Source organism: Hakea prostrata, chromosome 9 (genome assembly GCF_041222555.1).
Source record: "Hakea prostrata isolate BN-2017 chromosome 9, UWA_Hpros_2, whole genome shotgun sequence".
In the NCBI taxonomy this organism is placed as follows: Eukaryota; Viridiplantae; Streptophyta; class Magnoliopsida; order Proteales; family Proteaceae; genus Hakea; species Hakea prostrata.
Window position 1 is genome coordinate 7,163,524 of NC_142608.1, and position 62,299 is coordinate 7,225,822.

General features: G+C 38.3%; 3 protein-coding genes, 2 non-coding genes and 4 pseudogenes across 5 annotated transcripts; 2 read left to right on the plus strand and 7 right to left on the minus strand.

Annotated features, from left to right (window-relative positions):
• Window positions 1-2,724: 2,724 nt before the first annotated feature.
• Window positions 2,725-2,808, minus strand: TRNAL-CAA (transfer RNA leucine (anticodon CAA)). Its single transcript has one exon. It is a non-coding gene; the product is annotated as a tRNA-Leu (tRNA).
• A 5,054-nt stretch (window positions 2,809-7,862) lies between these two features.
• Window positions 7,863-9,215, minus strand: LOC149004382 (F-box protein At1g47056 pseudogene; annotated as a pseudogene).
• A 5,697-nt stretch (window positions 9,216-14,912) lies between these two features.
• LOC149004383 (F-box protein At1g47056 pseudogene) lies at window positions 14,913-16,271 on the minus strand (annotated as a pseudogene).
• A 4,467-nt stretch (window positions 16,272-20,738) lies between these two features.
• On the minus strand, window positions 20,739-24,560 carry LOC149004384 (cysteine-rich receptor-like protein kinase 25; annotated as a pseudogene).
• Window positions 24,561-35,412: 10,852 nt separating this feature from the next.
• On the minus strand, window positions 35,413-36,738 carry LOC149004385 (F-box protein At1g47056 pseudogene; annotated as a pseudogene).
• A 4,368-nt stretch (window positions 36,739-41,106) lies between these two features.
• Window positions 41,107-41,190, minus strand: TRNAL-CAA (transfer RNA leucine (anticodon CAA)). Its single transcript has one exon. It is a non-coding gene; the product is annotated as a tRNA-Leu (tRNA).
• A 5,362-nt stretch (window positions 41,191-46,552) lies between these two features.
• LOC149004387 (STOREKEEPER protein-like) lies at window positions 46,553-48,455 on the plus strand. Its single transcript, XM_089168902.1, has one exon. It carries the CDS (start codon window positions 46,770-46,772, stop codon window positions 48,069-48,071), a length of 1,302 nt encoding a protein of 433 aa, XP_089025028.1. The 5' UTR covers window positions 46,553-46,769; the 3' UTR covers window positions 48,072-48,455.
• A 7,204-nt stretch (window positions 48,456-55,659) lies between these two features.
• On the plus strand, window positions 55,660-56,737 carry LOC149004388 (putative histone H2A.3). The gene is made up of 2 exons (XM_089168961.1): window positions 55,660-55,965; window positions 56,083-56,737. The coding sequence occupies exons 1-2, from the start codon at window positions 55,777-55,779 to the stop codon at window positions 56,302-56,304; spliced, it is 411 nt and encodes a 136-aa protein (XP_089025087.1). The 5' UTR covers window positions 55,660-55,776; the 3' UTR covers window positions 56,305-56,737.
• Window positions 56,738-56,881: 144 nt separating this feature from the next.
• On the minus strand, window positions 56,882-58,983 carry LOC149004389 (protein DESIGUAL 2-like). The gene is made up of 3 exons (XM_089168960.1): window positions 58,799-58,983; window positions 58,446-58,654; window positions 56,882-57,257 (listed from the first exon to the last, which is right to left on the minus strand). Exons 1-3 carry the CDS (start codon window positions 58,901-58,903, stop codon window positions 57,041-57,043), a joined length of 531 nt encoding a protein of 176 aa, XP_089025086.1. The 5' UTR covers window positions 58,904-58,983; the 3' UTR covers window positions 56,882-57,040.
• Between the last annotated feature and the right edge of the window lie 3,316 nt (window positions 58,984-62,299).

Genomic DNA, 62,299 nt, shown 5'->3' on the forward strand with positions numbered 1-62,299 from the left:
TTTGTCTTTTTTTGAATGAAGGTGAACAATGAGCCCACACCAGGGAGGCAAGGTAGCCAACGCATGACAAGGTCCCAACCACATCCATCAGCTGCTACACTCAGTGTTCAAGATAAAATTATACAAAAGAGTAAACGTATGGTAGAAAGGAAACGTACGAAGTGGAAGGCAAGGTCAAACATTTAACAAGGACAATCTTCACAACCACCAACTAGTTGAGGCAGCCAACAAGCTAAATGTAAGTAGTTTAGCTATATTGTGAGTTCATGTTGCAATATTCAATTATATTTCATGTTGGGTTCATTTTCTTTCTCTGTCATGAATGATGTTGGGGGGTTGATACTTAATGTTGGGAGTACCCTGGGTTCATGATAAGCCTAGAAAAGCCCAAGCACTTGCTCATTGTAGGGGTTGTTTTTGAGACTTATGTTTACAATCTAAAAGTGATGTTTCATATGATAAATTAGGAAACAATAGTTGACATTTAGCTAGTTGCAAGGGGTTTTTTTTTTCACACTTACCTAGTTGTAGAGGCTGTTAATTTTGACACTTATATTTATAGTCTAAAAGTCATATGATGAGTATTGGAAATCTTTTTTCCCTCCTACCTTTAGGCTGACTTCTCTTTGAATAATTATTTCTTGGACATGCCTTCTTCTTGGGAATCAATGTGCTTGTTGTCCTACTTGATGGATGAATTTCTTGTTGTCATGTCAAAGTTAAGCTTCTAATTTGTTGTCATGTCAAAGTTACTCTTCTATCTTCTCATTTGGATTTAGGTTTTATTTTGGGAGAAGCATCTATCTTCTCATCTAGATTCAGCTTCTTTCTTTCTTTCTTTTCTTCTTTTTTTTTTTTTTTTTTTTTTTGAGAGAAGCATCTATTTTCACTACTGCTTCTAGAGGGATTGGAGAGGCAACTGTGAGGCTGTTTGCAATGGAACTAAAGTGAAGCATGTTGTAATTGGAGCCATTTAACTCAGATGTTATTTGTAAGAGCTGATATTTGCTTCAAAATTAATGCATATATTGTAATTAATGACTACATTATACTATTATTGTTATTGCATTAGGAATGAAGGATGCTGTAATTGGAGTGATAATGCCTAGATGTTATTTGAAAGGCAAGGGCTGATATTTGCTTCACAATTAATGCATATATTGTAGATGATGTTGTATACAATTGTAGACCATGGATGGCTACATACTGTTGTATTTTTCAGTTTAGCCAATATGGATTAGATCCAGTTGCGCCTCGGGTCCAGTTGTGCCTCGGGTCCAATTGTGCCTCAGATCCAGTTATACCTTAATAATTTGAAATCCAATTATGATCAACTTATTACATTCATCGTACAACCAGATATTTTTCTTACTCAGGAAACTCTGTAACTCCTCAATGCTACAAGGATTTCCAAATGCCTTTTTGGTCTCCCAACAATGTCATGCTATAAGAATCACCACTCTAAAAGAAAAAAACATCTATTGGTCTCTCAACAATGACATGGATATTTATAATACATCAGTGTTATGGCTTTGTGGATTTCTACAACGAGCTCTATGCATGGAGCCAATTAGAAAAGAAGGCTTGCAACCATATAAGATTGAGACAAAGTTAAATGAGACAGGGAAAATAATTGATTGCAATGCAACATTGAAGCAACTACTTGGTAGAATCGTTGGTTACATTGAATACGGCTACATTCCTAATTGGACCACATAATATTATAATATATTTTCATGGTTCTTCAATACGATTACATCCCTATTCCAAAAAAAAAAAAATGATTTGATTTTCGACAAATCCACGTCTCATAGGATTATACTCTATGAATTTATATTTTATTTTCTTAAAAATCGAATTCAAACGTTTTTTTTAGAACCTGTAAAGCGACACCAATTGAACCCTCATTGGAGAGCTATCATCTATTAGTTTGACAATGATTAAAAATAATGATAATAATAATAAATAAATAAATAAGAAAATTAGGAACTTGGACAAATTTGAATTCGCAAAATACTCCATGATGGTAAATATATAAGGGCCTGTTTGGTTACACGAGTCTGGAGATTTCAAATATCTAGAAATTTCAAACCTATAGATTTCAAATCTATGGAGTTATAATTTATAAAATTAGATGTTTGGTGGGAAGAAACGGATCATCCAAAAACATTTGATCGGATGGAATTGCAAATGAAGCTTTTGAATCTCCGGTTCTGCCCATAAATCAAGTTCACGTAGTGTAAAGGGATCTCAGATTCAGAATCTGAGATTTTACAACCACGGGATAATTCCATTATGAATCCGAGATTTGAAATCTCTGGATTCATGTAACCAAACAGGCCCTAAAGGAATGAAGCTCTGAAAACTTTTGGAGTTCCAACTATTCTGCTTTTGTTTTGTTCCATGCCAAAAATTCTTGTTATCCTAGAATCTGATCCAACTATTCTGCTCTTGTTTTCTTGAGTTTGTTCCGTACCAAAATTCTTGTGATCCCTATCATCTGATATCTTAGGATTCCTTCATCTAATGAGTATTGTTTGCTTTATAGGCTTGTGAATAATTTGAAGGTGAGAACTTTTGTAAAAGTGAAATTAAGTTGCCCTCGAACAAACCCTTTATGCTGTTGTAGCATCCAAGCTGACCTGGCCAATGCCTCAGCCACCCAAAATTAAATTTTGAATGAAAAAAGTTGTAAAATACAGAATCCTTAAAAATTAAAGATTTTGTCAGAAGTGGGATTTGAACCCACGCCCTCTCACGAGGACCAGAACTTGAGTCTGGCGCCTTAGACCACTCGGCCATCCTGACATCCATGGAATGAGTTTGTAACTTTACTAATATATACCAACCAAATGTGGTCTATTAATCTCACCATAAATCAGTCAAAAGCCACTAAATTCAAGGTTTGCTGGAGTGGTTAATGTAACAGCTTTAAAAAAAATATCAAAAAATAGTCACCTGATTAATTGAAATTTTAAAACCTTAGTATAATGTTTGAAGTAAACCTATATTTGCATGAAATGAAATCATTCAAGTTATGATACAAATCCCAAATTCAAGGTTTTTGGAGTGGTTTTTGGTCGTGTCTCTAGAATTAAGTTTAGCCCAAAATCATTTCCTATTGCATACCAGCAAAGTAATTACCAAACCTAGGAATGAAAGATTTTAACAAACCTAGATGGAAATGTTATGATGCGGAAAATTAGGGTTTTGGATAAAGCTTGGGATTAATGAGAATCTAAATGGGTTGTAGAATTTGGTGAACATATAAATGTTGAATGGGTTTAAGGTTTTGTTAAGAGGTATGGGATGAGTTAAGGTTGGTAGCAAAAGGAATGGGGTGAATTAGGGGCATATATGAGTATAGTTTGAGATACTTAGGGATGGACAAATTTGGTATGGATTGGTTTTGGGATGGTTACTGTTTAACAAATCCTTATGGGATGGTTTTGAGATGCCCAAAGTCAATATGGGTTGTAATAAACAACCATGTGGTGTGTTTAGTGACACATAGTTTAACTATAGGGTGATCAAGGAAACATGCAATTGGGTATGGGAGGTTTTAGGGATGATGAAAGGAAGGATGTAAAGAGATTGGCCATTAAACAGTCTTGGGAAGGTTTCTTGGGCACTCTCTTGATCTCTTCTCTTTTCTTTCTTTCTTTTCTTCTCTTTTCTTTTTTGGGTTTTCAGATCTGCCACAAGAATGAACGGGTAAAGAGGGGACCGAAGGGGAGAGAGGGTGGGGGAGGGTGGGGGTGGTCCTAGGGTTGCTGCAAGGGTGGGGAGGAGTCTTAGGTTTATTGCAGGGGTGGGAGGGGGCTGTTGGGGCTGCTGAGGGTTGGGAAGGAGGTGGGTAAGCTTGCACAAGAGAGGGAATGGGTTGGGGGGGGGGGGAGGGGATTGCGAGTGAGAGAGAAGGGGGAAGGGGGCTGGCTGTTTTACTTGTAGATGCTGCTGGTTTGTTGAACCAATTTTGGAGATTGGTAGAATTTGCTGGAACTTGAAGAAGATGCTTTGGTCGTGACCCCCTTGAGAAGACCATGAGTCAATTCCTCAAATTCAGATTCTTGTGTTCAATTCAACTTAACTTTACAACGAGATGGGTGGGATAGCTTTACAAGTGGAGGAAAGACTTAAACTCTAATTAGGGAACAAAACTTGACTCAACTAGGGAATCCTTTATGGACTAGGATTCACTTTACAACCATGGTACATTGTGTCGGCGATATATCGCGGACACAGGGCTATATAGCGCTGAGTCGCCGGGGGCGACACAACTCCCCCTAGTGACACAAATTCTGCAAAAAGTCGGCGAAATATCGCCGAAAAGTCGACATTTCGGCGATATATTGCCCAATTCACATTTAATAAAGATTTATTTGGGTTTTCACCGATTTTTTCATTCAATTTTTGCCAAAGTGATGCGGGACCCCGTGTCTGTCGACAACAAAATGTGAAGCATGAACCATACTCAACATAATTGTATAATGAATTGTAAACTTTAGTACATCTATTCACTAGTTGCGCATTGTGTTCTCTTTGCATTGTTTACATTAGTTTATATGAATTTTCCAAACTTTCAGTTTTGCCCGCATATAGACAGACATGTGCCAATCAAAAACTTTAGATTAAGTGATGTTTCATGCCAAAAATAATGTTCCCAATGTGTTTATAGGCCTCAAATTAGGCTACATGTCAAATTTCAGGTCAAAATGACTTGAAATACCATTCGAAACAGGGGTTCGATGAAACATCGAACCCCAACCAAAAGTCGCCCGACTTTTGGTGACATGTCGCCCGAGTTGCCGTGTTGCCAGGGTCCGACACGGCGACACGGGCCGACATGTCGAACGTTGTTTACAACTCAATTAAATAATAACCACAAATAAAAGAAAATAACTTGCATAATAATAGTCAATCATCCAAAAGGAATCTTAATTTAAAATAGATTCTAATCTGGACTTGTGCTCTGCCTAGGACTCTTATTGCTGACCCAATTAAAGAAGTAAAATCAGATTTCAACTCACAAAAATAAGACAAATATTATTGGACTAAAATAATTAGCAAAAGAAGTGAGAAAATTACCATTATACCCATTGTAGGGTTTGGTCAGCCCACTAGGTGCCCCACTTTGGTTGGGCTCTAGGGCTAGGGAGAGCATTCCTACTTATATCACCGTTTGAGTTTATTACTTGAGGATACATAGTCTCTTTCTATTGCATGTGCTATTTTTGTTTCTCCTCATCAAATTTGTTGTTGTCTTCACTCTTCATCACCAATCCTTTGGATAGTTTAAAAGAAGTTACATTCTACTTTTCAGTCTTTATCTATTTTATAATGTTACTCGTGTCAGCTTAGGAAGCTCCACCATGTGAGTTATCCTCCTAGAGTCAATAATAGGTATGCTTTTCCTTGTGCATTAGTACATCCTGACGTATGGGAGCCATACCTTATTTCTTCAAAGTTGGTTTCAGATATATCCTGTGATTTTTGTCGATGACCATTCTAGGTCACTTGGTTACTTAATGAAAAACCATCTTGAGTTGTTTTCTATACTTTGTGAAAATGCTAAAGTGTATTTTATGCTCCTTTTCTTGATTTTATAACATGAGATGGTGTGCTTCTGAGTCTTCCTACTTTAGCACACCACAACAAAAGATGGCAAAGAGGAAAAATCGCTATGTGATGGAGGTCACCATTCCTTGATGTTTGAAATGAAGGTTCTTAAAGTTTTTGGGGCTGACGCTATTTTGATTGCATGCTTTCTCATAAATCTTATGAGGAGGTGTCCCTCACTCTATCCTACTTTTTCATACCTCATTATTTCTTGTTCCACCTCATGTTTTGTTGCTGTACTTTCTTTGAGATTATCATTCTAGGTTGTCCACATTGGATCCTAGGGCACTTAGGTGCATATTTCTTGGTTAGTCTTGGACTAAGAAAGGCTATAGTCGTTGTCCTCCAGACTTGCAAAAATACTTTGTTGCTGTTGATTTATCATTCTTTGAGTCCACCCCATTTTACTTGTCTTTTGTTTCTTCCAACGAATTGGATAGTGACCTCCTTATCTATGTGGTTTAGTTATATACATAGTCCTCTCTAGGTGTTCCAACCCAAGCTCCAAATGTTCCAATTCAGGTTTATACAAGGCGTCCTTGAGTAATCATTACTCCTCTGCCACTTCCTCCTTAGATGTAGATCTTCCTACAAGTACTCTTGTTGCTCCCATTCATTTCAAATCTTGATTACCTATATTTCACTGGAATGGTATCTGTAGTTGTACTCAACATCCCATTGCTGGCTATGTCTCTTACTTTTCTGATTCCCCTACTTCATATCCATTTTGTCTACTGGTGATTCTCATCCCTTACCGATGGCAGAAGCATTTTCTAATCTTGGAAGGGGGATAGCTATGGAAGAAGAATTGTCTGATTTACAACAAAATGAAACCTGAGATCTTGTTCCATTGCCCCCTAGAAAGTCTATAATTGGTTAGTGCGGATATTTGCTATGAACGTTAATCCTGATGGTTCCCTTGCTCAACTAAATTCAAGGTTAGTTGCAAAAGGTTGTGCCCAAATTATAGCGGATTACTTGGATACTTTTTCACTATGGTGAAGCTTATGTCTATCCACCTCTTGATATTTCTGGCTGCTCTTATTGATAGGCTTTATGGCAACTGGATGTCAAAAGTGCTATTTGCATAGTACCCTTCAAGGGGAGGTGTACATATAGCAATCTCTGGAATTTGTTGCTTAGGGGGAGATTGGTATGCTAGCATGCAAGTTGAAGATATCCCTATATGGCTGTAAACAATCTCCACGTGTGGTAAGTACTTTGGATTATCTCGATGCAACAAGGATCATTCAGTGTTCAATGGGCACTCAAATGTATGGGATATTTTATTGATAGTATATGTTGACGACATCATTATCATAGGGGATGATTTTGTTGGGATAGATGCATTGAAGACATATCTCCATAGGCAAGCTAAAATATTTAATTGGTGTGGAAGTTGCTCAATCCACAAAGGAGTTGTCACTTTCTCAATGGAAATATGTTTTTAATTTACTTGCTAAAAAATCGAAATATCTTGAGTCACCTAAGGACCAGCATGTGAAATTTGTTCATTTAGGAGAACTATTGATGGTCCTCAAAGGTATAGAGATTGGTGGATAAACTTAATTACTTAGCAATCTAATAGGGACCCTCGTATCTAGACTCACAAATACAAATTAGAGTAAGAAAATTAGATAATTCTGGTTCTGATTGTGCTAGTCATCCCCTACAACATGATGCCCTTAGCCAAAAGCTGCCTGAAAACACCTCGAAAACAACACATTCCGTCATTTGAAATCTTCTCTCCTTATAACCGACCAATGGTAATTGGTTACGATAACCTTCTCTCTTACGTGTGTCATGCTCTTAGAGACCTATAATTACCAACCCCCCCCCCCTTTCTTAAAGTTCAACTTGTCCTCAAGGTTAGGGAAGATCAAAACCTTGGCCTTCATATGCTTATGACCAACGTATGAGATCTCACCTTTTTAAAGTCTTGAGACTCTACTCTACTCGAAGTCTCACGAAATATCCAATTCGGATCGAGATCTCAATCCAACCACCCTTTTTAAGAGATCTTAAGATATGTTTTAAGTGCAGAAGTTGAAATCACTTGGCTGCTAAAGGAAGAGAATAGGATCATGGCTGATGGCCGGCCCTAGTAAAGAGCACAACCAAGAAATGACCATTAAAGGATTGGTTCAGTTAACAATGAATGAAATAGTCAGTTCCAATATATATGTATATATAACACACCAAGATGGTATAGTGACAATTCTCCAAAGTATGATTCAAGCTAATTACCGAAACAAAGAACCTAGGAAGGAACGAGGGCGGTTATTGACGACCAAGGAATCCCGCTCCGACTTCAACTGATTTAATCCATCCGGAGTTGTTGCGATGCAATTTATAATATCTAGATGAAGCAAATTAGGGCAACCACTTGAAAGCGCCAGCACTCCTTGATCGGTGATTCCACAGTCATTGATAATAAGATATTTCAACGCCATGAATTTTGCAGCGATTAATCTCATCTCGGCATTATGAACTGTGTCGTTCTTCCACAGCTCTAACCTATTCAGTTTTGGGCAATTCTGAGCGAACATGTTCAAACTCAAAGAAGTAATATTCACACGCACTAGAATCAATTCCTCAAGTTTAGGGCACCCTTTGGCAATAGCAGTGATGCCCTCATCCCTTATTTTATCAAATCTCGACGAATTTTTTATGTGGAGCTTTCTTAGACGCTTGCAGCCATTAGCGATGTACGCGAGCCCTCCATTCGTACAGTTCACATTTGCAGCGAGGCGCAACGTCTCCAAATCCAAGAAATTAGATATGGAAACCAGAGCAGCATCGCTTATTCCGACTCTCGTCAGTTGGATCTCGACCAAACCCGTCACTTGTTGTTTTACCATGGTTTCGAACACCTTATCCCAATTTCCGGAGCAGTTGTAGACCTTCAAAGTCGTAAGATTCTTAGAAGCGATAATCAAAGGTACAAAAAATTGGGATGGTCTTTCACCGATGCAGATAGTCTTGAGAGAGGAAGCAGCCACGCCTGGACCTATAGACGACGACATGGTATTGGTAACAGCAAAGCCGTCGAGATTCAGGGCGGTGAGATGTTCGAGGAAAGAAGAATTATTGAGGATAGCGTTGATGCCCTTGGCACCAAAAACGCAATATTGGGCATCAAATTCTTTCAAACCCTTGCAATTCAAGGCAAATTCGGCTACCCCTGCATCGGTTAAAAGTCTGCAACAACGAAGCTTTAGTCTGGTTAGTTTGCGACATCGAAGAGAGATGAGGACAAGATCATCGTCGTCGATCCTGACGAATTGGAATGCGAGTGAGGTAAGGGAATCGAATCGAGTCAAGAGAGAGGGAATGTCGAGAAAGGGAATGTCCGGGTGGAATAGAAGATCGGACTCGTGGTATAAGAATTCAACACCGAGGTGAAGTCGGCTCTGACCATCGATGCGAAACCAACGATGGCAGACGAGAGAGCAGTTCTTGCGGTCGATCGAGTCCAGAAACTCGAACACATTGGCCAGGCACTCGTCAGGAAGGTCTTCCAGGTTTGTTCGCCATCCACGTCGACAAGAGTCGGCCGAGTACAGAGATAAATAAGGGGTAATACTTTTCTCCATGCTTCTTTCCGTTTCTGATTTGTCAAAATCCTCTCTCTCTCATATCTTATTTATAACTACCTAAACAAAATTTTACATAAAGTCTCCGTTCTTCTTTTTTTTCCTTCTTTCCGTGCACGGCTAGGAGTAGGATTATTCAACAAATTGAGTTTGGAAGAATTTCAATCCTAAATCCTTAGCTTTGGAGTCGCAATAAAGTGCTTCTTACCCGGAAAATAAAATTGAGTTTGAAAGAATTTGAAATTTAAAATTCAAAACTAAATTGATTTGTCCAAAATAATGCTTATCCTTAATAATTTTTATGACAAGCAAAACAAAATTCGTGAGGTTCTACATTTAATAGATTATCCTCTATTATTTTTTATTTTATTTTCTTAAAATTTGAATTCATATATTTTCTTAGAACTAGTAAAGGTGGTGGTGCATTTGGTGCACTCTTCAAGGAAGCCTTAAGGTAAATTTGCAAGTCATATAGAATAGATAAATTTGCAAGTCATATAGAATAGATAAATAACTTTACAGAAATGGTAGTAGCATGTAAGGGTACCTAACCATGCAATCTAGACTCCCTAGGTATGTCATCCAGCAATCATGATAGTGCTTGGGGCATTAGTAAACAAACATGTGTCTCATACCACAACCCTCTGATATCGCAAGCTATGGATACCCAAATGGATATCGTTCCATCACACTTACATCACATCATCATTCATTATAACATAATCATTCATTTTATATCACAAAGTGATAAAGTATATATAAGCATCATTTACAGCATACATTCAACTCAATTTAATGACTTATACAACTACAACAAGTTAAATGAGCAATGAATAATATAAGAATTAAATAATTCATCATATAGCATATCATCGCATATAAATAAGAATGTGTGTCATTATAAATATGTAAAAATCTTACTAAAGTGCAAGTAAACCTCACTCACATCAGTTCGTAAACTTCAGAGATCACCTAAACATAGAGTTGCAACAATACATTGAAGACATGAATCAAATCAGAGCAAGGACCAACTTCACAGAGATACTGTGACCCAGCCGGTCACTTGGGGGGGTTGGTTGGACAAGCGACCGCCCCTGTTACAGATAGCCTCTAAGTCCGAAATTCTGACTTTTGATCTCCCAATATTAATTCGGTTTTGGGAAGATTTAAATGAATTTCATCCTTAAGGAGCCTACAACACAAGCACGAAACAACAAGCTACCATTCTAAAGATTCAATATTCAAATCATCTCCTTCGATTAGATATATCCTTCATTCGAACGCAAGGGTCCGTTTTCGGATAGGATCTAATCAAAGTCATTGATAGGGAATAGAACTAAAGAAATTAGGTAACTACCAATCCACAAAGAGGATGGATCCACACCATTCAAGAGATGGGAAATAATATAGAATGTGTGGGATCACTTACGTCCACTTGATTTGCAAAACATATGAAGGATTGGATCTTCTTCACAAACCACACTTCTCTCACCTTCTAGCACGTGTTCTCTGCCTCCAAACTATTCACAACAACAATCCCGAATAGAATAATGAGTAAAAAGGTCGGGGTTTTCTATATATAGGGGATTAAGGGAAAATAGGGTAAAATTCCCGTAAGCAAACTTAGCGGTCGCTTGGGGAGGTTGATTGGTCAACAACTGCCTTAAGCAACTGCTCTGTAGTACTTTTTAGTACTTTGGTGCTTTGCTCAAAGGGTTGATCCCAACTCAAGCCTAACCCTATACAACATGTGGGATTGATCTTATCTTGATTTCGGACATCTTCAAACACCTCTTGACTCCAACAGGTGATCCATTTTCCCAGTAAGGCAGGTTCTTCATCATTAGAATCCAGATCCATGGACTCAAGGTATCGATCATGAACTCCAATCCGGATACTCCACAAGTTATTCTGGCTTAACCTTCGGGTTATCAGACTTGGAATACGGATTCTGGGTTAGAATTACGAGGGTTGTTACAGTTCCTGTTTAACAAATCCTTATGGGATGATTTTAAGATGCGCAAAGTCAATATGGGATATAATAAAGAAACATGTGGTGTGTTTAGTGATACCCAATCTTACTCTAGGGTGATGAAGGAAACATGCAATTGGGTATGAGAGGTTTTAGGGATGATAAAAGGAGGGATGTAAGAGATTGGTTGTTAAACGGTTCTTAGGAGGGTTTCTTGGGCACTCTCCTGATCTCTTCTCTTTTCTTTCTTTCTTGTCTTCTCTTTTCTTTTTGGGTTTTCAGATCTGCCACAAAAATGAACGGGTAAAGAGGGGACCGAAGGGGAGAAAGAGGGAGGGGAGAGGGTGGGGGTGGTCATAGGTTTGCAGCAGGGGTGGGGGGAGGGGTCTTAGGTTTATTGTAGGGGTGGGAGGGGGCTGTTGGGACTGCTGAGCGATGGGAAGGAGGTGGGAAGCTTGCACAAGAGAGCGAATGGGTTTTTTTTTTTTTGGGGGGGGGGGGGGGGGGGGGGATTGCTAGTGAGAGAGAAGGGGGAAGGGGGCTGGCTGTTGTACTTGTAGATGTTGTTGGTTTGTTGAACCAATGCTGGAGATTGGTAGAACTTGCTGGAACTTGAAGAAGATGCTCTGGTCATGACCCCCGTAAGAAGACCACGAGTCAATTCCCTCAAATTTAGATTCTTGTGTTCAACTCAACTTAACTTTACAATGAGATGGGTGGGATATAGCTTTACAAGTGGAGGAAATACTTAAACTCTAATTAAAAAACAAACTTGACTCAACTATGGAATCCTTTATAGACTAGGATTCGCTTTACAACTCAATTAAATAATAACCACAAATAAAAGAAAATAACTTGCATAGTAATAGTTAATCATCCAAAAGGAATCTTAATTTAAAATAGATTCCAATCTGGACTGGCGCTCTAACTAAGACTCTTATTGCTAACCCAATTAAAGAAGTAAAATCAGATTTCAACTCACAAAAATAAGACAAATATTATTGGACTAAAATAATTAGCAAAAGAAGTGAGAAAAATACCATTAGGGTTTGGTTGGCCCACTAGGTGCGCCGCTTTGGTTGGGCTCTAGGGCCCAAATTATGGGTTCGGCTAGCAGAGCATTCCCACTTATATCACCGTTTTTTTACTTGAGGATACAGAGTCTCTTTCTATTGCATGCACTATTGTTGTTTCTCCTCATCAAATCTATTATTGTCTTCATCACCAATCCTTGGATAGTTTAAAAGAAGTTACGTTCTACTTTTCAGTCTTTCTTTATTTTAGAATGTTACTCGTGTCAATTTAGGAAGCTCCACGTGTGAGTTATCTCATAGAGTCAATAATAGGCGTGCTTTTCCTTATGCATTAGACATTAGTACATCCTGAAGTATAGGAGCCATTCCTTATTTCTTCAAAGTTGGTTTCAGCTATCTTGCGATTTTTGTCGATGACCACTCTGGGTCACTTGGTTACTTAATGAAAAACCATCTTGAGTTGTTTTCTATACTTTGTGCTTTTGTGTTGGAATCAAAACTTGTTTGATGTGAATGTGTGGATTTGACATGGTGAAAATGCTAAAGTGTACTTTAATGCTCATTTTCTTGAGATTATGACACGAGATGGTGTGCTTCGAGTCTTCCTACTTTAGCACACCACAACAAAAGATGGCAAAGAGGAAAAATCACTACGTGATGGAGGTCACCGTTCCTTGATGTTTAAAATGAAGGTTCTTAAAGTTTTTGTTGTTGATGCTATTTTGACTAAGTGTTTTCTCATAAATCTTATGAGGAGATATCCCTCACTCTATCCTATTTCCTCAAACCTCGCTATTGCTTATTCCACCTCATGTTTTGTTGTTGTACTTTCTTTGAGATTATCATGCTAGGTCGTCCACATTGGATCCTGGGGCACTTAGGTGCATATTTCTTGGTTAGTCTCGGACTAAGAAAGGGCATCGTCATTGTCCTCCACACTTGCAAAAATACTTTGTTGCTGCTAATTTATCATTCTTTGAGTCCATCCCATTTAACTTATCTCCTGTTTCTTCCAACGAATTGGACAGTGACCTCCCTATCTATGTGGTTCAATTATCTACATAGTCCTCTCTAGGTGTTCCAACCCAAGCTCCACGTTTATACAAGACGTCCTTGTTTAGTCATTACTCCTCTGCCACTCACTAGTCTGCCATGTCCTCCTTAGGTGTAGTCTGCCATGTCCTCCTTAGGTGTAGATCTTCCTACAAGTACTCCTATTGTCCCCATTCATTTCAAATCTTGATTACCTATATTTCACTGGAAAGGTATCTGTAGTTGTACTTAACATCCCATTGCTAGCTCTGTCTCTTACTTTTATGATTCCACTACTTTCATATTCATTTTGTCTACTAGTGAATCTCATCCCTTATTCACCAAAAAAAAAAAAAAATCTCATCCCTTACTTGTATGCATGGAACGATGCTTAGATAGTTTCGCTCGGTTCGCCGAGATCTTGGCGAGATCTCGGCGGTGAGAAGTTGTTCAGTTTGTTCGGGATCTCTTTCCCTTTCTCTCTTTCTTCTTCTTCTTCTCCGGCAAAACAGATCGGTCTCTTTATCTCTCTCTTCTTCTTCTCCGGCAAAAATAGCAAAGGCTGTTAGCCTACTACCCACGACTCAAAGAGCAGTAGAAAAAAAAAAAAAAAAAAAAGTTTTGAAGTTTGGTCGGCGAAATTTGGAAGTTTCGCCAGAAAATCTTGGTTTCACCGGAAAATCGTCGATTTTCCGGCGACATATTGTAATATCGGTTTCGACGACATTTTTATTTCACCTTCTGGAGAAACCAGCGAATTTCGCCTAAATAAAGTTCCATGCTTATATGAAGCATATCTATGTCCTTTTCCTTGTTTTTCTCTCTTAGGAGGCCCAAAAAGCTCAGTGAAGGTTCTATCAGGTGCTGTAGTGCAGCTTTTGAAATTATTGTTTGGTGGGATTTGTGAGGCTGTGGGTTTCATCCTTGATTCTTGTTATTAGTTTCAAAGATCAGTCCCAATGTAATTAGCAACAACATCTATGATCCACTCTAAGACGACATTCAAAGGGTGGTAAAACTATCAATACATATACATCAACCTGAAACTAACGTTGCCTAGTCGTCGAAGTATTTGGCATTTCTACTTTATTTTGAACTGGCCTTTACGGTGGATTTTGCATTATAAATTTTAAGATTCTTTTACCATCAGTTATATTGTTCTCACTGCTCTGCGTGTATGTGTTTTTTTTTCCCCTTGATTGAAATTGTTGACCATGATTACAAAAAAAAAAATTGTTGACCATGATGATATATCATTGTGGTAGATATTTTATTGCTGAAATTGTAAGACATCAGGCAAAAAAATTTCTTTTTATTTTTCGAAGGCAGTTTTATTAAATACTGATGAATCTCCCATATGTGCCATTATATTAAATTCAAAAAAGTAAAATTACAATCTGAAATAGGTCCTACCATTTTCGATGTCCCTAACCATGTCCCTAACAATATGAACGAACATCTCAAGTAAGGACCCAGGAGTAAAGAAAATTTTAGGTACATAAGGGTGTAACCCCGCCAAAAAGTCAGCCCCTATTAAGATGACCATTAATAAAGGATTGGTTCAGCTGACAATGAATGAATAGTCAGTTACAATAGGTATATATATATATATAACACACCAGGATGGTGCAGTGACAATTCTCCGAAGTATGATTCAAGCTAATTACCGAAACAAAGGAACCTAGGAACGACGGTGGTAATCGACGACAACGAATCCCGCTTCGCCTTCAACCGATTCAATTCATCCGGAGTTGTTGCGATGCAATTTATAATATCTAGATGAAGCAAATTAGGGCAACCACTAGAAAGAGCCAGCACTCCTTGATCGGTGATTCCACAGCCATTGATAATAAGATATTTCAACGCCATGAAATTAGCAGCGATTAATCTCATCTCGGCATCACGAACTGTGTCGTTCCAGCACAGTGCTAAACTCTCCAGGTTTGGGCAATTCTGAGCGAGCATGTTCAAACTCAAAGAAGTAATATTCACACGCACTATAATCAATTCCTCAAGTTTAGGGCACCCTTTGGCAATAGCAGTGATGCCCTCATCCCTTATTTTATTAAATATCGACGAATTTTTTATGAAGAGTTTTCTTAGACGCTTGCAGCGATTAGCGACGTACGCGAGCCCTGCATTCGTACAGTTCGCATTTGCAGTGAAGCGCAACGTCTCCAAATCCAAGAAATTAGATATAGAAACAAGAGCAGCATCGCTTATTCCGGGTTTGATGAGATGGAACTCGACCAAACCCGTCACATGTTGTTTTACCATGGTTTCGAGCACCTTATCCCAATTCCCAGAGCAGTTGTAGACCTTCAAACTTGTAAGATTCTTAGAAGCGATAATCAAAGGTACAAAACATTGGGGAAATGTGATTCCTCTGTAAGGTCTTTCACCGATGCAGATAGTCTTGAGAGAGGAAGCAGCCACGCCTGGACCTATAGACGACGACATGGCATTGGCAACAGCCAAGCCGTCGAGATTCAGGGCGGTGAGATGTTCGAGGAAAGAAGAATTATTGAGGATAGCGTTGATGCCGTTGGCACCAAAAACGCAACATTGGGCATCAAATTCTTTCAAACCCTTGCAATTCAAGGCAAAATCGGCTACCCCTGCATCGGTTAAAAGTCTGCAACAAAAAAGCCTTAGTCTGGTTAGTTTGCGACAGCGAAGTGAGATGAGGACGAGATCATCGTCGTCGATGCTGACGAATTGGAGTGCGAGTGAGGTAAGGGAATCGAATCGAGTCAAGAGAGAGGGAATGTCCGGCTGGAAGAGAAGATCATGGGATTTGTGGGGTATGGTTTCAACACCGAGGTGACGTCGGCTCTGACCCTCTATGCGGAGCCAACGATGACAGACGATAGAGCAGTTCTTGCGGTCAATCGAGTCCAGAAACTCGAACACAATGGCCAGGCACTCGTCGGGAAGGTCTTCCAGGTTTGTTCGCCATCCACGTCGACAACAGTCGGCCGAGTACAGAGATAAATAAGGGGGAATACTTTTCTCCATCCTTCTTTCTGTTTCTGATTTGTCAAAATCCTCTCTCTCTTATATCGTATTTATAACAACCGAAACAAAATTTTACATAAATTCTCTTTCTCTTTTTTTTTTTTTTTTTTTCGTGCACGGCAAGGAGTAGGATTATTCAACAAATTGAGTTTGAAAGAATTTCAAACTCTATGTAATCCTAAATCCTTAGCTTTGGACTCGCAATAAATTGCTTCTTACCCGGAAAATTAAATTGAGTTTGAAAGAATTTGAAATTTAAAATTCAAAACTCAAATTGATTTGTCGAAAATACTGCTTATCTTTAATAATTTTTATGACAAGCAAAAAAAAAATCGTGAGGTTCTACATTTAATAGATTATCCTCTGTTATTTTTTATTTTATTTTCTTAAAATTTGAATTCAGATATTTTCTTAGAACTAGTAAAGGTGGTGCATTTGGTGCACTCTTCAAGGAAGCTTTAAGGTAAATTTGCAAGTCATGTAAAAGAGATAAATAAACTTGTGAAGGATGAGAATGATACTTTTAGTTTTGACGTACAGAGAAGTCTGATTTGAAAGCGAGAGTTCACACCCAAAGAGAAAATGCCTCGCTAACTTCTCTGGATCCTCCTTTTGACTTAGAGAGGATCTTCAAGTGGATAAGTCTCTCATTCCTATTAGTTAGTTTCTTTTTGAGTCTCTCTGACCCGTCTTAGTACCAACAAAAAAAATGTGAAAGGGGATAAGTCTTTGAGATTTGAACCTACAACCTCTCACGAAGACCAAAACTTGCTTAGACCACTCGACCATTGTAATAGTAATCCTTTTTTGTTGATTTCAAATGTACCCCTGTGAGATGTTGTCTAGCTAAATTAAAAGTGTAGCTTTATAAGTGTAAAATCCCTCAGATTTCTACCCCTTTAACCCGTGGTTTTAAGACCGAGAACTCGGGCCTCGAATCGGCGACAATCGTGGACCATTCAAGTCAAGCCCAAAGGATTGGAAATGGAACCAATGTTTATAGATGACCCTTATATTGACTCAAAAGCTCTCATAGAATTTAAATAAAGAGAGAATATTAATCACAATAGTGTAAAAAGGGTGATCTTGAAATGTTCATAGGTCAACGATGGAGAATCCGATTGACACAAATAAGGTATCAAATTGAAGATCGTCGAAAGACCTTTTCAACGAGCCAAAAATCATCAAAATCGGAGTTCATTTGAGGATCCAACCATGGACCAGAAGTTTGGGCCGTTTCGGTGAACCAACCCCCACCCCATTTTCTATTTAGGGGCAAAATTGGAATTTCGGATTTTTAAACCCTATTTATGTTTTATCTCATCCGTAAACGCATTTTTGGAGGCTAGAAAGAGGAGGAGGCTTGGGAGAAAAGGAGAAACGAAAGAGAGGAGCAATTACCATCATTCGAAGGTTTTTATGATCCGAATCTTCGCAAAATCACTAGGAAATGTTAGTTTTCTTTAACCCTTCACTTTAATCATAGTTGGTGAGAGTTTATCTTCTCTTCTTTCGTGGAGATCTTGAAAGGGAAGGTTGTTAGGTATCTTGGATGCTTTCCCTTCTTGTATTAATGTCACATCCTAGTTGTGGGAGTAATTTCTCTTCTCTTCTTTTGAGGGATCTATGAAAGGAAATAATGATAGGTATCATACAAGCTTATTTTTTTCTTATATTAATGTTTTCCTTGAGTATGGGAGTAATGGTAAGATCCCATGCTAAGGTTTATGCATTTTGACTCTCTAGATGACCCAAACTTCGAATTGGTGACGAATTAAAGATCATTCACTAATGAGGTTGAGAACTACCATTTTTAACCTAGTTTTTCAGATTTGAGTTTTCGTGGGAAGATTTTAGGATATCCTTTGAAACCCAAATGGGCTCTAATTTGTGATGATTATTTCTTTTGCATAAATAGGTTAATATATATTTAATCACTAATTTGTGGGAGTGGATTCTTGGATTTGGAGGAAGAACAAAGTAAAAGATGAGGAATATACTTAACTTTATATTATATGTTTAATGATGTTAGTTACTCTTCATTATTGATATCTTGTATTGCTTTAGTATTACTTTGTGGTTATTTTATGTCTTTTGTTAAATATGGATTGCTATAATTTATGTTTATTATTACTTCTGATGTTGCTCCTTGCTTTGAAATCTATTATTATTGTTATGAAATGGAATGGGATTGTATGAGAGGAGAAATATTATTATTTTTCTTTTACTTTGTATTTTCTACTAGGGTTGTGGGTTCACCCATTGCCCTAGTGACATTATATGATTGCTTATATTGTGGTTGGGAATGGGGAATGCCCTTTTGGCATTTCTGCCATAGGATACCAGAGGAGGCGGTATGGGACGCATTCCTATGGTGTCCTTGGCACTTTCCCGATTATTGATTTACATATTTAGGGCATGTCTAGAAGTGTTTGGTTAGGTGACCTCATGAGTACCACTACCCTTTCGGCAGGGATATTGAAGCTGGTTAACCCGTGATGTTAGTGGTTGGGTCCTGTGTGTCAAGCAGGCCCACTATCATCATAGAGAGGTAGGGTTGCATATAATAAATAAGGGCTCATGGGCGCTCAAGACCGGTGAAATGACCCGTGAGAGGACATGGAGATCATCCTATCTATTATATGTGAATGACCACTGGGTTAAGGGATGGGATCCAAGGGATGCCTCCTATTGAGGATTCCATTCATAGGTGGGAAAATATCGAACCAACAGGGCACTAGGCATGAGGGGAGATATTGGATACTGAACCGAGTTGGTTGGTGCCATTGGGGAAGTATCTATACCACATGTAGTACAAGACCGTATGGCTTTACATTGGCCTAAGATTATCCTTGACACGCACTAGATCTTATACCAATGGTGATGTGAGAGAGTGGTGACCTAATCCCCAACCATGGCTTGACAGGACTTTACACAACAACCTCGGAGAACCCAATAGACGTGCATCAAAGCTGTGAGGGAAGAGTGATGAGACCGCCCAAAGAAGACTAGTGTGTGACTTAATGTGTGTCTACCATAGAGACTTCATGATAAAGTTAGGAGCATAATCATTCATATATCATATCATTGTCATTAATTACCAAAATCGTGGGCCAAGGAACAGAAGCATGTCAAACTGGCAGACACAATACAAATAGGGCTTCCCGATCCAGGAAGTCAGCGAAATTGTTATTCTCTTTTGGAACAAAAAGAAAATTACAAGCAATAAGCTGAGAACGTAAATGCACTACATTATCCAAAATCGGTTGAACAATGATACAAACTGAAGCATACATTGCTGTAAATTAGAAATCACTTGTTGATAATCAGAGAAAACAAACATAGATTGAATTCTAATTGAAGATAAAGTTGCAGCACTTCCTTAGATTGCAAAAGATTTATCAGCAGCAACTTCACAGAAGACACATAGCTTTGTAATAGCCGAAGACATTTGCCATTACCAAACAATAAAACCCAACCCACTTCCCAATTGTCAGCCAAGTATAGTTCCAAGAACTAAAAGTACATAACCATTTTCCTTCGGTTGTCTTTGGGTGCCACATGTTCATCATTAGATCTAACAAATGTAATCACAAAGGTTGTCGAGGAATTGGTTACCCATAACCTTCATAGAAACCCTTGCCCTCAAGGAAGGTCCGGCTACAATTATTGCATGGGTATAAAGAAAGAAGAAGTGGCCCTAGTGCACTCAAAGTTCACCAGATTGAGGGCATTGTTTGTTGCCTTTCTTCATACCTCTATTAAAGGATTGTTTAGTTGGTAATGACAGACGCCTCTCAGTAAAGAGATCATGGGTTGAATGTTCCCTATTGTATATATAATAGTCCCCACCCCTTAAAATAAACCTACCTATTACAAAAAAAAAAAAATAAAGAAGAAAAAGATAAAAATAGAAAGAAAGAAGTGCCAATCATGCTAAAAAAAAATAGGACAATTCAATACATGCACGCTCAGGGGAGCATACAATAAAGAGATTAAATTGAAAAAGACAAATGAACCTAAGAAACCATAGTTTATTCTCAACCAATCCAGATCAACAATCTAGAAGAGCAATCTTCACTTATTCACCTTTCATTGAAGTGTATCTGTTGATCGACCAGAATGACCCTTTATTTCAGACAGGATTTGAGAGGACAAATCCCTTTTACTGTATAGAGAGAAAGAGAGAAATCAATTATTTGGATACTTCTCACATTATAAAAAGACTTTTATGGATTAAATTTTCTTTCATATGTTAAGAAACATTTCCTCCACCTGTGAAAGTTAAATTGGATTGACATGTTCTAAACATAAGAAATAGACATTGAGATTGACATGACATTTTCGTCAATTGTTTATTGGTTGAGACTTGAGGAAATCAGAAAAGTCAAATCAAGATTTATGCATCTATTAATCAAATTTTCTTGCTTACATCCAATTAGGGTAACTTAAAGACATTACATTTTCCTATCGGGGATCTAACCTGGTGATTGATATTTTATTTATAGATTGACTTGATCCGGCATCCTGCATATTTTGTCTTACAATAAACTCGCCTGGTTCTATTCTGCTTCGTATAAAAAATGCAGGTTGTGAAGGTGATGGAAGAGTAATTAAGTAGCTACTCAACATAAGGACTGCATTCACCATGGTAGGTCTATCATCTACATTTTCTTGAACACACAATAAGCCAATATGAATGCATCTCATCACTTCACTTGTTGAATAATTTTCTCTCAAAATTGGATCAACCAACTCTAATGTTGTTTCTGCTTTCCAATGTCTCCATGCCTACGAGATGCATATACAAGTCATTAGGTTCAGCAGAATTGCCTATCGGCTATCGTATAGAAAACTAAAGGAACAAGTTTTTTTTTTTTAAGTAGTAGCATTAGTAGCAAATATAATATAAGGAATAAAAAAAAAAGTAGAGCAGAAATCCATACTTACATAGCTGATAAGGTCCTCTGCATACTCTGTTTGATAGAAACTACTGTTATTCTTTCCACTTATAATCTCTAAAACTGATACACCAAAGCTGAAAACATCTGATTTCACTGAGAATTGTCCATGCATTGCATACTCCGGAGACATGTAACCACTGCAACCAATTTATAAGGTAATATAAACAACTAAGGTTACTTGGAAATCGAATCTAATAGGTTCTATTAATCATTTCTCCTTGACAGGTTAATTTTTTGCTAGCCACTAATCTAGCTTCAAGGAAAAACCACAACTCTTTTTCCTTATAGGTCAGCTACCTCTATTTGATGCAATTGATATCAGGCTGGTAGTCCTAACAAAAATTACATTTTCATGTTAAGCAATTTCAGGTGGGCTGAACCATCTTTATGATGAAAAATCTTGCTAGTTATTTTCAATTATGTATAACAGCTTGCAAGTCAGGTGTGAAACAAGACTTGCTATAAAAGAAATTTCAGCTAGCAACCCTCTTCCAAAATCAAGTCAGTTGATATGATCCAACAAACAAGTCTATTACTATATCTCTATTCCATCTATACTTTTGTTAAACAAGGTAAAAGAAGCTATAAAAGAAATACTTTTCCTCATCAAGCTATGCCAGCAGAACCTATAATAATAGCCAACATTCCATGCAAATGTGAATGCATGAAGCAATAAGAATGAAGCTTACTAGTCCCGACTATTCGATTTGTACTAGCTTCAGTTTGGCCAGCGCCAAAAATTCTTGCCATACCGAAGTCTGAGATCTTTGGATTCATTTCCTCATCTAGCAAGATATTACTTGCTTTGAGATCCCTATGAATAATTCGAAGGCGGGAATCTTGATGAAGATAAAGAAGCCCCCGAGCAGTCCCTTCTATGATCTTGTAACGTCTCTGCCAATCTAACTGCATCCGTTTCTCAGGATCTATAATCATCCACATAAAACATGGAAAACAATTTAGGAAATGATTAAGTAATCAATAGTTCATCATGGGAAGCTGGTGTGTGGACATGTATACCAAAGAGGTGAAGTGTCATTAATTTCAAATTTTAGTTCTTCATTTACATAGAATGGCAATGTATAATTCATGGAAATAAAATGAGAAAAATTGATTAGCAAGGAAAAAAGAGTTGTATGAGTATGGGGCAAACCAAATAGGAAGTAATCTAGGCTTCTGTTGGGAACAAACTCATATATCAAGATCTTCTCTTCTCTCTCCAAGCAAAATCCTAATAGCCTAACTAGATTGCGGTGTTGAAGCTTTGCCACTAACACGACCTCATTCTTGAACTCTTTTGCACCTTGCCCAGAAAGTTTCGAGAGCCTCTTGACAGCAACTTCTTTTCCGTTAGGAAGTTTACCCTGGTTCCATAACAAATGATTAGCAAACTATATAGCTAGTACATTTGGTGAGTTCAGGTTTTGAAGTCTAGAGAGTGAGAGCTCTAATTAGCTGCAACTTTTTCCCTTCAAGTGTTAATCCAGTTAAAATCATTGTGTTTATATAGAATATTCAGTATAAGTGTCAATATCCTTTGGTGATACTAGCCTTGTGACAGAAAGGGGCAATCCTAAACAGTGCCTAATGGTTTATTTGAATACCTTCAGATAAATGAGAAAAGATTATCGAGAAGACAATTTGATTCAAGATTGTATCATTAATTACACAATGAAAACTTCAATTATTTCAAGTTCATCAGTGACTACAATTTCTATTTAATGGCTCCAAGAAAGTTAATTACGATATAATTGTAACTTCCTCATTAGTTCTTTTAAGCCTCACCTTGTAAACGTCGCCAAAACCCCCTTTACCGATCTTATTAACCATGGAAAAGTTTTCAGTGGCTGCCAGAACTGTACTAAAATCAAATTGCAACGACTCTGGAGTTATAATTGTGTTCTCATCTGCAGAAGCCATCAATGGAGGAAGTTAAAATTAAAAACTTGATCTTTCAAGAAAATGTGGAAGATTATTAGGAACTGCAGCTATGTCAAAGTAGGTGAGATAAATATGCAAGATTGGGTCAAAATCTTAAATCTAGTTTATCTCTTTCTCCAACTCCAAGACTGAATTGACCATGCAATCAAGTTTAAGGAGTCAAGATACTGAACTTTGGATAATCAAGAGAATTAAGCTTGTTTTCAGGTCTAGCGAATAGGGAGTCATTCACTGCTTGGCTGTGCTCTAAGGGTACCAATGCCCAGCGGCGCCCCTAGGCACTAGACTTCCAGTAGAATTATTTAAGGGTTTAGAGGAGGAGGAGAAAAAAGCAGCACAAATAAAATCATAGCCTGTATACCATTTTCCAGCCTTCCCTTTGATGGGTTCTTCTGTTTCTTCTGCACTAGCAAACAATACAAGAGAAGAAAGAAAAGAATTACGCCTGCAGTGAAAACTGGCACAACAATGGAAACAATGTGTCGTGTAGACGAGCTTCCTTGTTCTGCATAACAAAAAGAAATATCATAAAATAACTAATTTCAGGCTGAACTTTATATGATACTTTGAAGTAGTAACTCACGAGGATTGGTACTTGTGTTTGTCGGAGGAGGCGGTGCTGAATCTGAGCCTGAGATTACATAGAAAGGGAAAATTTCAAACCTGACAACACAATTTGCATTGAAAAGCCTCGCACCTTGTGCGCTACTTAAGCGCTCAAGGACATAAGAAATTGCACCAGATTGGCATTTGTAGCACTCGTTCCGTGTTGTATCAGGGCTGCACTGTCCCAAACAATACAGATTTTGGTATTGGGTAAGACTAGCTTCTTTAGTGGCGAAGTAATCAGAACTGGAAGCAACTTCAGTTCTAACCTCGATCAATGTATTATTCAAGAGCTCATAAAACAAAGTTGGGTTGGAGATGTTCTGGGTATTATTAGACAGCAACACTGTAAAGGATTCGTTGTGACTGAAGTAGAAGGCCTGGCTGGAGTAGCGCAACGTACACTCATCGTACCAAATGATTGCCTCTTCCCCGTTCGGGCAGCGTTGGACGATATCTTTAATGGCGAAGTTAACACAACCGTGGCAGATATCACTAGCGACGTCGCCTCTGCAATAGTATTGGCCATAAACGTAATTGGGACTCTTTCCTTCAATGGAAATACCATAGCTGTTGTTGGAAGCTGAGTCGTTAGAAAGCACAAAGAGGAGGGTGTTGAGGTTGGACTCGTAGCTACTGTTGGATGCGAATAGAGTTGTTGCACTGGAGCAAATATTGTACAGTAGTTAGGATCAGCGAAGCTGTGGCCGACGAAGCTGAACAAGAAACAGAGGAAAACGACTGTTGCTTTTGAGATAGTGTTGGTACATGCTCCCATCATCCTCTCCCGCTATGAATTCTTTAATCTCAGAGTTAGGTCGAAACACAGTTGCTAAAGCTTGAAGAAGCAAGAAAGGACGACGAAGGAGAAGAACAACGCGACGGCTTTGGCTCCTGGGTTCATCTCTGTAAGTGCTTCCACCGTATCTTGGAATTCTTCGCCGCCAGCATTTTGGCTTCTTAACAAGAAGATTATGGCTGAGGAGAAGCAGATTTATTCACCGTTTTATCTCTGCTGCTAACTCTCTCCACTTCTGGGCTTAAGATGAAGAAGCAAAGTCTTCGTCAACCATCCCTATAAAAAAAATAAAAAGTCTTCGTCAACCATGCTCTCTGACTTCAGGGGTTAGGATGAAGAAGCAAACTCTTCGTCAACCATCCTATCAAAAAAAAAAAAAAATTCGTCAACCATGCTCGGGTTCTCTCTGGCACGGATTTTTATCACTTTCTGTTCTAACACCCTCATGTTTTCTTCAGTTGACCGTTAGATGATGAACACTTGTCTTATTCTAATCCTATGGTTGACAATTTTACAATCTTTAACCATTTCATTCCCAAATATCCTCTCTCTTCTCTGGGGTCTCTCTCCTTTACTCTTTTCAACTCCAGAGGTGATAAAAATCCCTATGGCAGGGTACTACAGTTGGTTTTCAGACTTAGTAAATTTTTTCCACTTAAGAAGCATTAATTAAGCAAAATTGTGATGATTAAGCATTAGAGAGGGATCAAAGGCAAACTATGTGAGGTTCACAAGAAAAAAATAATAAAATATTTTTTAAAAAAAAACTCATCACCCTAATCCTGCGGGTCTCTATAATTTATGATCAATAGCCGTCTGTACTCTATCAAAGGTGATGAAATGATGTTTTCCAATATATTCAATGAATAACACATTACATGTATTTATAGGATAATTGAGATAACTGTGATCAGCTAGAGGACAGCTGTACGGTTGATCTCTCCTTTACATGCCCCCGCAAGCGTAACGGATCCTGAACCGTAAGCTTGTCCCGGAGTAGAAGAAAACGTGAATGAGGTAACCCCTTGGTAAAAGTATCCGCTATCTGATCCAAAGAGGAAATATACCGAACAATAAGCTGCTTAGTGGCCACCAAGTCACGAACAAAATGGAAATCAATCTCAATGTGTTTGGTGCGTGAATGAAAAACTGGATTGGCTGTCATATACGTGGCCCCAATATTATCACACCAAATCACAGGAGCGGTGGGAAGAAATGCTCCAATCTCACCTAATAGAGATCGTAACCAAAGAAGCTCTGTTGAAGCAGCAGCAATAGCACGATACTCAGCCTCAGTAGAAGAACGAGAAACATTTCGTTGCTTGCGTGAGCCCCAAGAGATGAGATGAGAACCCATATAGACACAATATCCAGTAGTCGAGCGTCTATCATCCGGACACCCAGCCCAATCAGCATCAGAAAAGGCAGTCAAGGAAATAGTAGATTGGCGATTGAAATATATGCCATGAGAAACAGTGCCACAAAGATAGCGAAGAATACGCTTAATTGCAGTCCAGTGAATATCCGTTGGACAATGCATAAATTGGGCCACTTTTCAATATCGTTCCATAGAATCTTGAATCATCGAAATCCAAGCTCATACGAGAGAGATATGCCCAAAATACTGAAGGTAGGTCTGTTTACCCGATTTTCAGATTTATTACCAATTTTGTTCCTTAGACCTCCACCTATTTCCAATTTGGCTAAGATCTCACTTTTCATGATTTCTTGAGCAGCAAGATTGAATGCCATGATTTAAAATCCACCAATATCTAATATATTTACCAACTTTACTCCATATTATCTCTAATATCCAAAATCTCCTTATTCCTGAAAAATACACAAAAATACTCAATTAGATCTCTTTAATTAAATAAGTATGGGGAATTAAATCAAATAAATAATGGTAAATGCATGCTTATCATATATCTTGCAGCATGTTATTTTTGTGGAATCACAATTTCCGTTTGAGGGTATTGTAAATTCATCTTCTATGGTTTCTTTTGAAACTTGGATTCCTATGTCTAATCCTTCTATAATTTTAGCTGATACTGCAGTTGTAAAGCCTTATTGTAATGGCACTCATGGGCCTACAATAGCAATTAATGAAAACTCCCCATCCCCTATTGGATCGCTTGCTCTTGTTGATGGGCCTACTTTAGGTTTTCCAGCTGGGCCTTTTTTAAGCGAGACACCATTAGGTTTGTTGGTTGGGCCTCAAACCAACTCTGCTTCATGTCGAAATTCTTTACTTCATGGGCCTTCATCAAGTGTTTCACCTGAGCCCACTTTTGAGCTGCCAAGTAACCCAAGCTGTGTTACAACATCAACTTTAGTAATGGCTCCTACGTTGTGCGTAGCGTCAGGTAGGGAACCATGTGCTTCTTCTTCTACCATTGCTCACACTAGTATTTCTAATGTTGCTAGTAATCATCTCATGGTTACACGCTCCTACATTGGTTCTTTAAAACCACGTCTTCCTTTGAATCCAATCACATTTTGGTCCTCCAATATTCTAAGTGGGTTTTTCGGATTAAAAGGAAATCCGATGGGTCCGTAGAGCGCTATAAAGCCCGTTTGGTAGCTAAAGGGTTCCATCAACACCCTAGTTTTGATTTTGGAGATACTTATAGTCATGTTGTTAAACATACAACTATTCGTCTCATATTATCACTTGCTATTTCAAACAATTTGTCCATTCTAATGCTTTTCTACATGGGGATCTTGAGGAAAATGTCTTTATGGAGCAACCCTCTAGCTTTGTTGATCCTACTTTTCCTCATCATGTTTGCCATCTTCACAAATCTTTATATGGTTTGAAACAGGCGCCCCGTGCTTGGTACAATAAACTTACTACTTTCATCACATCTCATGGCTTTATTGATTCTCAAACTGATACTTCTTTGTATTATTATACAAATTCTTCAGTTACTTTATATGTGTTGATCTATGTTGATGATATTCTCGTCACTGGTAATATCTTGGAAGCTATTTCTACTCTTATTAAGACACTTGCTACTGCTTTTGCAATCAAAGATTTAGGGGATCTTCATTATTTTTTGGGGATTGAAGTAAGTTGTTCTACTGAGGGTTTGTTTTTATCTCTGAAGAAGTATGTCACTGATTTATTGGATCATGCCAAGATGAGCACTGCCAAGCCTATTGCTACCCCTTTTGCTTTTGGTGTCACTCTTTCTTTTATGGATGGTTCCCCTTTACCTAATGGTACTGAATATCGACATGTTGTTGGTGCTCTACAGTATTTGGCAAACACACGCCCATATATTGGTTATGCGGTTAGTCATGTTGCTCAGTTTATACATTCTCCCACTAACACTCATTGGAGTGCTGTCAAGGGGATTTTGCGTTATTTGTGTGGTACTATTGATATGGGTTTCTTCTTTTCCCACCAGTCTTCTATGTCTCTTACTGGGTACTCTGATGCTGACTGGGCTGGTGTCCCGATGATTGACGTTCTACCACTAGATTTAGTGTTTTTCTTGGCAATCATCTCATCTCTTGGAGTTCTCACAAGCAGCGCACTATTTCACGTTCTTCCACAGAGGTTGAGTATCGTGCTATTGTGTATGTTGCTATGGAACTCTTATGGATTCGCTCCCTATTTGGAGAGATTGGTGCATTTCTTCCCACTGCTCCTATGATATTGTGTGATAACATAAGTGCTACCTATATGACTTTGAATCCTATTTTTCATGCTCGGACAAAACATGTTGAAATTGATTTTCATTTTGTTCGCGATCTTGTTTCTTCACGTCAGCTTGTTGTTTGTTATGTTTCCACTATTGATCATGTAACAACCCCCGTATTTCTAACTCGGGATCCGTATTGCAGGTCTGAGAACCCAAAGGTTTAGTCGGGTAAATTTGTGGAGTGTCCGGATAGAAGTCCATGATCCATACCCTGAACCCATGGATCTGGATTCTCTGACTAAAGAGCCTGCCTTGCTTGGCAGTTGGATTTCTAGAAGACAAGTGATGCTGGATATGTCTGCAATGAAGGTAAGATCTTCCCCATGTTTTCATTAGGGCTAGGTTGTACTTGGACATCAACCCCCCTAGCAAAGCACCCTTGTATAGCAATATACATGGGGGCGGTTGCTAGTGGCGGTCGATTGAACCAAGCTACCGCCTGATTCTGGTTGTGGGATTTTGCCATATTTTCCCCCCTGACTCCTATAAATAGTAACCCTCGCCTACTTTACAAATATTTTATTCGTGGTTACCATTTTTGGAGGTTAGACGGCTGTGGAGAAGTGCTGAAAGCAGATCTAAAGTGTTGTTAGAGTCCCAAAAGGTTCTACTGTCATCCATAGTCAATCTAGTTGAGATAAGCGATTCCCTGTTCACTTATGCTTCACCACTTGCTATGATAAAAGTAGATTAGTGTTTCCCTTTGGTTGTTCTTGATCCTTCTATTGCACCGCCTACCTTTTTATTAATCTTGGTGAGATCAGATCTGAAAACGAAACCCTGCTTTCGTGAAAAGGACTAATCTAATCAAGAGGGAGGTTTCTGGATAACCAAATTGATGTCTTCGTTTAGGTTTAGTATCACCAGTGGTTATGGGAGTAATAGATTTGAGATTCGGATTATGATCATCCAAAATTCGGATTGAAATTGGATGATCAAAAGCCTGAGTTTTGGATTGAAAACTCTTTGTTTTTGGGGCGGTCGCTCAACCTAAGCGACCGGCCCGAGCGACCGGCTGGTTTCCAATGACCCAATGGCTTTTGGTTTTGATCCGATTTGATTCATTTGACTTATACCTTATTGTAACCCTGTGTATAGGTGTCCTCTGTTTGAAGAGAAAGTTTTATAATTGTTTATGGATTACATTTTACAGACGAATTACTTATATGCAAGTAAGGGCATACAATCCTGTCTTTATGAATTGATTTGAACATGCTAGTCCAGTGTCTGTTATCATTAATCTTTCATTTCATATGCTATTGTAACCATGTTTCATCTGCTGATCTTGTTATATAACTGCTACTTGTATTGTTTATACATGCACTTTGTTGATTATTAATGTGATATGATGTTGGTTGATAGTACGTGGTTCTGATGGAGTAGATATTCTAATTTGATATCTTAGCTTGGAATATCAGAAGGCTGTGGTATGAGACACATGCCTGCTGATGTCTTCAGCACTGTCATAACTATTGGATGACATTCTTAAGTAGAGTCTAGAGTTGCATGGCTAGGTACCCCACATGATACTACCCTTTCGGTAGGGGAATTGAAACCGGATGACCCGTGATGACAATGATGTGACGATGGTCCATTGTTAGTCATATAAATGGTAGGGTTGCATATGTTAGGGTTGGGCTCATGGACGTCCAAGGAACGGACCAGGTGTCATGAGGAGTCATGAGAGCATTCCGCCCCAACAATATGTGGATGACCATAGGGTTATGGAATGAAGTCCAATAGCGGTAGCCAGCCCGTGAGAATTCTCATTCCTAGGTTGCGAAGGATACTGAACCGAGTTGGTTGGTGCCATAGGGATGTATCTGGACTTCATGTAGTATGTTACTTGTATGACCTTGCATTGGATTAGAAACCCCGACATGCGCCCGTACTCATTGCCAATGGTCGTGGTGAGAGAGTGTTGATTTAACCCCAGCCATGGTTTGAGAGCCAGGTGTGGACTTTCCATTTTACCCAGGATCCCTACAGAGGTAACTAGTCCTTGCCGGATCAGAGTGACTAGACCTACCTAGAGGAAGGCTGGTGTTATATCTTAAAGCATGTCAACTATTAGAGACTTGCATAGTTAGATCTTAGCAGCATTCATACTTTGCACTCATACATATCATATATGCATTTCTGATTTGTTGGACATATGGATGGGAATTGTTATTGTTCTTAGTGAGTTCTCCAGAACTCATTCCTTTATTTGTATATGTTTTGTTAGTCTGTGCAGATGGAGGAAATGTGTCGGAAGATAGATTGGTTTCCTATGAAGGAATCTTCCCGTATGAAGAAGATGTGGCACCGACAATGGGAAATGGAGATAGTCTGTGCGGGAGCGCCTGTGAGTGTATGGAAAGCACTTATCATACCCATTGATGGGCAAAGGAGACAAGTTGCCAGGCAGTTCGCTCAACGAATGGAGAAGAACTGGAGGACCCCTTTTCTAGAGATTCATGAAAAACATTACTTAGCTTTAGAGAAGGAAACTAGAAAGAAAATAATTTAACTCTTTTTTATTGCTTCCGCTGAACTCGTATTCTTTTGATTTATTATTCTTTCATTGATTATTTGATTGGAGTATTTGGACTCCTGTAATCCTTGAATTCATTAATTGAACTATTATTGCTCTTGGTTGTCTTTATTTGTATTTATTGTTGTTGATAGACTAAAATCGTGGATCCTGTGACGGATCACTCCCACAGGTTGTCAGGCGGGTAACCAAGAACGGCGGGTGGGGTGTGACAGATCAACTTGCTGATCTTCTCACCAAGGGCTTGCCTCGGGTTTGGTTTCTTGCTCTTCGGGACAAGCTTATGATGTCTACCCCAGTGTGTTAAGAGTAGTATTGTACATCCAAGTGTACGTTAGCCTAGACAGTATACTTGTATTGGTTATAAATACTATCTCTCATATAATAAATGTGTGTTTCATTTCACTACATTTAGACAGAATAGTTCACTGGTGGAATTTCTTGCTCAATTGAATTCTCCTTTAGGTATTGGATGCGATGAGTTCATGTCAAGCTTTATGAGTAGCCATTAGTTTCCTCCGTTACCTGATATCCGAACTAATAAATGTCCCACAGAAAGAAATTTTGAACAAAGGTGTCTACTTTGCCTCAAGTGATAACAATCTGAGCCGAATTTTGATGAGTCTATGTCTTCTGTTATTTATTTCCATATGGTTTTTTCGTGAAATTGTAGAAAGTTGAGCAAAGTGGCAACTTACAAGGTAGTCGTAAGATTTTTTGGGATTCTATTCCTTTTCTGTAAAAGTGAATTAAGTTGCCTGGAATGAACCCTTTATGCTCTTGTAGCATCCAAGCTGAACAGCCACCCAAAAGTAAATTTTGAATGAAGAAGGTTGTGTAAAATACAACAAATCCTTAAAATTAAAGGTTGAGTCTGGCGCCTTAGACCACTCGGCCACCCTGACATTGTTGAACTTAATTTGTAAAATTTAGTTATATTAACCAGAACAATGTGGTCTATTAATTTCACTGTAACTCTGTCAAAAGCGACCAAATTCAAGGTTTTCTGGAGTGGTTAATGTAACAGCTTTTAAAAAAATCTCAACAAAAAGTCACCTGATTAATTAAAATTTTAACCACCTTAGTATAATGTTTGAAGTAAACCTATATTTGCATGAATTGAAATCTTTCAAGTTATTATAAAAATCCCAAATTCCAGGTTTTTGGAGTGGTTTTTTTATTGTGTCCCTAGAATTAAGTTTTGCCCTGAATCATTTCCTATTGCGAACCAGCAAAGTAATTATCAAATCTAGGAATAAGGCATTTTAACAAACCTAGATGGAAAAGTTATGATGGGGGAAAATTAGGGTTCTGGATAAAGCTTGGGATTAACGAGAATTTAAATGGGTTGTAGGATTTGGTTAACAGAAAAATGTGGAATGGGTTTAAGGTTTTGTAGTGAAGTATGAGACGAGCTAAGGTAGGTAGCAAAAGGAATGGGGTGAATTAGGGGTCTATATAAGTACGGTTTGAGATAGTTAGGGATGGACAATGATACGGAAATTTCCTACCCGACCGGGGCTCCTCACACCACACAGTCGGGACAAGAACTGACCAGCTTGATCAAGGCGTAACGTACGTTGGACTAACATGACAACCATTCTCAATGGAGAAGGTCAACTCCAATCACCGATCGAGCAGGACCAATGACTAGGAGGCATAATGTCAGGAGAAACAACAGCCTTCGTCGAGTAAACTTACCAAGTACATAAAAGGTAATACTTACAGTATAAATACTGAGACACCCCCCTCTAGTAACCATCCAATACATTCTGAGCATAGTCTTGTGTAATATTTGCACGGGACTTTAATTTGTTCATTGTCTGACTAAGCCATTGGAGGCGGTTGCCCAGTACTCTAGCCGGCCCGCGTCTAACCCTTTTTGCAGGATTCATCATCTTCAGCACAAAATGAGGTTTAGTCAAGAGCAGCATCAATATAACTGTAACGCATCAGACAAATTTGGTATGGATTGGTTTTGGGATGGTTACTGTTTAACAAATCCTTATGGGATGGTTTTGAGATGCCCAAAATCAATATGGGTTGTAATAAAGAAACATGTGGTGTGCCAACGCCGAGCTGTTCTAGTGGTTGAAACCAACACCTCTTAGTGAAGAGGTCGTGGGTTCGACTGCTGAGGCATATTAATAATTTAATATCCCCATCCCCCGGCTTAATAAAGCCCCATTGTACCAAAAAAGAAAAAAAGAAAGAAACATGTGGTGTGTTTAGTGATACCCAGTCTTACTCTAGGGTGATCAAGGAAACATGCAATTGGGTAATGAGAGGTTTAAGTGATACCCAGTCTTGGGAAGGTATCTTGGGCACTCTCTTGATCTCTTCTCTTCTCTTTCTTTCTTTTCTTTTCTTCTCTTTTCTTTTTGGGATTTTAGATCTGCCACAAGAATGAACGGGTAAAGAGGGGACCGAAGGGTAGAAAGAGGGAAGGGGGAGGGTGGGGGTGGTCCTAGGGTTGCTGCAAGGGTGGGGGAGGGGTCTTAGGTTTATGGCAGGGGTGGGAGGAGGCTTGGGGCAGCTGAGGGTGGGGAAGCTTGCACAAGAGAGGGAATGGGTTGGGGGGAGGGGATTGCAAGTGAGAGAGAAGGCGGAAGGGGGCCTGCTGTACTTGTAGATGCTGCGGGTTTGTTGAACCAATGTTGGAGATTGGTAGAACTTGTTGGAACTTGAAGAAGATGCTCTGGTCATGACCCCCTTAAGAAGACCAGAGTCAATTCCCTCAAATTCATATTCTTGTATTCAATTCAACTTAACTTTACAATGAGATGGGTGGGATAGCTTTACAAGTGGAGAAAAGACTTAAACTCTAATTAGGAAACAGAACTTGACTCAACTAGGGAGTCCTTTATAGACTCGGATTCTCTTTACAACTAAATTAAATAATAACCACAAATAAAAGAAAAAAACTTGCATAATAATAGCTAATCCAAAAGGAATCTTAATTTAAAATAGATTCCAATCTGGACTTGCACTCTAACTAGGACTCTTATTGTTAACCAAATTAAAGAAGTAAAATCACATGTCAACTCACAAAAATAAGACAAATATTATTGGACTAAAATAATTAGCAAAAGAAGTGAGAAAATTACCATTATACCCCTTGTAGGGTTTGGTCAACCCACTAGGTGCGCCACTTTGGTTGGGCTTTAGGACCCAAATTATGGGTTGGGCTTTAGGACCCAAATTATGGGTTCGGCTAGGGAGAGCATTCCTACTTATATCACCGTTTGAGTTTATTACTTGAGGATACATAGTCTCTTTCTATTACATGTGCTATTGTTGTTTCTCCTCATCAAATCTGTTGTTGTCTTCATCACCAATCCTTGGATAGTTTACAAGAAGTTACATTCTACTTTTCAGTCTTTATTTATTTTAGAATGTTACTCGTGTCAATTTAGAAAGCTCCACCGTGTGAGTTATCTCGTAGAGTCAATAATAGGCGTGCTTTTCCTTGTGTATTAGTACATCCTGACGTTTAGGAGCCATACCTTATTTCTTCGAAGTTGGTTTCAGATATCATATGATTTCTGTCGATGACCATTCTAGGTCACTTGTTTACTTAATGAAAAACCATCTTGAGTTGTTTTCTATACTATGTGCTTTTTTGTTGGGATCAAAACTTGTTTGATGTGAATATGTGGATCTTACATGGTGAAAATGCTAAAGTGTACTTTTATGCTCCTTTTCTTGAGTTTATGACACGAGATGGTGTGCTTCTAAGTCTTCCTGCTTTAGCACACCACAACAAAAGATGGCAGAGAAGAAAAATCGCTATGTGATGGAGGTCACCGTTCCTTGATGTTTGAAATTAAGGTTCTTAAAGTTTTACGGTAAAACTATCAGTACACATTACAACCACCTGAAACTAACATCGCCTAGTCAATCAAAGTATTCGACATTCCTACTTTATTTTGTACCGGCCTTTACGGGGGATTTTGCATTATGAATTTTAAGATTCTTTTAGTTTGTAATGGAGGGGGAAAAGAAAAAAGAGATTGAATTGAAAATTTTATTCACCATTAGTTACTGTTCAGAGGAATTTGTTTGATTGTTCTCAGAGCTCTATTCTGCGTGTAAGTGATTTTTTTTTTCTCTTCATTGAAATTGTTGAACAAGATGATATGTCATCATGGTAAATATTTTATTCCTGAAATTGTAAAGGCCTTTTTTATTACAAGAATCCAAGGAATTGAAATGAAAAAAGATTTCAAATCTATAGATTCCAAATATATGGATTCATGGTTCAAAAAATTAACTATTTGGTTAGCCTTAAGCCTTAAATTGATTGAAGTTCTGTGTAAATTTGTAAATTTCATCAATTTTATACTTATATTGGAATCTATAGATTTCATGAATCCAGGATATTTTACAACCAAACAGATATTAATAAGACATCTGGCAAAAAAATATTTTTTTTCAAAGGCAATTTCATGAAGTAGTTGAATCTCCCATACGTGCAGCCATATTATTAAATTCAAAAACCAAGAAGATGACCATTAAAGGATCAAGATGGTGTAGTGACAATTCTCAAAAGTATGATTTAAGCTAATTACCGAAACAAAGGCAGTTATGGGCGGTAATCGACGACCAAGGAATCCCGCTCCGCCTCCAACTGATCCAGTCCATCCGGAGTTGTTGCGATGCAATTTATAATCTCTAGATGAAGCAAATTAGGGCAACCACTAGAAAGCGCTAGCACTCCTTGATCGGTGATCCCACAATCACAGATATTAAGATATTTCAACGCCATGAAATTAGCAGCGATTAATCTCATCTCGGCATCATGAACTGTGTCGTTCCAGCACAGTGCTAACCTCTCCAGGTTTGGGCAATTCTGAGCGAGCATGTTCAAACTCAAAGAAGTAATATTCACACGCACTAGAATCAATTCCTCAAGTTTAGGGCACTCTTTGGCAATAGCAGTGATGCCCTCATCACTTATTTCATCAGATAATCTCGACGAATTTTTTATGTAGAGTTTTCTTAGACGCTTGCAGCAATTAGCGATGTACGCGAGCCCTGCATTCGTACAGTTCACATTTGCAGAGAGACGCAACATCTCCAAATCCAAGAAATTAGATATAGAAACCAGAGCAGCATCGCTTATTCCGAGTCTCGTGAGTTGGATCTCGACCAAACCTGTCACTTGTTGTTTTACCATGGCTTCGAACACCTTATCCCAATTCCCAGAGCAGTTGTAGACCTTCAAAGTCGTAAGATTCTTAGAAGCGATAATCAAAGGTACAAAACATTGGGCGATTGGCATCCCTCTGTAAAGTCCTTCACCGATGCAGATAGTCTTGAGAGAGGAAGCAGCCACGCCTGGACCTATAGACGACGACGACATGGCATTGGCAACAGCAAAGCCGTTGAGATTCAGGGCGGTGAGATGTTCGAGGAAGGAAGAATTATTGACGATAGCGTTGATGCCCTCGGCACCAAAATCGCAACGCTGGGCATCAAATTCTTTCAAACCCTTGCAATTCAAGGCAAAATCGGCTAACCCTGCATTGGTTAAACGTCTGCAACAACGAAGCCTTAGTCTGGTTAGTTTGCGACAGCGAAGAGAGATGAGGACGAGATCATCGTCGTCGATGTTGACGAATTGGAGTGCGAGTGAGGTAAGGGAATCGAATCGAGTCAAGAGAGAGGGAATGTCCGGGTGGAAGAGAAGATCATCGGATTTGTGGGGTATGGTTTCAACACCGAGGTGACGTCGGCTCTGACCCTCTATGCGGAGCCAACGATGGCAGACGATAGAGCAGTTCTTGCGGTCAATCGAGTCCAGAAACTCGAACACAATGGCCAGGCACTCGTCCGGAAGTTCGTCCACGTTTGTCCACCATCCCCATTGAGAACAGTCGGCCGAGCACAGACGTGAAGAATTCTCCATGTTTCTCCTGGAACAGGGAGTTGTAAAAATTCTCTCTTATATCGTATTTATCACTAACGAAACCTAATTCCACATAAATTCTTTTTTTTTTCTTTTTTTTTCTTTTTTTCATCCGTTTTTGGTTGTAAGAGAGTAGGATTACTAGGACAAACATCCTCTCTGCTGTGCACATCTCTTTGTGCACAGCAGTGCACCATCAAAAAGTGACACGTATAATATACTCAATGGAAGTCTAAGATTAAAAAATTAAATTCAAAGTGGAAAAAATCTAGATTTGAGACACATTAACATATCTCCGACCGTTTCTAAAAAATCCAAACGAGAGCCACCTATTTAAACTCAACTCCACCTTGGGACTTGGGATTCTTTCTTTGGTTTAGATTTCTCAACAGGAAGACGGCTTATCTATCCTTTAAGTATTAAATTAAAGTTTTAAAAGAATTGTTGTTTAATTTTCAATAGCAATATGATCTATTGTTAACCGTTTCTTCTCTCAGACTCGATCAGCCAATGTTTTACCCAACCCTCGGACTTTAGCAGCGACGGCTTCAACAAACGATGGACCTGAAAAGATGCCATCGCTGAGATCTGAGATGTCTCAGTAGACATCATGGAGGAAGCCAGTGATGGGAGGGAAAATGAGGGTTTGATTTTTTTCTACCATATGAGTCAATTAGTTGGTTTTTGTAACGATTTTATGTTATTGAGCTTGGAAGCAAGGGAGTTTCCCGATGAAGTAGACAACAAAGATAGCCGAAGGGCTTGAGAGGAGTCGCCAGTGATTCTTGTGGGTGATGCGAAGTCCTCCGCCGTAGAGTGACAAACGGTCTTCGAATCCACAACGGATGATTTCGATCTCGAAGCTTTGATGCCGGATGGGTTTCTTGATCGGACTAGAAATAGAGGACTGGTGGTGAAATCGTCGGCGCCGGATGGAAGTGTTGAGTCGAAAATAGTGGGAGGAATTGAAGAGTCTTAGACTGGGGTTTTAAGATACGGGTGAATATATGGTAAATGGGTTTGAGATCTATGTTTTTCTCACTTGAAATTAGTCTTTTAGTTTTAGCATTCTATTCAGTATATTACACGTGTCACTTTGTGGTAGTGCACTTGTGCACAGCAGAGGATGTTTTTCTAGAATTACTTTGACAATTTAAAATCTAATGACATTTAATATTCTTAGAAAAAATAATTAAGGGCAAATTTTTATGGCCTTAACATCCTTTCTATCGTTTAGACTTGTACCATGTCATTGTTATTATATCCAATAGTCTAAAGGGTAAGGTATATGTGTTAATAACTGTTTTTATATTTACCGTTATTGGTTTAATAGTTTATAGATTTACAAAATAAAACTCCTAGTTCTGCCCAATTCTATTTCACAAACCTTAATAAGATTAGTTTGAGTAAACAGCCTGGATGGAGTTTCATCCACAATCAAATTTGTCAGGGAGAAGCATTATCAAATTAACGAGAATATTGAGTTTTCAAATTTAAACAACTCATCCTTCACATTACAATTGGCAATGCTTCATGCTTTGGAGGAAGGCATTGATACTCTGGAAAGATGTGTCTAGGGTCTTGTGTGATCGACGTACATATTCCATTAAAGCTTAATAGAAGATTCTCTAGAACCGTCATTCGACCGGCCATAATGTATGGTATAGAGTATTGGGCTAGCTATTAAAAATAATTATATAGATAACCTCAATATAGTTGAAACGAAGATACTAAGATGGATGAGTGGCAAAACTAGGATAAGATAAAGAATGATCATATCAGAGTTGATATAGGAGTTACTCGCATAAGTGATAAACTTTGAGAAAGTCGTTTAAGGTGGTACGACCATGTTCAACGGAGACCCATAAATGCCTCCGTATGGAGAAGTGATATAATCAAAATTAAATAAACTAAAAGAATTAGAGGCAGACCTAAGATAACCTTAAGAGAAGTGGTGAGAAATGATATGCATATCTTAGGCCTTATATCTAACATGACAGAACTGATTGGAAGGCAAGAATCCATGTAACCGACCACATTTAGTTGGGGCAAGGCTTATTATTGTTGTGGCTAGGCTAGTAACCATTCTCCGAGGAATACCAAGCGGATAGTTCGAAGACTACTCGCCAAAGAGTACCTATGTGTGGCAATTTACTAAGCTAAACCTAGTTAACCCTAGTTTAGGTGGTTCCTACTAGTTTGGAAGTCTCAAAAACAGTTTGGCATAACCATTGTATAGGCGTATTCTACAGTCCAAGCCCTCTTCTCTATTTTATCTTGTTTTTTATGAGATGGGGAAGTTGCGAAGGAAATTCTCTTTCTCAAGTAGTCTGTAACCTTTGTATGTTTAGTTGCAATAAGAAAAAGCGCATCAAGAACTGGATCTAGATTGATTTTTGGGTGATTTCTATATCTAGTGTGAATGAGTGAACAACAATAGAAATTTTCTCTTCTAAAGGGAGTTGCCTTATTTGAGAAGGTCCGGTTCTCTTAGTGCATTTAGAGAGAGAGAGAGAGATTTTCTGCAATGGATGGTGGTTCCTGTAGGGAGCCGGCGATGTTAGGTATTCTGCAAGAAGCAACATGTAGGTTGAGGATGGGTGAAGAGAGAATCTCTTCTTCCTCCTAAGAGTTGGGTATGAAGGGTAATTTAATCATTATACTCCCATGGGCAAAATGGTCATTCCAATTTCAAAGTTAACAAAAAAGGTAGGCTCACTTAACAGGGGATAACGGATAATTTTGTGAAAAGAAGGCAATCAGGTAATATTCCACACTTAATAGGGGTTGCCAAGAGTTTCAACCCAACTTAAAGAGCTGCTAAGTTAAAAACTAAATAAAAAAATATATAAAAATAAAAAGGGAAAGAAAAATTATTTTGAAAGTAGGTGCCTTTGACGGTGATTGAGGGGATTTTTTTTTTTTTTCTTCGGATTTCATTGTTTCTCGCCTTTCTCCTTAGGAGAGCTGCTACGAGTGTCGCTTAAGAGAGAAAGCTAGAAACAAAAGAGAAGGAAGAAGAAGAAGATGAAGAAAAAGAAAGAGAGGTACGAATTTGGTTGTTCATTGAAGTCATCCATCTATTACATCTTGAGATCAATTCAGAGCAATGAGATTTTGTCAGATCCACTACTATGTATGGTATTTTTCTTGGTTTGATCTTTGGAAGTAATCATAATCTTTAGAGCAAATTGCACTGGCACCCCAAATGGAGGCCTTAAAGCACTGACACCTCCACTTTATGTTTAAAAAGCACATAGACCCCAAAATTAGATTTTTATTAAATAAATTTTTCAAAATTTTCACTAAAAACCTTTAAAAATTTGTTTATTATAATCAGTTATAAACAGTAATTTAACTAGCGCGCTCTGGCCTTCCCCTTATTAGTAAATGGTGCTCCCCTTTCGGTGATAAATTTGACAAATGTATTCAATAAAAATCTAATTTTGAGGTCTCTGTGCTTCTTAAACATAAAGTGGGGTGTCAGTGCTTTAAAGCCTCCATTTTGGGGTACTAGTGCAATTTGTTCTTAATATTATTTATAACATCTATTAATTTTTATTTGTTTTCTTAAAAATTGAATCCAGATGTTTTTTTAGAACCTGTAAAAGCACACCAGATTGAACCCTCATTGGAGAGCTACCATCTATTGGTTTGACGATAATTAAAACAAATTAAGAACTTGACAAATTTGAATTAGCAAAATACTCCATGATGGTAAATATGGAAAGGGATGAGGCTCTAAAAACTTACTAAGCTCCAACTATTCTGATTTTGTTTTGTTCCATGTCAAAAATTCTTCTTATCCTAGAATCTGATCTGACCATTGATCAGACTATTCGACTCTTGTTTTCTAGAGTTTGTTCCGTGCCAAAAATTCTTGTTATCTTAGAATCTGATATCTTAGGATTCCTTCATTTAACGAATAGCGTTTACTTTAGTAGGCCTGTGAATAATTTGAAGGCAAGAACTTTTGTAAAAGTGAATTAAGTTGCCCTGAAACAACCCCTTTATGCTTTTGCAGCATCCAAGCTGACCCTGGTCAATGCCTTAGCTACCCAAAAGTAGGGGTGTAAACAGACCGGATTCGGATAGTGGTAATACCATATATACATCTTATTATAATCGGACGGAATCAGATAATATTGTATCAGTTTTCGGACGGATTTTGTCAGATTCGGATGATAATTGGATATTTGTTTTCTTAAGTAAATTCTTCTAAATGGGAATGAATACATTGAATACATGTTTACATCTTTACCATTTTTATCACAAGTAAAAAATTATAAAATAAGAAAAATATATCTAAATAAGTAACTTAATCGGTAAGAAAGAGGTATCATATGTGACAAATCCAAAAAATCAAATTGTCAGAAGTGGGATTTGAACCCACGCCCTCTCACGAGGACCAGAACTTGAGTCTGGCGCCTTAGACCACTCGGCCATCCTGACTTTGATGAAATAAAATTATTAATTTAATTATATATCAACAAAGTGGTCTATTAATTACACCATTGATTAATCAAAAGCTACCAAATTCAAGGTTTTGTGGAGGGTTATTGTAACAGCTTTAAAAGAATCTCAAAAAGTAGTCACCTGATTAATTGAAATTTAAACCACCTTAGTATAATGTTGGAAGTAGATCTACATTTGCATTCAATGAAATCTTTCAAGTTATGATAAAAAAAAATCCCAACTCTAAAAGATTTAAAACAAGATAATAAGAAGAATGAGTATTTGCAAGGTCCACAATATCATTAAAAGAAAAAAAAAAATTAATTCATATTTTTTGGGGGTTAGGGAAAAGGGGGGGGGGGGGGGGGAAGGCTTTAATAGCAATGGGAGTAATCAAACCATTTCATAGACATTCATAAATCTTAGAGAAAATTATAGATTGAATGCTTTAAGGCTTTAACTCTAGATTATATGATTTAGTGTCTTAAATTACAGATTGCACACTTCAAAGGTTACAAGTTGCATACTCATAACGTTCCATCCAAGATTATGTAAACTGATGTGTGAAATGTTTATATTACCCTCATTAAAGTCAAATGACATAAATATCTTTTTTAAATCCTCTCATACCATGGGTGGAGGGATTCTCCCACACCCCTCCTAGAAAATAATATGGATAGGATCAACTACAACTACGGATCTCCTTAACCCTATTGGTCATCCACATATGATTGTGGGGGGAGGGGGGAAGCTCTCATTTCCTTTCACTGATTGGTTACCAGTCTTGAGCACCCACGAGCCCAACACTACCATGCATATGCAATCCTACTAATGAATGGCCCACAGTGTGTCTGTGTCCCCTCATGGGTTGATTACCAGTCTAGGGTGCCCACCAACCCAATATCGCTACCACAGGTCACTCGGCCTCAATACCCCTGCCAATAAGCTAACAACATGATGGGCTAATACCTAACATGTGCAAGTAGACATCTTGGATATACATCCTAAACTACATGTCCATTCTAAGGTTCAGAGGGCAATGGTCAAGTCACAACCCCGGGTCAAGTCCATGCATAACTTTGTTAACCCACATTCAAACCATAGCATATCATGATTCAACAAAGCATAGGTAAAGCATGATTCTAGATAATTTCATATTCATTCATCAGTGTAAAAAACATATAGAAGCAGTATATTGGGTCCACGGTCAAAGTCATTATAATTATATTCCCCTTCCCAAGATCTAGAGTTGACACTCAAGATCACTTCCCTTTATTTTTATTTATTTATTGTTCGCATGCATTTTTTTCTGCCTAAATTAATTATGTGTTGGTTATGTTTGCTTTATTTTTCGTCTCAATTCGATTGCATTAGATCGATGTATGGATTAGGACCGCTCGTTTAATTTAATTAATTAATAAAATCTTTGAATCATTGCACTTTCGCATTACCATTAAGAGATTAAATTCCAAGTGACATATCTCCTTAAGATCGACCGGTTAGCTACATGATACCGTGCGCTTGCGATTATTTTTATTTTACAAACATCCTCCATGACCAAAAATCTGACATAAAGTGCCAAAAGAACCACCACGAAAATTTTGATAACCATCACGACTATTTGGATAACCACCACGATTATTCCCACGAAAGAGCCTTGAAAAGGGCCTGCACGAGAAGATCTGTTTATAGATAGATGCCGTGAAGAAGTAGCAGAGACAGAGAGAGAACTGAATGTAGAAGCAGAATCATTCACTCCAACATTAGTGATTTCTTGAAGAACAGATGAAGTTCGAATCTCCTCACTAAGCAAAAGGCCATGTAACTCATGCATTCGAACAACAGATTCGCTAGTGGTAATCGAAGTAACAAAAGAAGAAAACTCGAATCCAAGGCCACCAAGAGTAAAAAGAAGGGATAATTACTGTTGCCCCCCTGTACTTTGATCTTATTACTAATAAAACCCTGTTCTTTACAAAATTACTGTTGCCCCCTTCCTTATAACGGTGTTAAGTAGCCGTTAAGTTTGATTATGTAATGTCCACTTTGTCCTTCATTAAAATTAAGAAATCAAAAGACGATACTACCCCATTTATAAAAACCAGATTAAATGTCAATTTTACCCTAACTTCATTTATTTTGAATTAAAAAAATATTGGTTTTCCTCCTTCACTAAACTTATTTATTTTGAATTAAAGAAATTGGCAAAATTCAAATTCGATTTGGTTTCCCACCTTCTCCTCTAGCATACGTAGGGAAGAAAACCACAAATTTTTTTTTTTGGGGGGGACTGGTGCTTTTTTAATATTGGAAACGAAACGTAACACCTCCCCATGGGAGTTTAGACTTTTAACAGCTTACTAACCCACCATTGACGAAACCACAAAATCTTGTCAGAGAAGGAATTAACGAAGTAGGTGATATTCAGTTTCCAAATTTGAGTTGAATTCTATCTTCCCTCCTCTTCGGTTTCTATTTTAATTTTATTCAACTATTATTTCTTTATTTTGGTGATTTTTTTTTAGAGTAAAAAAGATTATGATTATTTTTTTATCTACAATTAATTAAGGGTATTACTATAACTTGACAAAAGGGTAAATAAGTAAAGAGATAAGTAAAAGGGTATTTTGGGATTTTTAAAAAATATGGAGATGCCACATCATCAGTAAACTAACAGAACTTAACAATAGGGGGGCATTAGTAATTATAGACAAAGTAAAAGGTTGGATTAGTAATTTTGCAAAATACAGGGGATACATTAGTAATAAAATCAAAGTATAGGGGGGCAATAGTAATTATCCCTAAAAAGAACCATTTCATCCTCAGAAACAGGCTTACCAGCAAGAGCTAACTGGTCAAAAATCCTCTTCAACTGAAGTAAATAAGCCTCCATAGAATCATATCCCTTTTTCGAATTGTGAAGAGATAAGCGGAGTTGCATCACACATGTTTGAGAGTGAGAAGCATAGGCAGCCTCAAGAAACAACCATACCTCAGACGCAGAAGAAAGACCAACAACCTGGGTATGTACATCCTCGGTAAGAGAGGAAAGAATCCAACTCAACAGTGTTTGATCCTGATTATGCCAAGCCAAAAATGTCGGATCAACATAGGAATCAGGAAGAAATTCCGTTGGACAAGCAAAAGAACCATCAATCAACCCAAGTAAACCAGAACTCCGTAAGACCGGCATAAATTGGGATCGCCACACAAGGTAATTGGTAGAGGAAAGCTTAATCAAGAGAAAATGGAGAATATTTGAGAGAGGTACAATCGAACTAGGGAAGGAGGAAGCAAAGAGAGGAGATCTAGACGCCATGGCAGCACCATCAGCAAGAAATTGGAAGAACAAATCAAGAAGCTAACGTTTGGAAAACCCTAGACAAAAAAAGAGTGAAAAGACCAAAAAGGACACCCAAAAGTCCCAAATGGATTGAACCAGTGCTCGATTCCATGTAAGGAATCTTCAGATTAATTTAATTGGAAGTGGTTCATCTTATTTATAGATATAAACAGATATATAGGAAAATAATAAACTCATTTACAAAGTGCCATCTGGCATACTATGAAATTCCCTTAACACTTTGACACGTACTGGAATTCTCTAACGGATGGGGAAATAATATGTTTTAGGGCTAAATCGGTTTTAAATATAGTTCACAAACTAAAATCCCGAAATTGTCATTTTTCACCCGCGGACACCAAGGGTGGTCATCTGTGGTAACCACCCAATTGACCCCACCCCCAAAATCACTCTAGGAGGGGTTTTTCAAGTGGTTGCTCCGTGGCATTGTCTCACCACCTTCAACAATCTATTGAAGGATCTTACATGAACTTGAGGACCATCCCAATGCATTGACTGTGAGCTCTTAAAGTCCTTGAAATTGACATTTTCAAAACTCAAGGTTTCTCCTATTTAAAGGATAGGATATGCAAAAAATTTGAAAATTTGAAGGTGAAACTCCTTTCCTTCGCGGGAAAAGAGATTTTGTTAAAATCAATTGCTTTCGCCCTTCCATGATTCGCAGGATCCCATCTTCAAGATTCCAAGTAGTCCATGATCAAATTTAGAAGTGCTCGGTGAATTTTTACTAGGGGAAGAATGATGACAACTGCAAACTGCACTAGGTAGTGTGGAACAGGTTGTGCAAATCAAAGGCTAAGCGTGGACTCGATTTTTGAAACTCAAAACCTAGTTCTTCTCACCAAAGTGGCTTGTAGATTGTGGGAGGAACCAAACATGGGCAAGCTTCATCAAGGTAGTTTATTTCCCAACCACATCCTTCATGCATATGCCAAAGTGGGACAGCAGCCCATGCCCTCATGGGCTTGGTGCAGTAGGAAGATTTTGGAAAGAAACCTAATTTGGAGAATGGAAAAGGGGGACCAAATTGAAGTATGGAATGATGGATGTGTAACTTCTCTTCCAGGTAACAATATCCAATCTCCTAAACCTCCCCATTGTAAAATTCGTTAGGTCTCAAAACTAATAGATTAGCAAGAAAGGAAGTGGAACGGTCATTTGCTACCAGACTTCTCTCTCCGGCTGAAGTGTTAGCCATTTAGAGTGTCCATATTGACCTTTTCTCGAGTAAAGACTTCCAAATCTGGGATGCATCCTCCAATGGTATTTTCTTAGTTAAAACCATGTATTACACCAACATGTATTGGAAAGATGGTCAACAAGCTTTACAATCTTCCTCACATCAGTCACAATGAAGAACAATTGAGGAGGATACATGGAGGTTAGTTTGGACATGCCCAATGCTGCCCAAGATTAAACATTATCTTTGGCGAATATGCACAAAAGATTTAGCCATTGGAGAAGAGTTTTAGAAAACACACTTCCTTTAAATCCAGGCTATTCAAAGTGCAACACACAATGAAATTGACAGATCATCACCTAATAGGATGCGAATTCGCCAGAACAGTATGGATTCTTAGCCCCCCTACGTTTTAGAAGTTTGATAGAGGAAGGCATCACCTTTGAACCAATGGTTCTGCAAATTATTGACATTTCAGTTCAAAGGAGGCACAATTCATTTCTGGGCTCGTGAGCTTCCCATGTTGATATTCATTACTGGGCTCGTTTGGCACAAATCTAACTTTGTTGCAAACCGCCTAGTAAGGAGGGCCTAATCAATTGCGTGCACGACTGAATAGCCCATTTCCAATCCTTGGTTTGTGGAGGCTTGCAATCCCTCCTCCTTAGCCTTACCGCTTCAATAGATTTGAGTTACTGAGTTAGGGTTTTTTTGGCCAGTCTTGATATGATGCGTAGAAGGTAGAACAGATCAGCGCGTGTTAGATCACGTGTCGATAGTTGGACTCCAGCGAGATGAGCACCATCCTTAACGGTGATGATGGTCTCCGCTCTCTTAAGCCCAGCCCAAAAGCCCTAATTCTTGGCTATTGGAAACCCTTGAGCTTCTTTCCTCCTCGGCGGTTCCGAAACCCTTGTTTCTTGCGCAACTGTGAACCCTAATTCATAAATACACGATTGCCCCAAGAGCCTGCCTTCCTGTGCCTTTCCGAAACCCTTTCTGCTTGCGCAGCTTCGAAGAACAGGGAGAGAAATGGCTCCAAAACGCCCATCTCCCCTTGAAGATCCCCCAGCTGCTTCTACATCTGAGGAAGAGGAGGAGGACGGTGACGAAGAAGAAGAAGAAGAAGATGAAGAAGACGAAGAAGACGAAGAAGGAGATGACGACAAATTATCTTCTGGTAAGAAACTTGTTCAAACTCCGGTCACCCGATCTGTTCCTAAAAGCGCATCCTCCGACGATGAAGAGTCTGGTACAGAATCTGGATCTGATTCTGATCCTCCTCCAGACAAGTTTGGCCACCCCTCTCGAATCGATCCAAACATAAAACCCATTTCTTCCAAGCCTATGGACGACGGCGCGAAGTCCAAGAAGCCACAGGCGAATCCATCCACTCCGTCCGCCCCCCAGGCCAAGTCTACTGTCCCAGTTAAGCGACCTATCGAGTCAGACAAGGATGACAACAAAGATTCCAAGAAAAAGAAAAAGAAGTCTGTGGATGATGAGGATGACGCCGGGATCTCTGAGGATACTGAGAAGAAACCTGGCGACGATAAGAAGAAGCAGCTTTTTCAGAGGCTTTGGACCGAGGATGATGAGCTTGCCGTTTTGAAGGGCATGCTCGATTACTACTCCAAGAAAGGGACGGACCCTGTTATGGATATGAATACCTTTCATGATTTCATTAAGAAATCCCTCCATTTCGATGTCTCCCGGAATCAATTGTATGACAAGATCCGAAGGCTGAAGAAGAAGTATATGAATAATACCGCTAGGGCTAGGGAAGGGGAGGACCCCCATTTCTCAAAACCTCATGAACACAAGTCTTTCGAGTTGTCTAAGAAAATATGGGGTTCCGACGACGCGATCAACGATCATAGTGCTAGCAATGGAAATTTGGGTGTGTCTCGTGCAGCTAAAATTGCTGCTGGTTCGCCCCAATCAAAAGCTATTCAACTTTCAGATGTTCCAAAGGGGGCTGCAAAGTCAGAGGTTTCGAAGGGTTCTGCAAAATCTGAGGTTCCAAAGGGTGCTGCGAAGTCAGAGGTTTCAAAGGGTGCAGTGAAGGACGACGAGGAAATCGATTGGTCTATGTTTCCACATCTCGTCGAGTCATTCCAGGCTCCCAAAGAGGCTTCGTTTATGAGCATGCCAAGAATGGGAGACAGTTTTGTGAAAGAAGGTTTCCGTCTGCTCAGCAGTTCACAATTGAACGAACTGGAAAAGAAATGGCGTGAGCTCCGAAGGGAAGAAATTGATCTTTTCTGTAAGCGTATGGAGCTAATGGGGGAGCAGACCAAGCTGTTTCAGGAAGCGTACAACCGGAAAAAATGATAGGGACATGGGCAGGTAATCCATTTTTTTTTTGGGGGTGGTGTGTAGATAAATGACGCAAGACAGGAAGTTGTTCCTTTTCTATGGGGTCTCATTGATGATAGGTGATGTTTCATCCTCCCGAATTGAGTTGTGCTTTGCGTTGTTTACTTATACTAGACTTAGTGTCACTAGTTGTGAAGTCATACTTGTTAAAGTAGAGAAGTAATTTTATTTTCACTTATTTTAATTGAGTTTCTTTTGCTTTAAGTGTTTGGATCTGTTCATTTTTATCCTTTTTTTGTAGCATTCTTTTCCTTCTCGAAATAGTTTGTACTTAATGATGCGTTGCTCTCTTTATGTTATGGTCTCTAATGGCCTTGCCTTGATGAGTTCTTATTGCTATCTATTTGCGTTGATTGCGTTGATTGTACGTATGGTCTTACCCATTAAGTAATTGCCTGGATGAGAACTTTGGAGTTCAATAAGTACTTGTCCTGCCTTTTACTGAACATTTTCAGTGAGGGTGGTACTTTTCTAGTATATACTAGATAGAGTAACAAACTTTTCTTTGCTAGCAAGATTTGGTTTTATTTTTGGGTGATACTTTCCTGTAGATTTGAAGGAGTTGTGGTGCTTACAGAACTATACCTGGGAAAATTAAGGTTTGGGGACTGAGGAGGGCCCTTTTTCAGAGAAGGGTTCTAATTACTACCTTTTGTTGTTTATGTGGAGAATAAAAATTCTAGTTTTCTATTGGATTTTAAATCTGTTCTTGCAGTGCCCTAAAACCATCTCCTCCACTGAGTTGATTGTTCACTATCCACAATAGCCATTGTTAATTGAGACGTCATCACCCTGACTGGTTACACTTCTTCTGGTTGAACAATTTGAACAACCACCATTTCTATTCTTGGTGGATAGAAATCATTGAAATGGAGTTATTAGTTGTGAAATACCAGACTCTCTCTCTCTCTAATACTATTGAACTGTACCATGTGGATTGTATCACTTTAATCTTGCACCCAATTCTTAAGTTATGATCTATCCGCAGTCCTATGCATTTGTAGGATTGTGTTGTACCTTGTCATTGATACTAATTTGTTTCAACGTAATACAATTAACATGTGAGATGTTCAAGTATCCATCCTCTATGCTAAGAGCATCCCAAGGCTTTTGTTGAACATGGTTATGTTATGAAATGTTCAAGTATCCATCCTCTATGATAGAGCATCCCAAGGCTTTTGTTGATCATGAATAAGAGATCTCACAACTCATTTTAGTTTGCCATTCCATACTTCTCTCCTTCCTAGAATTGCTGCACATCCATTTTGATGCACTCATATCTGCTACACACGGCCTATCTATGTGATGCCTCTTAATTAACCAATGTTCTTTACCATTCATCATACCTGCTCAGTTTTTTTTATTGCACTCCTTAAAGTTGTAAGGAAGGAGGCGTTTATCACACAATACTCTGGACACCTTCCTGCTTCATCCATCCGGTTATAGTCTTTTACAGGCAACAACGTCCCATACATCACCTCTTTTATCTCTAATCAAGACTAACTCTGCAAGATAATAGCTCTGTTAAATCTCCCTCCCATTAATATTAGCCACTTCATTGACGGTCATAGTGGTTAAAGCTAAATGCTACATATTCTGTCATTCTACTTCAAGACCTATTGTACCAAGTTGGTTCCACAACTCCAAAAACACTGTAATGAGCAAAAAGCATAAGCCTGGTAACTCCTCTTATATTCCTTTTGTTAATGATCCATGATGTACAAAGAGATAAAGGCTTAAGGCTGATCCTTGTAAATTCCTTTTTATTGGAAATTATTACACCTTGACCCCTCACAATGCTTATGTTAGCCACCAAACGACACACCGTCATACACATCTTTATTTATTTTGCATATTTACATGCCACCCCTCTTTTTCTAGTAAATGCTAGATTAACTCTCTAGGGACTTCATTGCAGGCTTCTTCTAGGCAATTGAGACCATATGGAGGTCTTTCCTGTCCTCTTTGTATCTTTCCATCAATCTCCCAAGTAAGAATATAGCCACCATTGTAGATCTTCTTGGCATAGACCAATACTCCAAATTAGTAGTTTCTTTTCTCAATTGGGATTTGATAATCATTTCCAATATGACTCATTAGGTGAATGCCTGTATATAGGGGCAGTTCATGATATCACTGTTTTCTTTTATAAATTGGAAGTTCTTTTCTCAATTGGGATTTGATAACCATCTTCCATATGAGTCATTAGGTTAATGCCTCTATATTATTGGAGTTCATGATATCACTGTTTTCTTACATAAATTGGAATTAAAATACTTCTCCAATCGTCTAGCTTTTTCCTTGTGTTCATTATCTTGTTAAACACGTTTATTGACCAAGATAAATCATAAATTCTCAAGCTTCTCCATATTCCTATTTGTACCTCATCAGACTCTGGGGCCTTGACTATGATTATCTTCCTTAATGCTTCTTTAATTTCTAATGCCTCAAAGTTCGTGTATATATCTATGCCAACTGGTGTATGGGTGATTGATTCATACTTCGGATGCCCTATTATTGGAGGGATTTTTTTTTTTTTATCAAGTTGATGTTTGAGAAGAAAATTTATTTTTCTTTTCTTCTTGATACGCCCATTCCCCAGAATGTTATACCATCGTTATCTTAAGTACATCTAATGTTGTCCAGATCTTTATTTACCTTCTCTTTCGTTTTAGAGCTGTCCCGTCTCTTCATTTCAGGTTTATACTGAAGATCCTCATATTTCTTTGCTCCTGCTTGCTCTACTATTCTCTCTACTATTCTCAATTTTTATGCTGTTTGAACATCATCATTTTATGACATGACCCCCGTTGAGGGGTTACATATACCTTTTGATTATCTTGGTGCCTCTTGAGACTCTTAATTCAAGCTGTCATCTCATTCCATATTGTATTACTTTCTCTGTCAAAATCCCACTTTCTTTGATTGATCCTTTTATCATTGATAGGAATCATGACTATCCATTTAAGGCAAATGTTTTGTACCCTAATGTTAAGGATCGTCAATCTATGTTCAGCAGGTAGGTTCTCCTCAGGTATTACCTTATAATCATTGCAGGATACTTTGTGGGACCTTCTTGGTATAACCCAAAGTCTTGCTTGTTGGTATTCTTGATCAAGTAGCTAGAAGCGGCAGATGGTGTGATTAGGTGCAAGGTATATTTTGGAAGGCTGTATGTTTGCTGTATTCTTTTCCTCAGTGGAGGACATGAACTGGGGAAATTTGTATTGCAGGCAAGTTCAACAGCCTGTATTTGAAAGGATATGAGCTCTCAGTTTTTCAACATAATTACAGATTGATATTGATATTAGTTTTCTATCTACAGAGAAATTTTGCTTCCGTTGAATGAAACTATATAAACTGAAGTGCTCCTTTGATACTTTTCCGATCAATGTCATATTTGTTACTGGTCTTGATATCGTTGATGCTTGTGTTTTTTAGTTTCTGCTGGAATTATTCATTGACATTCTGTGCCGACCTCAAATGACTTGTGCATCAGAGTAACAAAAAAAATTCGTGAATGTTTACCAAAAAAAAAAAAAAAACTCAATTAAGGTCGATCAAAATTAACAATTCGTGAATGTTTTCTAGTTTTACCGTGCATCTGCAGTTCGTATGTATGTTATTTTCTAGAACATACAGTTCCAGACTCCACACTTTTCAAATTATAAAAACTCATGTACTGCACTACGAGGAGCATCAACAAACTTGGCTGTTTTTACAAGTCTACACCGTACCTGGGCTATTCTTGCTGTAAATTGTTCCAGATTTTCTTGGGTGTATTTGATCTTATATGCTGCTGGTGATGAGACTGACCTGCAAACAAAGATGATGAAGAAGAACTGCTTTAGTAAATGTGTCATCGAAAGCAGTAAAGCAATGGAACCGGTTAAAAATAAAAATCATGAGTTGAAGAGTTTGAATTTGAAGCTTGACCTTATATATAATATACGTAATAGTAGCAAAGATTGTTTTGTTCTTTAGTGTGTTTTATTGGCTAACACAGTGACAGCCATATATTTTAATGAGCAATAAGTCAAGAATTGATGGATGCAACATGGGGGCGAAGAATCTGGGGATTTTGTTATAGTGCGTTGGGTTAAGTAATTATTAGACGGATGTCAAATCTGTTGGATAATGAGCTCAAATTTTAATAATTAGAATCAAGAATTACTGTGGACTTGTGAATTTTGCTTCAAAGTCAAATTTATTTGAATTCACAGTTTGGGATTAAATCAATGTATGTTACAACACACCCACCGGGGATGAGATGGATTGAAGATCATTTTGTATACTAGCTAAAGATGATGAAGAAGAACAATCGAAGACAAGTAGATCCTTACCTGAAGACTAGGATTTCACCAATTCAAAGGAAAAAGATTTTTAGTAGGGTGTAAATGGATAATCAAAATTCGCTTTCAGATTCACATCTGTTTAGCAAGATCCAAATTCATCTGACCACTAATAGGATGTAAATATGGTGTTCACTAATATGGTGTTCACTAATAGGATGCAGATATGGTGTATCTCTTTGGTGTATCTCGATAAAATTATTACTTATTTGGATTTATTGTTCTTATTTTTATAATTTTTCATTTGAGTTATTGTGCTATTTTTCTAGATTTTTCTAAAAAATCAACTATTTAAAGTTGTTAAATTCTTAAATTTCATACTTGATCTCACAAATAAAATGGAAAAAATGTTAATAGGTAGTCAAAAACTTGTATTCAATCTGTGTTCACGTTCATTTAGAAAAATTTGCTTAAGAAAATAACTATTCAATTGTCATCGACTGAATGAGTCTGAAAATTGATAGGATATCATCTGAATCCGTTTGGATATAATAGGATGCGGATATGGTAGTAATTATCTGCTCGGAATCCAATCCATTTACACCCTTATTGTTAGCTGTGCATATCCTACTATAATTTTAGTCTTTTTTTTATATAAATAAGAAAATTTTAAAAAAAAAAAAAAAAAGTAATAAAAAAAGAGAGAAAGGGTGAAGAGAAATGACAAAAAAATTATTGGAACGTCAATTTGGAAAGAAATGACAAAAAGATATTGGAACATAAGAGACGATGGAAGCTTCGTTTTGGCCATGTTATTTAGAAATGGAATCCTAGAATGGCACCTTAAATCTTTGCAGTGCAGGTATTCATATTACAAATCTTACTACCACTATTTGTCTTTTATCAGAAACTTGTGATTTAGTTTTTGATGCAACAAATAGGGGGAAACAATTATTAATAGTTGGTAGTTGGTACCAAAAAAAAAAAAAAAACAGCTAATTTAGTAGCATCGGCCGCAATAAGGGCCCTGTGTCATTATGTTAATAAAAAATGGATCGATGGTATGTCAACAAACTAGTCCACTATAAAAATGAGACTTCATAAGTTCAATGCCGTCTCCTAGGGTGCCTCATGGAAAATTACAATCAAATGGTTAGAATTATGAAGATCATTTTACTATAGAGGATCCATTAGCTCGAATCAATACTTGAATAATGGCAGAAAAGTGAGATTCCCAAGAGGTTTTGTGAGGTTTTTGGAGAGGATCAAGTATACTCTATATCTAAGATTCATCCGGACTAGCTTGCACGCACCTCGATTACATCCTCGGGGGGAGTTTTGTCATCCACTACTTGAATATTGCATTGTTGCTTGAAGGTTTTTTGAGAATTTGTGCATTTGGACTATGGAGTCGAAATTCATACGGAGAAGGATTGCAATCTCCAGTAACACAATGAAGAAATCTGGTTTCTTGTTTTACGTCGTTGGGTTTCTTTTTCTCTTGTCTTTCCTTGTGATACATGGTTAATGAATGCAAAGAAAGAGAGAGCTAGATGAGGAAAAACTGTTCCGTGTGTTTTATTTACGGGAAGAACTAAGATGGAAATATTAACAATTGTGGTAGTGAAGAAGAGTAAAGTAGGAGAGAGGATAGAAAGGAGAAGCGAGAGCAACGGTTGGAGGAATCTAGCAAGGGGAGATGGAGGTTGACGTTAAAGTGTTAAAACTTTTTCAGTAAGAAAGATGAGAGTTCACATGGAAGGGCCCCTCCAAGGAAATAACACAAACTCAATATACATGTATTGAATTGAACCCATTTTATGTTATATTTAGGGTTTTAACCTTTGTTGTCGAATTTGTATTTTTCAGGTGTCATCTTCTAGTGTTGTATTACTACATATAGTAAAGAGATGTGTACAATAGATAATTTTACTATCAAATAAAAGGCTTTATATGTAAATTTGGAAACCAACAACGACTCTTTAGCTTACACCATTTTTTTGGGGGGGGGGGGGGGGGAATCTACACCAACTGCCACATCGCTCTTCTTGAATGAGATTTGCAAGTTTGTCCGACAAAACTTGCAAATCATGCAAGCCTTTAGAAACCATAGTTAGAAACTTAGCCAAATAATTCACAAAATGGCCAAAAGTTGCACTTGAGTTAATCAACAAACATCGCAACCTGTTGGATCTCCTAGATGACGCATGTCAAATTTGAATATTATGTAAATATAGGGGTGTCAATGGTGCAGTTTGGGGCGGTTTTGGGCTAGGTCTAACGGTTTTCAGGCTAAAAAATATCTAACCCAAACATGGCCCTTAGCAAAATAACGGTTTCAGGTCGATTTCGGTTTGGTGTGGTTTGGGTTCGGGCTAACTAACGGCTTAGACTCGGATTTTTTAACGGTTTATGGTGTGCAAGAAAAAGAACAAGAAGAAATAATTGAACATCCTACAACAAAAGCTAAAATTCTATGAAAAACAAAGTTGCTATTTGTCAATTTTCATTAAAAAAAATCCATCAATCCTGTAGAAATCAAGAATCTAGATATTAAGGTTTACCCAAAAAAAAAATAAAAACATAATAGAATGACTATTTGATCTTTGAATTTATACTTAATTTTATTTGTTGTTTATATCAACTACCTAGTGGTAATATAATATTCAAATATTACTTAATGTAAAATTACAAAACGGGTTGTAAAACGGGCTATAACGAGTTGCGTTTCCGTTTCGGGTTGGTGCGGGCTCTGCCACCCTCAGCCCAAACACAACACATTAAGGTTCGGTTCGGGCCAATTCATACTACAACGGGCCGGTACCGTGTGGTTTTAATGGTTTGGCTACAAATTGACACCCCTATGTAAATATCACGGGGCGGTTGCAAACAAAAATGCATGAGAATGACTTCAATTTGAGTTTTTTTTTTTCCTTTCCTAACATCCAATTTGAGGTCACAAAATGTTAATTCGGGTCGGGATCGGTCGAGTCAAACCACAATGAGAAGCTACGGATTCCAGTTGCGCCTCGGAAACAGGTAGTTCCTCCGTTCCTGTGCCGCTGTGCCACGGCAAACCGCAAACTATAAGACCAAGAATCCATGAACATACTTTAAACCATATCTGACCGTCCATGAATGTCTGATCGAACGGTATAAGATTACGATCCGCGTCAGTCTTTCTGATTGGCTGTATCTTCCTAATCCCTCATATAAATAAGAGATAAGGCACCCTCTTTCTCCGTGTAGCGTCTCTTGGAGCTTTTTACTTCGGAAGTCCTCTTTACTCTTTCTTCTTCTGTTCCTTGCTCGCCTAGACCTTATTTCTCAACTAGAATCTTTGAAGTTTTTTTCTTTCGACTTCGAAAATGGCTGGAAGGGGAAAATCTCTTGGATCTGGAGCGGCGAAGAAGGCCACATCTCGAAGCAGTAAGGCCGGACTTCAATTCCCCGTCGGTAGAATCGCTAGATTTCTGAAAGCCGGCAAATACGCAGAGCGAGTTGGTGCGGGTGCTCCAGTGTATCTTGCTGCTGTTCTTGAATACCTTGCAGCAGAGGTGGGTTTCAATAGTTCCCTATTTGTCAATTAGGGTTTCACATCTTTGATTTAGGGTTTAATTAAATTTTGTTTCGGAAGTGATTGGTTAGGCTAATTTGTTCTTAATTATATGCAGGTATTGGAATTGGCGGGAAACGCTGCTAGGGATAACAAGAAAACAAGGATTGTTCCAAGGCATATTCAGTTGGCAGTCAGGAACGATGAAGAATTGAGCAAGTTGCTTGGTGCTGTTACAATTGCCAACGGCGGTGTGATGCCTAACATTCACAATCTGTTGTTGCCGAAGAAGACTGGTACCGGTTCATCAAAGTCGGTTGCTGCTGATGACGAGAGTTAAGAGATTTATTTTCGGCAATGGAAACAGGAAGGGAAGAAGTAGTCGCCGCTAGATTCTGATTCTTTGTTATCTTCTAACCCTTTTTTAATGATAAAATCTTGCTGTGTAGTTTGTTTTTCTCTATATAAAATCTAGGGTTTCTTTAGGTAGGAAAGTTTTCTCACTTTTAGGGTTTGTTTTCTCGTTTCTGAGTTCACCATTCTGGGTGAATTCAGATGGATGTACTATTCTGTGAATTTAGAAAAAAATTTGGGTCTTTTTTTACTATTTGGCATTTGGTAGTATATCTGGTGCTTAACTACAGCAAGTTGGGGCCAAAAAGTAGACACACTTCAGAATCAGATTTGTGGTCGTCCACTATGATAGCAAATCTGCACCCAACAAATAGGGTTGTTGTTATAGTTGGTGGTTGCTGCTCTTTCATGGAAAGAAGAAATTAACATACCCAATTCTGATACTGTCACTGTGCAGTTATTTTTTCTTGCAAATTTTGGTCGTTTGGGGTTGATTCTGGGATGTTCACTGCTGTTACTACCTGACTTGTGAGCTATTATGGGTTATAGGTGAAACTGTGGAAGTAGTGAAAAATACAATCTTTCGATGTGAATTTGAGATTTTCTACCGGAACCAAAGAAAAAAAATCGAAGCTGCTCCGAGGGTATTGTGATCTGTATTACAATTACAAGGAGTCATCTAGGGTGGTTGTCGAAGTATAGGAGTGAGTGCTGTGGACCGGCTAAGCGCCGCTTGTATTGTGTTTGTCGGCATGTTTTTCTTCGATCTTTGTAGCATTAGCAGAGATGCAATAGCCGCTGATGAATATTCCATGAATGAAGCACAGTATACCTCCGATGCCCAAGAAGCGATGGTGTGAGAGCCCACAAGAACCTTTTGATTTTGAATTATCCATTGCTCCTATGAGCAGCAGCGAGAATCCCACGGCTAATATGATCCTGTTCATCATAGCAAATGTGGTTAAAGAGTGACATTATGCAAAACCCACTACAAGTCCATATATGAAAACGACTCCCTTGTAAGTAATAGGTGGTGTCAATTCACTATAGAATTAGTATTTGACTCCCTTGTAAGTAATAGGTGGTGTCGATTCACTATAGAATTAGTATTTGGTGTTCTTATATTGAATAATGTGGATTGAAGAGTGTTCTCTATGTAGAGACAATAAGTTTAGGAAATTTTGAATTTGAACCTGATCCTTTTAACATTTTTTTTCATGGGCATATGGTATTTGTTTGTTTATGATTAGGGCAAACTCAAATGTGCTTCAATTTTCTTTTTGCCTAAAAATAATTAGATTCAACTTTTGAGAGAAATTAATGATGTTTGAAACATGGGATTGTTTGTTTGCTGCATTAACACTACTTTTTTTTGGGGACAAACATAAACTTGTATTAGATGAACAAGTGAAACAACGGATAACAGAGTTCACTGGGTGCCATTATCCCATCTAAAATGTAACTAGGTTTTATTAATTAATCATATATTTTTGAGTATAGTTCATGTTTCACATTGTGTTGTCGACGGACATGGGTTTCGCTCTCCGGTTAGCGGGTAGGTCTAGGGAGGCGGCCTCGGCGAGGGTATGTGCCCCCATAGCATGTAGAGGGTCCATGTTTTTGTGGCTTCAAAATTTTTTTTTATGGGCTCATGAATAGCTGTGACTTGGGATTTTTAAGCGCTTTTACGTATACTTTTAGAACAGAATATTGAATATTCTTTTAGAACAGAATATTGAGTATATTGAAAAACTTAATAGTGGATGTAGCTTCATATTGAGGTGAACTAGGGCAAAATTCGTATATCTTTCTTCATTGTTTTCTATGCGATTGTGTGTGTTTAATTGCTCTAATTCAAACATATCTTCTACCCAACAATGGTATCTTATTTTGGGTGTTTTTACCTTGATGAAAGAAAGCCCGAGAAGTCTTATCTCTCCCAGTCCTAAATCATACTCTAATACTTAGTCATAATTGATAGATATAACTATTTCTACCAAGAAAAAGATAGATATGATTATTCCCTACGATATAAATGGTATAGTTTCCACTTCAATAAATTGCACATGTTATGAATGAACACCCTTAAAATAAAAAAAAAAAAAAAAAAAAGGCAAAAACACGTACCATGAGATAATTAGGAAAAGTACTGTTAATTGCCTATTGGCGGAAGCTCTCTCAAACTCCTCCTTGGAACAAATACACAAACATCCACCCCACAAGTTTGCAATTACGTGAGCGAGAGCTAGAATTGATGCTGCTGCCAACCCTAGTTTGTATGCACGATGGCTTGGTTCTCTGCACTCAAAAATCTTCAGCACCTTCATATGCAGCGCCTGCAAATTTTATTTTCTGAACAATAAATCAGGGGAAGACAAAAAGGAAAAAAAAGCAAAACGAATTCAAGAGGATATAGCCCATAAGAAATGATGTTCATGTCAATGATAATTGAAGGTGAATGAACGTCACAAAGCTCTGACCTTATTTTCTGCGTGTTCAGCTTCGAGGCCAAGTATTCCTGCAACAATGTCCATGGCGAGGATCAGAAGGGAAATGTACAAACCAGCATGTTTAACTTTTGTCATTCTTGCAGATTTGGAGCTTGGATCTGAAGAAATGGATGTGCTGGTGATGGGAGAGATGGGCTTTCCTTCTTATATATGGAAAGAGCCCTTTAGCTCTAGCAATCTTTACGAGTTGAAGACTGGAAGAAGGGAATGGGAATCAAGTTCAAAGAGTGCATAGGGGGGACTCATGTAATGACCATTGGAAAGATGTGAGCTTAGCTGTGTTGAGCTTTCCGTCTTTGGCTCTTTTTTTCTATTATTTCCCCCCCTTTTCTGCATTGGATGGATACCTTTCATGGGAGACAAGGTAAGTAGGGAATAATATGACACTTTGAGCTTGAGTTTGGACTTATTTTTTACATTTTTTTTCCTTTTGTGTGTTGAGCTGGGATTATCCGCCACGCACTTTGACTACATTCTCAGAAAGTAGTTTTTACATAGAATTCAAAAATATGAAAGGGCTTCGCTTCTAGTCTTAGAGGAATTCAACTCTTGATCTCAACTATAAGACATTGATTTTTTTTTTTTTTGTTAATTTTGAGTTTGAGTTTGAATGTGTATTTCATATATGGTTAGGTGATGACATCTATCCGATGTTTGGGGCTGTCATAGAAACTTTTTTCCTCCCTTTTTCCACTACACTCATTTTAATAGGTAGGACTAAAGTAGGATAGTGTTTGTGTGATCTTAGGATCAGAGAGGATGTAGGGTTGCATTGAATTTGTTTCCATTATTTATATTTGGCTTAGAAAATCAAAACAAGTGTTAGACATAACCGCATCATTATGTGGTTGAAAACTTTATCATTGTCAAAATTACCTAGAGCTCTATTGCATTGGTTGATTAGTCATCGATTTATTTACAAATATTGATACCATCATGATGATAAATTTCATAAGACCAAGTACAGTTATACCATGTTAAGTGTGTAAATTGATCCATTTCTTTAGCAAGCTAGTTTCTTGATATAAAGATTGGAATCAAACCAATAAGCTTAGTGTTGCGTCTAGAACTTCTTCAAGGGTCGGATATTGGATGACCACCTTAATAGCTCCCTAGCCAAATTGGAATAGTTGAGATGCCTGCACTCACAAAAAAAACAAGAACGGACTGGCCAAGTTTTGGCCGGGGAACCGCCTCCGACGCCCAAGTCAGCCTAGGCAACAATAAGAGTTCTTCAGAGAGTTCTCAAGACGTAATGAATAACTGGTAAGATCAATCTCATACCTTTCTCCTTGTAGGATGAGGGTTTATATAGAAAATACTTGGAGGCGACGTTTCCTCGGATTTCGCATATTCAGTTGAAGAGTGGGTGAGATATCTTAGGAATCACGTTCCCTTCTTTGGCGGGGCTGATAGAGCCGTTATTTGCTTATTTATCTCCCCAATTCTCGGAACGGATATGTTGAGTAGTTATCTGTAACTAACTCTTTTGACTTGGTCGTCTTCAATGTTACTCTTGAACTTAGTCTTGAAGGTCTTCTCATCTTTCATACTCTTCTCAAGCATGGCTCCCGAAGCGTTAATACGCACCTGCCGGAGTGGGTATGTGCTTTCTCCCGAAAGGGTTCTCTGAGTCTCCCAAGGGAAGGGAGCACACTTACCCGAGAGTGTGTGTGTTCCTCCCGAGGGGGCTCTCTTAGTCTTCTGAGGGAAGGGAGCACACTTACCGGAGTGGGTGTGTGTGTCCCTCCCAAGGGGGGCTCTTTGAGTCTTCTGAGGGAAGGGAGCACACTTACCGGAGTGGGTGTGTGTGTCCCTCCCAAGGGGGTCTCTGAGTATTCTAAGAGAAGGGAGCACACTTACCCGAGTGGGTGTGTGTGTCCCTCCCGAGGGGGGCTCTTTGAGTCTTTTGAGGGAAGGGAGCACACTTACCCGAGTGGGTGTGTGTGTCCCTCCCGAGGGAGCTCTCTTAGTCTTCTGAGGGAAGGGAGTATAGTTACTTGAGTGGGTGTGTGTGTCCTTCCCGAGGGGCTCTTCAAGTCTTACCCCAGTGGGTATGTGTTTTCTCTCGAGGGGGTTCTCGAGTTACATATACTCCACAACACTTAGCGAATCAAAAAATAAACAAAAAAATTAATTAAAACACACACAGATTCAACGTAGTTTACATACCGATGTGGCAATGCTATGTCCGAAGAAGAGTTTTTTCACTATATAAAAGAAGAACATAAATAAATTTCACAACCAATAGCTAAGAACGACGTTGCAAGAGCTCTCACCCTAATAAAAAAACCCAAATCTCTCAATCATATGGTAGACGAACATAAGATACATATATATAGATCCCAATTGGGTAAATGGGTCGACCCATCAGTTTGGATTGTACCATACCATATTGCGGGGGCTTCACCCCCACACCTCCTTCAAATTCTCCGCCAACAAGTTATTCGGGTCACCCACCAAAATATATCGGTGCATGTCTTTCAAATCGGATACAAGAATTTGGGTCAAAACATAACACCGATTCCTAGGCAGTTCCAACTTATCCAAGAATATATTACAAGAAAAAAAGGATCGAAGCTTTTCAAATTTATTTTTTTTTTTACAACTTTTTTCGGTAGTTGCTGTAAATTTTTAGTCCAAGAGAGATAGAGCTCCACCATGTTGCTCTTAGTAACTAAAGAGTGGTTTGCTATTTAAATTTAAGAAAGAATGCGAACTTCCAAGAATTTATGCATATACCAAACAGTTGTATGGGTTCCGGTGACTGGGATTTGATCCGATTAATTAAGAATCATTAGGATCAGGTTCGTCCCAATAAGCTATTGATGAACCAGTTCTGATTTTACATTTGCTATATTAATCACAGTAAAAAACGAAATCATAAATTCTTTAATACCGATTCCAGTTACAGCAAGTGATTCTCCACAATTATTTGAAAAAAAGAAAAGAAAAATTCAATTGATTAAAATTCAAGAACTGCCTGAGCAATCTTAAGGGACACTGAGAATGAGAATGAGTTTGATGGTGAGCTCCACCTCTGTGCCGGCTTTCTTTGGGTTCACATTCTCTAAAATTTCCACCTCTTGTAATCTCATGTAATTTCTATTTACGATTGTGACACGTGTCAATTAATTATCCAACTGTCACGATTAAAACCCAATTAAAAATTAAATCCAATAAATTCTTAGAATTACTCTTCAAAAAAAGAGGTGACATCATTTTTGGTTACTAGTGCTTTTTCAATACTGGAAATGAAACATGCCAAATGGATGCGAACCTAAGACCTCCCCATGGGAGTCTGGGCTTTTAACCGCTTTACTAACCCAATTGACCACCAGAATTTTAATTGGGGCAGCCAGCAGCTAGCAGCTATGATCAAACCACGTGTGCAAATATAAATCCAAAGGCAGTGAATGAAAGTGCGGAGTAATTTTTTTATTTTACATAATCTTAACTAATTTTTTGAAA

Coding starts and splice junctions, on each gene's coding strand:
- LOC149004387 (XM_089168902.1), top strand. CDS start 46,770: ATGGCTCCAAAACGCCCATCTCCCCTTGAAGATCCCCCAGCTGCTTCT.
- LOC149004388 (XM_089168961.1), top strand. CDS start 55,777: ATGGCTGGAAGGGGAAAATCTCTTGGATCTGGAGCGGCGAAGAAGGCC. Junction 55,966..56,082: donor TTGAATACCTTGCAGCAGAG/GTGGGTTTCAAT, acceptor AATTATATGCAG/GTATTGGAATTGGCGGGAAA.
- LOC149004389 (XM_089168960.1), bottom strand. CDS start 58,903: ATGACAAAAGTTAAACATGCTGGTTTGTACATTTCCCTTCTGATCCTC. Junction 58,655..58,798: donor CTGAACACGCAGAAAATAAG/GTCAGAGCTTTG, acceptor TAAAATTTGCAG/GCGCTGCATATGAAGGTGCT. Junction 57,258..58,445: donor CTTTTCCTAATTATCTCATG/GTACGTGTTTTT, acceptor TATGATGAACAG/GATCATATTAGCCGTGGGAT.